Genomic DNA, 60,948 nt, shown 5'->3' with positions numbered 1-60,948 from the left:
CTGGTAATGCCCATAGGGTGTTGAAAAAGCAGTTTTCGGCGTATCTTGTTGTGCCATGAGGATTTGGTGAAATCCCGAAGCTAAATCAAGAACTGAAAAATATTTTGCGTTTCCTAATTGATCAAGAATGTTGGAGATGTTCGGCAAAAGATAAGCATCTCCTATAGTTTTTTCATTTAAATTTCTGTAATCTATCACCATTCTCCATTGTTTATTTCCTAAAGAATTTGGTTTCTTTGGTACAATCTACACGGGGGAATTGTACGATAAAGTGGACATTTCTAGTAGTCCATCTGAAAGCAATTTACGTACTTGATTATCAATTTCAGCTTTATGAATAGGGGGAAATCTATATTGTTTTACATGAATCGGTACTTCATTAATTGTAAGTATGAAATGTTTCGCAGCGTTAGTGACTCCTAGTTTTTCTTGAGACAAGTGGAATCTATCCACGTGCTTGTTAACCAGAGATATTATATTTTCCTTTTCTTCAGAATTCAAATGATCCAGACGTAGAAGTGGAAGAATATCATCAATACGACCTTTTTCGTCGTTCACATTTATATCTTTAAAATAGTATATCAAATTATCAACAGAATTAGGCACCGTGTGTCCTCGGATTCCGGTAACATAATTATAACAGAAATGAGCTTCCTTTTCTCCCTTTTCTTTAATTTCATTAGTATTTAAGACTCTAGGATTTACCTCAGAGATATAATTCATCAAGTTTCCTGAACGCGCCTTGTTCACAAAGCCGGTCGCGCCAAAGAGATGCGTGTTTTTTACAAGAACTCCTGGCCTTGCCAGTGAGTTATAATCTTCAAGATTCTCCAGAATTGCTGTGTGCCCTCGGGTTTCAGCGATTGACTCGACATCCTTCATTGTGTGTCCTCCGATTTCAGTATCTTTATTGGAACGTTTGTCGTGAGATTGTTTATCAACTTCTTTCGTTTTAGAGATTATTGTATAAGTATTTGACTCGGCCATTTTATGGTCGCAAGTTTTGCAAACGGGCTCATTTATTTTTACTTCAGCAGTAGATTTCAAGATTTCGAAGTTTTCCAGTTCCACAAAAGGTATGGATACTTTGTAATCGATTTCATTTTTGTTGATTAATGGCAAATAAGTTTTTCCATTTATATTGGTGACTATGGCTTTACCATAGTAAACACCTTTCGTTAGAGTCACACGTGGTACATAGCCAAATTTTCTTTCAGGATTTGTAATTATCAAATGAAATAGGGAAATTGTTCTTTTCTCAATTTTCACATTTTCAGATTTCGTAAATGATATGCTACTATTATCGTAATGTAAACATTTATTTTTGTAATTAACAACTGCATTGCGTTCATGGAAAAATCCGTTACCAATTATTCTGGAATAAGGTTTACAGAATTAGGCAACACATGAAAAAGAGCGGGTTTTCCCATGAGCGATAATATAACAGAGCCTAATGTTTCAACAAGATGGGAAGACATACCCCGTAAAGAATGAATGCATTTATCCTCCCAGAGAAGGAAAGGATGCACAGAGCTCTATTTTATTAAATTTACTGCTGAGCCTGAATCTATCATATATTGACAAAGCTTTAAAGTATCAGGTGAAAAGAGAGTAACTATCGGATAACCAGACGGAATGCTTCCCGTGTTCATTCCGGCAAAGTAGGTAGGGGAGTAATTTGTGCGTTTTCCAAATTTGGAGTGGCTGGAGCAGCTGCTCCTTCCATACTTCGTTGATAAGCCAGCTTACGGCATTTGCTCATAAAGTGGCCTAGAGTTTTGCAATAATAACAAGTTTTTGGAGCTTTTGGTCCAGGTTGTCTTGGGACGAATGGTTTAATAATTGGGGAAAGGCTTGCACTACCCCGCTGAGGGTTGTTAGTGTTTGACATAGGGGTACCTTGAAAATTAGCAGCTTTATTATTCAAAGACGGACCGCGGTTTTGCGGTACGTTGGCACAAAACAAATGATTATATGTTTTCTTCTTTTTACGTAAATTTTCTGCTTTTAATTGTTTCGACAATTAAACTGTAATTATTATAGTTCCTTCTAATGTATAACATTTTTCTAGTTTCATTCGAATTAGTAAATCGGATGGAAGTCCGTTTACGAAATTTTCCATCGCAGTATGCTCAATAGCAGCTCTTTGTGCTGAATCCAAAAAGCCATAATCAGTGCTCTCGCCATCTAGGCAGTTTGCAATTCCTTAACTCTTTCAATTTAATCAAATAAGTTTTTGCCCTGTTTCATATATATATATATTAGCCAATTCGCCTCAGTATTGATCGGTGGACTTATTTGGTCTAAAGATCCTTCTTAATCTCTTGGTTAATTCATGCACAGTTGTATTTTCTGATCCTTCAATTGCTGAATACGCATGTCCCTGTAGTTTATTCAATATTAACTGTACCAAGTAGTATTCTTGGTTAGGGGGAATTAACTTGAGTGTACGTTCACACATTTTACAGAAATAGAATACAGACATCTTATGTCCGTCGTACTTAGGAATGCTATCTATGACATCTTTTAGGCGAATAGGAGACACTGGCGGTTCACTTGGAAATCCCGGTCCAGATCCGCGAGTTCGTAGATTTGGTCCCTCACTTCTTGGCGTATCGAAACCAATTTTATCTTGTTCTTGAATTTGTGATATCGATAGTTTATTTCTCGGGATATCATAGCCAATTAGGTTGATTTAAATCTTTTAATGAGGTTTAGTTTCGTTGCCACAAAAGTTTACTCAATTTTATTTTAAGTTTACCGAATGTGTCTCTACAATGTTTAAATCAATATTGCATCAAAAATTTTGAAAAATTGTAAAAAATAGGAAAAAATGACGGGTCGTCACAAGCAATGATCACCAGCTCTCGTTGCACTAAAAATGCAAAATTGCGGAATTTGCAATCGTGCGAGCAGCGTAAACATTGCACGATTAAAGCAAATATGACTATGCATGGTCATCGTGAGGGCTTAATGCCCCACCATAGCAAAAATATTGAAACTATAAGTTAGGCTTTTTAATTATGGGCAGCGGAAGATTCTTAATGTAAAGTACGAGCGGCAAGTACGCGCTCCGCGATAAGTCGATTACCCGACATTGGCAACACGCCCAGTAGCCGAGTGCGCGATAAAACACATGATCCGTTTACCACAATTCGATTATTTCAATAAGGGAAATCATTTATAATAACAAAAATTATTTATAATAAATTGAGGAATAAAAGTGTTAATAAAAAAGTGAGAGTGTTATTCGCCACCCTTCGCGTCCTCCTTCAAGTGTTCTACTTGTGGGTTCCAACTCTTAAGACGGAATGAATCCCAAATATTTTATCTTAATGCACCCAGCGGTACAACAAATACAATCTTCAAACCACATTAATAATGGTCAAATGATATGTCTTTTATTGTTCTTAACACAAGTCCGCCATTGCTAATCGTGAGTAGAACGTTGTAATTTTGGAAATCGCAAAGGTGATGACTTTCAGCCAACAGGATGGGCTTATAGTTACATTCAGACAGTGAAGACGATTGCCAACCTCAATTATTTCAATGACACTCTAGAACATTAATATTTAATAGAATTTAAGTTTATATATTTTCTGTCTTAAATTAAGTCAGAAAATTATAGTTTTTAATAAAATAAATTTGTCATTACATACATGTTGAACAATTGATGTCTTTCCTTCAGTGTATTGACAATGTATTGACGCAGATAATTTCTGTCGCGGTGTTTTCTTTAATAAGTTCAGCTGTTCGAACGAGCGGTCTGCTCATGAAGAAATTTATATTGTTCATTAGATGTTTGTTAGTGTTACGTCCTGAGTCCTCGAGTAAGTCTCAACGTTAATTTATATTACGAGAGACTATGGAGAGGCTTGGGGTAGAACGTAACAAACCATTGGTCTCGAGCACACATGTTATAGGGCGTATGCGTCGAGTCGAAGCAAGTGAGCTCGATTTAAAGGTCAGTGTCACAGTGTGACTTTATGACGCTCAGTCAAACTCATACGTTCGTCTGGTCCTTATTTCGTGTAAGCAAATCGAATCGCTTTTACACGGGATTGGACCTAGTGCTATTCCTTTTTAAGAGTGAGGGATCGGAGGTAGTTAAAATAAATTAAATAAAATTAATTAAAGATAAAAATTACATTTTATTTTAGTATAGTCAATTATAATACTTATCGGTAAAAATTCAAGATTTTTATCCTAATAGCTACGAGTGATTGGTAAATTAAAGAGATTTAGATGTAAAAAAAACATCTGATAATAAAACTTAAATTGTACTCTATTACATTGAAATTTGTTCGTTAAAGTTTATAAAAATTTACGTGTGTATGTGTGAGTGTGTGGTACAAGATGGTCATTGTTCAGGTTCAAATGACTCAAACATCTCGGCTATTTTGTCGACTATTTGTAGATCGAGATTATTTACAAAATTCTCTGCTTTTTCGGAAGTAGCGGGAGGAAATGAAGGCGTTTCGGAAAGAAATTCTAAGGGAGGGGAGTAGGGATCTTCCGGCGGTCTTCGGACCGGGAAATTGGGATTTTGATAAAAGAAATCAATGGGGGAAGGTATGAGAGAAAAAATGGTGGGGGAAGGACTTGGTTCTTGATAGCGTTCAAAGAGCCTTCAGGGGAATCGAAATAGGGGATTTCGCCTGAGTCAAATGACCTAGAAGATAGTACAAAACTCAAACGAGGGTGGAATACAAGGGAGTAAGAAGGAGAGAGAGGGGGAGGAGAAATAGATTGTACAGGTAAAGGTTCGGAAGGACAAAGAGAGGGAGGGGGAGAAAAAGCTGGATTTGTAGTTAGTTGGAGCCGGTGGACAGGTTAGCTGCGGATTCGCCTGTTCCGATGATTGCGTCGACGCTTCGCGGCAACCCGAGATTTGTGTTTGTGTGGGCCTCGCTGAGCTTTCACTATAATTAGCGCGGTTTAATTTTGACGTTCTTAGACAAAGCTACCGTTTCTCTCTTTTTCTTTCTACTTTAGAAATAAATAGATAAAATTTATTATGAACTACTCGTGAGTGAGGAAGGGGGAACGTTTTAATCGAATTGCAAATGAATGTGATCAAGTCGTTAAAAAAGAGGAGGGAAGTGGAATCCTTTGCATCGGATCGACACCAGAGCTCGATCAGACCCGAAAAGAGGTAAGGCAGGATAGCGGGTTGAATCCCTTGAATCGGATCGACACCAAAGCTCGATCAAACCCAAAAAGGGTTAAATCGGAATTACGAATTAAATCCCTTGAGTCCGATCGACACCAGAGCTCGATTGGACCCAAAAAGGATTAAAGAAGTAGAGAAAGAGGAGTTAATTAAATAACGTAAGATCTAAATAAGAAAGAGAGAAAGGGGGAAGTTTGTATGCCGCTTAGATAATTTGGTCATTTACTTTTTGATTGAGTCGGTCTTAGGAGATGGTCTTATTGGTTCCAGATAGGCTGGCGGCACAGATGATCCGACTTGGCCTTTTGATACTCGCCAAAGTTTTCGTGAACTAGGTTAAGATGATCGCGACCACTAGGTGGTGTATCAAAACTGATACTTATTGTTAGAAGAATTGAGCAGCAAGTCGTGCTCCGGGCTCTGTGCAGCCCTTTTTATATCAAAAGGCGTGGGTGAATCAAAACTTTTTGTTCCCCCATCAGCTCGGTCAAGTCCAATTAGGATCTTTTTAGTTTGTCTAATCACATTTTGATTGGTCAAGAGGTGTCGGTGTTGTCAAGGGATGGGAGTAGGATATTTGGGTCACGACTTCTATATATGGTCTTGGCGGCAAGACTAATTCTCGGATGGAGCATTTCGATCGCCAAATTTATAATTCTGCGAGTGAGAGGTGTTTGGTTCAATATGACAGTCTGCGTGACTACTTGTCATGTTGAGGCCTCACTTCCTTCGCTAGCCGGTGCGGAGTCTTCGCATCGGGCCGTTGCAAATTCCAGGACCTCGTGCCGACATCCGCCGGCAACGCGTCGATCTTCAAAGTCGCGATTGTGTGCGAATGAGAAGTGTTTACTTTACCCTGGCATCTGATATGACAACTTCTCATATCGCACTTTTCGCTGCGCTCGCTGGACGGTACCCATCAAAGGCTTTCAGTGCGAGTTTGGTGCAAGAGCCTACGCGAGTTTGTTTCAAACGCATCGAGCCATCCCGACTTTCTACCAACAATATGAATGAAGGAAAAGAATCGTGGAGCTTGAACGTAACATTAAATATAACTAATTTTATACATTCTACAATAAAATTAGAACCTCTTATTATTATTTTTAGTACAATCGGTGTTATTAATTAATCCGACATCTTGTGCGTCCTACAGCGTCAAATGGTTTTTTATTGCTCTGTATTATTTTTAATGTCACTGGTTGAGAAATCTGTAGAAATTCTTGCCACAATCATTCACCGCCCTCCATTAAAAATTTGTTAGAGACTTCATCATTATTCGTATTAGCATCTTGATCATCGTGTTTGCTTTACTCGTTATTTGTGTTTGTATTATTCGTAATGTTTGCACACTTATCATCGCAGATATTTTTATTGATCAATAATATTATTAGGGCTAATGGTTGAAATATTGGTTTCAAACTGCTTGACACATTCAATTAGAAATGCATCGTCTTTGTCATCAACTAACAACTCTTGTATGTCTAATAAAAAATTTATTATCTATTACTTCCTCGGTGAGACTCTTTTGATACATTAAGACACACGAATTGGAATCGGCTTTCTACAGATGTCTTTTTATACTTACCACGTTGTTCGTCATATTTGGACACAATATTTTTAACATATGCTGTATTTTGTAAACCGCGTTGCACAATTTTGTTATAAACAATATGCAGGATGTTGCAATCACCAGCGAATAAACTGTGATAAAAACATTTTATAATTATAAATACAAGGTTGTTTATAGAACCGACACTGGGTGTTGATGTGTAAATGTGTATTTGACAATTAATTACAATAATAAACATTTCGATCCGACATTAGGATCATCTTCAGTAAAGACACGAGTAAATTGTGATAATTAACATGAAAAGCTCGTCCAAGATCAATGCCAAGTTGAGGGAAACATGTATGGTCCAAGTCGTTACATAAATTTTGACCGTCATAACGGAAATGAATGTATCTAAGTGTACGATTGGCTGCGTCTGAACAGGGCAGTGTCCGAGCCGTTACATAAATTTTTAAATTTTTGACCGTCATACTAGTCAGGGAAAAAACACAGGTTGATTAACAATAGTAAAAATAAAGAAATTAGCGAACAAAATATAATAAAATAAATAAGAGACACACGGATACGGATGATAGGTGAAAACAATCAACGACTGAGCAGCGCGAGTAATCTTAGAACACTGAACGGTAGAGTGTGACTAACACATGTGTAATCGTCGAGAAAAAATTAAAATTTTTTAAATAATATCTGTTGCAAATGATTCCATAAATGTATACACCAAGCGCTATTACAAACGCAACGTAAATACGTCAAGCGTGGTATTAAACACGCTGTACTTTAGTTATTATTTCACGGAGATTCATTTTAACACAGACCTTTATTCTTTCAAAGTTCTGGATATACTAAATGTTACAAAAATGTTCTCTCTATTGAATTATAAGATTCCTGCATCATCATCCAATTCTACGGATTTCTACTTGTTTTGATGGCAAGACATCGCAGTCATCTCCGGAACTGCAGATATAAAGTTTCATACATGCATTTAAATTAATACTGCCTACAATATCAGGTATTATATTATTAACAATTTAATAATTTTAAACGATAAATTTTAATTTCAATCTAATTTACTTTAGTATCGCTCACAAGTCGTTATTTATCTGTCTATCTATCTACCTATTAAAAGCTTTGTTTCACACAGGGTATATGTGTTCAAACGATAACGTAATAATGCATGGGATACGCGTTTTTTATCTCGAGACGTGCAGCTGCAAGTTTCATATAACCTAACACGTGTAAGTGATTGTTTTTATATGTTAACTTTGGGGAATCAGAATTTGTGGCACTATGGGTATTAAGATTTATAGGTAATCCTTTTGCCACACCATTACGCTGATCTTCTACGTATAAGCTCGATAACTACGCGTTTTATTAGACATTTGTTAATTAATCTAATAAGTAGCTTACAATATATTGTAAGGTATTTATTAGATTAATTAACGGTATCTATAAAAACATGGCAAAAAGAAAAATGAACAGCCGTGACGATTCCGAATTACGTGAAACAAGTGAATTGTGTAAATTTGTAGAAAAACAACTTCTACCTACAATATATAAATTAAATCTGTTTTTTGGTAATAAAATAATTATCGAGTTTGAAGAGGATGAACAAAGTGATGATTTATATCCAGCTCGTTTAATCGGAAAAGATTTTTATTGGTGAGTCGTTTAAAACAAATGTCTGGTATAAATTTCCAGAAGGATTTTAATAGTACATCCAAATATTTCGATACGACCGATGTCGTAGCAGGCAAAATGCGTGATCAAAAATTTATAAAAGAAGATTTCTTATTACTATTTACCATTTCATATGGCCAACAATCTATAATTATTGATAGATTGTAAAATTACGGCAAAGAGGAGGATAATATACAAAATTTAAGAGGCTACAAAAAAGAGAAAGAAATATAACCTTTGTACAATAATTATGCAAAAGAACATTTTTGATAATCTTAAAGAAATATGTGTATGTATTAATGAATGCTTGAAAAAACTTGAAGTAATCACTGAATGCGTCAATTATTGTAAAAATATTTTAATCAAGTGTTACGTCTAGAATTTTCAGGCAAGTCTCTTTATTTATATGATCGGGTGAGACTAAAAAAATAGTAGCGCTAAGTAGGTCCACCCAAAAAGTAAAATTTTCCACAACCTCCGTATAGAGCAGCGAAGTACTTGCCACGCACACTCACGAAGTCTAGTGGTTTGAAGAGGTGAGGTCCTCAAACCTCAGGTTTTAAAACCTTAGAAAATAGTATTATCTAATCTTTATCTAACATTAGTTTGCTTGCGAGATACAACGTGGTGTAGTTGCTTACACTTCAGCAAGATTATTCTCTCAACCAACGAGATTTAGCGATAGAAATTTACTCAACAACCAATATCTATCGACGAAAGCATATCCATGCTTGGTATCTAGACGGCATGGACGGAAGATGACATCGTCCTTGTCTTTAGACAACAACGACAAAAGACCAAAAAAAAGTAGAATCTGTCTTGATCGTCGCTACTCATCCACTGTGCTGTAAGTTGGCTCTACTGAGTTCAAAAACCAACGTTTTAACAAAATCACGGACATTTCTAGTCTCGCACATCCTTCATGATGCTGAACGATAGCATACTATAAGGATCGTAATAGAATACACTAGTTATCAGAATTGAAAGTAAAGTATAACCAAAGACTTCACTTATGGATGGAACAAAATTTTGTCTAGACATAAAATCTAGATGGTATCGTTGTATCTGAACTGAATCATTATGAATTTTTAATAAAACGTTAAGTTTAGACGCAAGATCATGATTCTGGTTAATTATGCACTTAAGTGCTTGAAGTTGTGCAATCTGTACCGACTTAGGGTCGCCGGAGTCTGAAGAAACAATCTTGCACAGCGGGACTTGTGCGTATGTTAATACACACATTAGGGTAACTGCGGTATATACGCCGCAGCTAAGAAAAACTTAATTTTTTAAGTATTATTTATTATATTTAAGGAAAATAAATTATACCAATAAAAACTTCATATTGTCTACTACTATAAAAAAAATTTGAAATACAAAATATTTCTTTTCTTATATTTGAAAAAAAACTTTTATAAACCCTTGCATTTTTGCCGTATATCCCAATGGGGTGGGTTATATGACTTTTCATGGGCGGGATACACGCCGTCTAAAAAATTGATAAATAATATTTATAAATAAGCCAGTAAAATAATTTGTAAGTTATAAAATGTGTATAAGGTTTATTAAAGTATCAGAATAATAAACGATTATAAGAATACTGAATAAAGGAATGAGTCCCAGTTGCGCATAAAATAAATAGGACACAGCAAGTTAAATACTTCCGATGTTGATGAAATTAAATTCATTCGACGCGTTTTCGCACGAAACGAACGAATCTGGCAGAAAAAAGTGTCATACTACCCCGCGAACCAAAATATCAAGCACTAAAGTTGACGACTATTGAGGTTAGGATACCTGTCATACCTGTCACACCGACGTAATTCATGTAATGTAGCGACTTGAAAAAGTAAATGCTTGGTAGAAGGAGGGGCTTTGCCCCCCCCCCCCCCCATGAATTTCTAACCTAATTCAATCCTAATCTAATTGTATTAGTCAAAAATATGCGATATATTTAACTCGCTGTTCAGTCTGTGCGTAACATTTGTCTACAAATTTAATTATAACACGTATTGGAAGAAAAAGCAATATTAAAGCCTCCATTTCCATTTTGTACAACTATGTTAATAATTAATATTTTCAATTAAAAACTTAACAATTACATTCATCAATGTGTTATTTAATTGATTCTAAACTTAAAAATTAGAAAATATTACTTGGAATATTATTTACAAAAATGTAATGACATAATGGTTTGAAAAGAAACAATTGTGGTAACGTAGACCCGCCAGAAAATAGATTTACAGAATTGTATTTTGATTTAAAGACACAATGTTTTGTTATAAAATTGTATATTTATTGAACATAAAATATTGCAAGATATATGTATATATTATTATATTATATTGCATTATAATTATTATATTATATGTTATATAATTAGCATAAAAAGAAGAAAGTTTAAATTTTAAATGTGAAGAAGAAAATTTAAATTTTAAACACCCTTTTTCATATTTTTTGTTTCCTTTTTATTTTTTACTTTCTTATTCTTTGTACTTTTTGCATCTCTAACTTTTTTTTCTTCTTTTGCTTTTTTTAATTCTTCTCTTTTACATAAGTTACATGTATCATTATACAATGTGCATGTTTCATGTAACCATTTATTACACTTTATGCATTGAATCCAATCTACTTTGGACAATGTTGTATTGTATGATTCATAACATTCAATGCAATCGCATTCGTTTTCTTTAGATAAATCAATGACTTCATTTATTGCACTTGATTCCTGCAATCCTCGTTTCTTTCTTTTTATGCTAATTATTTCAGGAGTTGTTACTAGTGTAGCTTGTTGTTTTCTTGATGAAGGTGTCACATGGTCCGTCTTTGGTATTGGTGAAATCTCTTTTAATATTCGTCGTACTGGAACTTGATATGTTTTTGTAGTAGGTGTTTCTGCTAAAAGTGGAGGTTGTTGGTTCATGTTACTCGGTCCAGGCTGCGCCTGACTTTCATTCAGAGTTAGGTATCTAAATAAAAAGATAAAGTGACATAATAAAGTTAAAAATTTAACCACTTAGTTAATTTTGAATGATTTAATTTTTATCTAGTTATTTTTGAAACATAAACTTTAATTTATTAATTTTTTTCCTAAATTAAAATTTTATTTATGTAAAAAAAAATTTTTTAACAAATATATTTCTACATAAAAAGTAAGTTTTTTTGTCATTTCATATAAACTTAATTTAGAAATAATGTATTAAAAATTTGTTAGGTGAACCATATTATAATTATTTTGAATAATCTAATTTGAAAATTTTTAATATAATATAAACAATGCTTTTAAATATTAACTTTTAATGTAACTAGAGTTAATTTTATCTTAACATAACTTTTAACTAGTTTTTTATTCATGTAACTTTTAACATAATTTAAATAATTTTATAAATCATTAATTTTAACTTAATTAAAAAATATATTAACTTACCCAACTTTGCTTTCATCTGTCATTATGCACGTCTGACAATGAGTACTTGATGAATTTGTAATTATAGGAAGTGACATTTCTTCATCACTCTCTGAGGATTCCTCATGTTGAATTGCACTTTGCAGATATGCATATTCTGGTATTGCTGATGGACAAAAAGGATATATACCAGTTGCTCTAAAGCCTGATGTTCCCGTCTGGATAGTAGCTGCTTGAGACCAAGCTTTTGTTAACAAGAGACCAAAATGAATTCTTCCAATTTTTTTCGTTGGATTTGCATTACCCCATTCACAGGCAGCATCTCGAAAATATGTTTTTAGAGGTTTAAAAAATGCTCTATCAAGTGGTTGAAGATAGTGTGTAGTATGACTAGGTAAACAAAGTATATGGACATCATTATCCATTGCCATTTGTAGCATATCAGGAGAGTTTGTATGGGATCCATGGCCATCCAAAATCAATAAACATTGTCCTGGACTCTTTCTTGGAATAAAATGATTTTCCAGCCAATCCATGAAGAGATCTTCATTGATATAGGCAGATTCCTATATTCCAAAATATAAATTATTTTATTGTTTTCTTATTAATTTTATAGATGAGAATTTATATATATTATAGATTTATTTTTCAATTTAATCTAGAATATATAAATTAATTGTAAAAATATTCTATTTCTTTATTTTGTTTATAATTATTTATTATTTATTTATTTACTAATTTATATATTTGTAATATATTAAAACTGTATTTATTTATTTATTATTTATTTTTTTAAATTATTTTTATTTATTTATTATTTATTTTTTTAAATTATTATTTGTTTATTTATTTACATATTTATATTTATAATATATTAAAATATAGTATATAATAGTATATCTTAGTATAATCAAACCTTTCTCATTTTAATAACAGATCCAGGTGGCATATTCATGTCCCATGTTTCCTGCTTTCTAACACCTTTAAATATGCAGTATGGTGGTAAGAATGAACCTTCCGCATTACAGCAAGTTACTATTGTAATTGTTTCTCCCCTTTCAGCACATTGACGAATTTGAACATTTCTACTACCTTTAAGAGCTACCACAACATTAGGTTCATTGTTCAGTTGCAGACCAGACTCATCCATGTTATAAATATTACTGGGTTTATTCATCAAGTTATTGTCATTGAGACATTGTTTCAATAAATCAAAATAGTTCTTAATATCTTCTTTATTCATTGCATTTGCACGTGCATTTGACGTTCCTCTGGGTTTTCTAATGGATAAAGTAGGATTTTTTCTCATAAATGACCTGTACCAATCCTTTCCAGCAATTTTTTTCTCGATATTAAAAACTTGTTTCAGACCCAATTTTTGTGATAAATTGAAAGCTAGTTTTCTTAAATTTTTTCTTGAAGGTGCAAATCCTACTGATTGTAGTTTTATAACATGTTCGACTAATTTTTTTTCCATTTCTTCGCCTAGATGAGATTTCTTGCCCAGATTTCCTTTAATAAAATTATTTTCTTTTATTCGAGTCCTGAGGGTCTTTTCAGGAATATTATTTTTTAAAGCAATATCTCTTATTGATGCATTTTTATTTTGCAAATCTTTCAAAGCTTTATCAAGATTTTCTTGCGTCCATGACGCTCGGTTTGTTTTTCGAGGACCATAAAACGTTGGCGACATTTGGAAACAATATCTAGATAACATTATGATTATTAGTTGCTTATTCTCACAATAATACACCTAATCCGAAAGACACGTGGACGTTATGATATCTGTAGAACGACGTTTACGATAGATATCGTGACATATCTCACACAAAGTATGTTGCGTACATATTATAAATTTATTATTATTCTACTTACTTTGAGCACTGCTGGATCACAAAATCCTCGGCACACTGGCCGTGAAATCGAGAACTCGGCTGGGTGAGCTGGGTCTCGTCGAATTCTCGACACACTGGTTTTTAAAACCACGTTAAGTAAAATATAAATTATTATACTGAAAATCGAGAGGCTGGATCCCATCAATATTGCACATCGATTTGCGTAAAAAAATGACAACACTATTGATATTTCGTATAACAGGATAACAGAGGTTAGAATAACAGAGCGCGCCGGTGCCGCTTGGACGTGCACGTTATGTACTCTGCGCAGGCGCATGATGCTGCCTCTCGACTACGGACTGTCTATACTATGCTGTAAATCCCGCTCGCTAAAAGTTCTGTATATCCCAAACAGGCGGGATGTACGAGATATCAATTTAAACAAAGAATATAAGAGCTAAACACTTGTATTTTGATATACTACATCTTTTACTATCCCTTTACACTTACTATATCATGAAATAATATTAACTCTTTTACATTCCTTACAATAATCATTTTATATAAGTCGCAATACGCGATCGTGCTACTCACTACATTAGGAAATCGATTCAACTCATGATATTTTCGTTAATATTAACAGTAAAAAACTGCAATTATAACACAATACTAATATAGCATAAAGGCACGTAACAGAGTTGTTGTGAATAAATAACCTTCACTCTTTCTATTTTTTTTGACACTTGCGGTGTAAATCCCCCCGCGGCGTAAATACCGCAGTTACCCTATAGCTAATAATGTAACAAGATGAAATGTATACATTATGCTATTACAAGAATTTTATACAGAGAATTATCCCGTACAGATGGGCTGCGTATTGAATAACATGCAACTTCTTTAACACGCAAATTCTCTGACCGGGTGAGACTAAAAAAATAGGGCTTGAATGGAGACAGGGAAAGATGCAACAGATCTTTAGTTTCGTGAACACGTGTTCCAAGGGTGCGTGCGATGAGTCGAAAGCATTAAGTGAGTTCAAATAAGATCAGTATTTCGTGGACATTCTATGACTCTCGTTCGATCTCGTGCGTTCGTATGGTCCTTGTTTTTCGTAAACAAATCGAATCGCTTTAACGAGGGATTGGACCTAGTGTAATCTTGTTCGAGCGAGGGATTGGAGGTGGTTAAAGTAAATAAATTAAGAAATGATTAAAAGTAAGAACTATAATTTATTCTAACATCTAGAGCGATATAAATGATTACAAATTAAAATAATTATAAAATTAAAGTAAAGGAATTATGGAGTAACATACTATAAGTGGTAAATAAAAGTTTAACAATGTATAATAGAAAAAAGAAATTATATTATAAAACTTAAATTCTATTGATTTAATGTTAATATACTGTATAAGGTTTATATAAGTGGTATATATGTAATTGTACAAGATACCATTGTGATATTTTTATTTTATTGAGGTAATGGTTGGTTAACAAATTCGCAGAAAAATTTTAGAAATGACGCTTTGTGCTCTGTGTGGGCGTTTTTATATTAGGAAAAGTGGGTAAATTGGGTGATTTTCGGTCTCTCCTCGGTTAACCCAAATCCAATTAAGACGTTCCTAATTTGTTCATCGCGTCTTTTTCGTCTTGTGATTGATCGAGCAATGTCAGTACCGTCGGAGAATGGGATGAGATTCTTTGGATTTCCGTTCTTATATCTGGTCTTGGTTTTATTCCGCCTGTCTCATAGGCTTATTTACCGGATAGAGCATATCGCCTAATTTATTATCTCGTGAACCATGAGTGATTGGTCTAGTGTGACGGTTTGAATGACAGCCGATCGTTTTAGACTTCTCAATGCTCTCGCTGGTCGATGTTCGGCATGGGCCTGTTTATTTTATATTTTCCAAGCCCTCTGCGGTCTTTATCCTAAGCGCGTGAAGTTGCCTTAGATAATAGCGATTCTGTACTGACACCATGAGTGAAAAAAAAAATTGCAGACGTAACACAAGCAAATAAATATAGAAGTGCCAAAAAATGATTTGAAAATAGACTTACATTCTGTAATGCATTTTATTAAAATTGTACGTAGTATTCTTGAAAAGCAGATTTGTAACAAATTAAATGTAAAATACCCAATATTTACTGAGAAAAAATTTCACATTAGTAGCATATAAGAACCGGTTCAAAGCCAGGCGCAACGGGGGGGGGGAGGTGTGCGAGGAGGAAGGGCTGTAGGTGCGGGGAAGTAGGTAGGAATCATACACGTGCTTGCACTGTTTATCAGTTTTGATAAACAAGGGCAGTGTACCGGCTAATGTTTATCAAAACAGGGTGCTTTGTCGGTAGCGGCATACCTCAGCACGTGATAACCGCCGTTGGGGGGGGGAGGGGGAGAGGAACCATCGTTGTCCGACTTTGAACCGACCTACTTCTTAGACGCGCGCAGGCCTAACGCCGCCGCGCAAAAAATAGTAATTAAAAAAATAATAATTACAAAAAATAAATAAAAATTTACCGGTGTTTCGCTGTCGCCGCCTGCCACTACCACCGCTCGCCTGCTACTGCTGCCCGCCGCCCACCGCCACCCACCACCACCTACCACCACATCACTATTGTTTTTGTCCTTGTCCTTGTCCTTCTCCTCCTTGTTCTCCGCCTCCTCCTCCCCCGCACCAAACTATCATAACTAATGTTTGTCTTCCTTCTCCTTCTCCTCCTCCGGAGCTTGATCTTGCGAAGATCCAGCCTGACTTTGAGCTCTCTCACGCCGCATCAAATCTAATAAAGTTGCCCCCCGACCAGCTTCGAGAGCATCATGTAGATGACGAGGCGGGCGTATGGGCAGGTCTAAACGGGGGATGTTTAATCGACCACCCCCGCGGCAAACTAATGGTGGAATAGCCTGATCTAAAGAACGGAAGTTTAGGCGACCATTTCCGCGACCACCATGAAAAATTGGTCCATTGGGCCACTAATTTTCCAAGTCCTTGTCTTTCTCCTCCTTCTTGTCCTTCTCCTCCTTCTTGTTCTTCACCTCCTTCTTGTGTTTCTCCTTCTTGTCCTTCTCCTTGTCCTTCTCCTCCTCGTCCGGAGCCCGATCTCGTGAAGGTCCGGCCTGATCACGCCGCCTTAAAGCTGCTCCCCGACCACGAGGAGCAACTTCGGGGGCATCATGTAGATGACGAGGCGGGCGTATGGGCAGGTCTAAACGGGGGATGTTTAATCGACCACCCCCGCGGCCAACTAGTGGTGGAAGAGCCTGATGTAAAAGATGGAAGTTCAAGCGGTCATTCTCGCGACTAATCCCGCGACCATGAAAAATTGATCCATCGGGCCACCAATTATCCAACACTCCGGCGTTAGACGGTCGCACTCGAATAATAATATTGTTATGACCGAACAGGTCGTCCATACGTCGCACAAACTCTCGGCGATTTATAGGTAGAATAATACTAGGAGTCATCAATTCAATATTTGGAATTGAATTGACGGGGATATTCGAACCGTAACCCATTTTGCGTTATTATAGTCGCGCGAGCTCGACTAAGACTGACGAGCTAGAGCATTCTCCGTCGTTTTTGAGCATGCTAGTTATGCCCACGTATCTATTACGATCAATTTTGACGCCAACTCGTATCTTATCTCGTCGAACATAAACGCAACACAATTATTTCCCAATACCACGTCACCGCTGGTCCCTTCAGGTCTCTTCTTTTTAGTAATTCTCCCCTCGATGTATAGGAAGCTCTCGTACGGCAATGTATACAAATCTTATTGTTGTATGGGTATTCTTATCTCATCGCTGTGCCCGTACGTTGTATTTACATACGGTGAATATCTATGGGTTTCAATCTTGACGATTCGATCGTCAAAGGTCGGCTCGTCTCCGACGTTTAGAATATCAGTCATTTTTAAGATTTTTGTACCGCGAATTCCAGTGATTGTAAAAAATTTAACGTTTGATGCGCTAAGCTTCTTCTTCTCAGTTGACCGAGTCGGATTATCAATCGATGATGTCACCGTCCTTGTAAAGAATTCGTTATCTCTCCGTGCGCGCTCGGCTCCACTCAACACAAGCATCTCATATGTTACGCTTGCTTTCGAACGTGCAACCTAACTGTAATCTCTTCTCCTGGAAGGTTCAACAATTGTCCGTTTTGATCGACAATTCGTATGGTGAGAGTCGTAACCCTCCGTACGATTACCGGAAGGTAAATGACTGTTGCAGGCTTTTCACTGAACTTATATCCTGAAGGCACGCTCGGAGAAAATTCATGGATCGTATGCACACGCGCACCGTTGTTGTATGCACCCGCAGTTACACTGCATTCGATACAAATTAAATTTACGTTCATAATATTAATTGACATGTCCAATTTGTACCATCTACGTTGTTGCAGTATACGGTTCAAGAATCCAAGCAGCGATCCAATGCTGTTTGGTTTGTTAAAGTTTATTTTGTAAGCGCATTTAATTTCACATTTCATTGTGTTATAAGTTGCGCGAATCATTATCGGGAACTCTTCTTCCTCGTTGTCATCATTGAACACGCCGATATCGCCGCGGACAACTAGCATGTCACCGGCATCGGGTGCGTTGCGTCGTGGACGTTTCTGCGAAATTGCGCGTTTCAAAAATTCGTTTATGGCCAGCAGCTCGTACGATATTTCGGGTATCGTAATCTCCGCATCGTCTTTGCCGAAATAGAATTTATTGTTCGAGGCGTTCACGTTCGGTATTGTATTATAAGTTTCAAAAAGCGTTAGACCGAATTCGTATACGGTTAAATCTATCGCTGGAAAGTAATTTGAAGCGAGAACGCTGCTCTTTCCGCTCAGTGTTAGCGTAAACGACATGATGGAAAAAAGAGCTCGACGAATACTGAGACTTTGCGGTACCTTGTCGGTCTTTTAAAGGTCGACAGTTTGTAAAAATCGCAAGCACATATGTCCGCAGAAATTTTGATCGTACGTCTGGTAGGACATTCGATTGTACTCGATCGTAACATTGCTTTCAAAATATTGCACCAGATCTCGAGGCGGTCCAAGATTACCAAAACTATCGAAATAAATTACGCGGTTGCTCCTCTTTGCGTAAAGCCACCCAGTGCGTCCCAGAGCCCGCGATATCGTCTAGATTGACGATACCGCTTTCGTTTCTTCGTACGCCACTGATCGGTAAAGCATTACGCATGTACACGCCTCTAAATTATGATATGCGCATACGTTTCGCCGGATAGTTCAATTGCACATCGGTGGTCACTTCCTCGGCAATTTTTAACGTTTTTTTGACGTTTTTTTTTCTTCGCCTATACTCTTTGTCCGCGTTTATATGGTCCAAGATACAATTCTCGTCCGCCTTTATACGGAGCAAGATAAAGCCTGCAACCTTGTTCCATTGCGCGATTGTGACGTTGCAGCTCCTCGAGCTGACGTCGCGTGGCTTTGCCGGCGTTTACCGCTTTTGCTACACCTGCCGCTCCGCCGATCAAAGATCCGAGAACGCCTAACATTGGCAGGATCAGTAACATACCGCCTCGTTTCGCCGACGGAAGTATTCGTTTTTTCTTCGTCGTTTTCTTCTTTTTTGTCTTTGCTTTCATACCCATGCCGATTTTGGTCTTGGCTTTCATCGCTGCCCAAACGGCTGCTGCGGCGGCTCTCTCACCAACAGTCGAATCTTTTGCGATGACGCGTCCCAGCGCTTTATCGGCGAGCACCTTGTCCGCCGCGTGTCTGTCGACGAGTTCGTTACTTTCAGAATACGCAATATCGTGTTCGCGACACGTCGCGTCCAATGGATTTACGCCTCTGTCTCCTCTGGTTAATCGTTTCTTTAACCGAGTGCCCGGACGGCAAAACTGATAGCCTGGGATATGTAACTCGAAAGGAAGCGCGTTTATCGCTCTATTCAGCAGACCTCCGACGCAGCCTTCGCTCGACGCTGACATTCGCTGCAATCCTTTATCCTCGGTGCCGGTCCGTCGTACGTGCGTACGCTGTCAAGGTTGATTATAATGCTTGTCGCAGCGACGATAGGTTCGAACTTCCGGGTCTACCTGTATATGTTTCGGAAGCCGTTCCCAAACGTGGTCGATGTAATTACCGTATACGCATAAAAGTACGATTTTTGGTATATATTCCAACTGCTCAGCGCTCAGATCAAGAATATCGCAGGAATGTGACAGCGCGAAAAACATTTTTGATATTGAGCGATTCACGGTTTCGCACATCTATAAATAGGCGCTCAACGTGTCACGCGAGTTTAGTGTGAAACATGAAATTTGTGCGGCAATCGCGTACGATACGCGTCACAAACTGTGACGAGAAATTGTGAATGATGGAGGACAGCGCACCGTTGCGGAAGCACGGCGAAATGCTACCGAGTACCATACGCGCAATTGCGGGGCCGAGTAATTGCGGCAAGACTAATGTTCTGATAAGCCTGCTCGAGAGGCGCACGGCGTTCGTTTCGAGAACGTTTATGTATATTCCAAATGGCTGCAGCAGCCTAAATATCAATATCTCGAAAATCTGTTGAAATTGATCGACGAAATCGGCTATTTTACGTTCTCAAATAATAGCGATGTTATTCCGTCGAGCGAGGCGCGTCCGAATTCAATCTTCGTCTTCGACGACGTTGCATGCGATAAGCAGGATGCAGTGAGAGAATATTTTTCAATGGGTCGCCACTCAAATGTCGATTGTTTTTATCTGTGTCAAACGTACGCGAGGATACCTAAACATCTGATACGCGATAACGCGAATCTTCTAATCCTGTTTAAACAGGATGGTACCAACCTGAAACACGTTTACAACGATCACGTTAACACCGATATGCCGTACTTGTTGGCAACACGAATACGAATTTCTAGTGATAGACAAGGACAGCCCTCTTAGTAACGGACGATACAGAAAAGGATTTAACGAGTTCGCGATACCGCGAAACGGTTAGTCTTTCTCGACATCTTGGACAGAGACGTTCGTCATGGTTAATAGGCGTAAACGCGAAAAACTCGCGATGGAGATCGAAAAGACGAGCGAGGCGATCCGCAAGAAGCATCGCGCTCTAAAAACCGGTAAGATCGAGGAGGATATTGCGATGGAGAGACGTTTCAAGCCCATCGTCGAACCTCTGAAACAGATCGTCGAGGAATCTCAACCGATTAAGAGAGAGGTTAAAGATACCAAGGCAAAAGTGTCGAAAAATACTATAAAGAAACAAAGGCATAGCGACGACGACGATGATAACGACGATAACGATGACGATGATGACGACGACGATGGCGCATCTTATAAATTTTCGAAAGTAACATCAAGCAAAAAGAAATGTTCGAGACAATCGAACGTCACGTTGGATTCATCATCCAACATTCATGATAACATCCACACCGCGTACGACGGTTGGAACTGTAAAATTAACGGATGATGCTCCCGAGAATGTTTTCGAAACCACAGACGATTCGTTCGAAACATCTGTCCAACATTAGATGCAAACGTTGGAAGGTCCAAAAACATTGTCGCAGTATTTGGGTCCATTGGGTCAAAAGTACATTTTCTCAGCGGTGGCGGAAAAGAGAAAATTATAGACACCATATATAGCGTTCGTCTCGACAAGGATGAAATGATGCTTGGTAATAAAAAATTTGACGTGGACCGCAATGAGAACATAATTGTCGATGGTGTGCGATATGCTGACACACCCGGTCTTTACGAGTTGATTTTTAAGAGAATTCCCGTTGATCTTATTTATACGGAAAACGATTTGCAAAAGTACAAGAGCATATTGTTAACTACAAGCGCACATAGAAAAAATTACACCGCGAAGAAGCAATTACGGGGCAACAGAGGATACAAGTGCAGACACGTGATCGCACCATTGATGTCGGTCAAATTTACATCAAAGAAAAAGAATAAATCCGGAAAGAGATTACCTAGAGTTATGATACTAAACGATAATAAGATAGATTACGTTTGTTACATCCGGAGGATTTCACGATTTCCCTTTTCGCATCCATTATATAAATTATGTTAAACAAGCTAAGGGATTGTCTGTAAAATTTACAACACTTATATCCGGAACTCCACGATTTCTCTTTTATAAATAACACTATCACCCGGCTATTATAAGAAAAAATCAAACATTGTTCTCGGAATATATATATAATGGCCACATATTACATCCGGAGCAATAAATAGAAGCAAAAAAAAAAGAAGAAGTCGTGCGACGACAAAATTACAAGCAACGATGCTTATTTAATAATTCATATGGACAAACAAAGCCTGGACTCGAAAAAGAAAAGATTTAAACGTTATTAAAGTCTGGCAACAATCAGAGATAAGATTGAGTCGCGACGCCGGACGGAAACTATAAAAATATAAAATCGAAATTTACAACCCGGCTTTGTTTGTTCGAACCTATGTTTCATCACGAACGGAAAGATGATTCATATGGAAAGCGAGTCCCAAATAAACGGACGCGACGATATAAAAAATCGCGACCGAACGTTCCAAGAAGAGGAACCGAAAATAACGAATCCCTTAAGCGATTGGGTAATGCAACTGCTCGCCCCTCTTAGAGTTAAGAAAAATCGGGAGAAGATGGAAAATTAGCCAACGAAAGATCATACGAGAATATGATTGGTAGTGAGCGTTGGTGAATTACCCAACGAATAAGCTCAAAATTTCAACAACAAGGAATCTCCAAGGAAAGGGAAAAAGCTCAAAAAGCTTCACCCAATCAAATCCTCATCTCACCCACCAAACTAATCTCACGCCCTTTTCCTATGCCCTATAAAATACGCAGCTTCGAACGCCGCGAGATTCATTCATTCATTTTTCATTCAAAAAATTCAAAGTTCAACTCCGCACTCACATCCACGCGTTGCAAGTGTCGAAGCTGTGCGCGTTAAAATCATTTTAAAACTTAGAATCTGTGCCTCAATTAAACAACCACCGAGCTTCCGAGGTCAGCCCAGAACCGACTTCAACCACAAAGCCTTCGAAGACAGAGGGACCTGACATATTTATCAATCAGAGAGTAAGTTAGTTTTTATTCAGTCACTTACCGGATTCTCCTAATTCATTGATTAATTATCGGTTAGTGGGCAAAATTCACATCCCACGGAAATCGCGACCCCATCGCCATCGCCCGAATCGTCTCCGGGAATACTTCGGGAGGCAAGTCGTTATCCTCGAGTGCCTCTGGGCAATCCTAAGGATAAGGGAACGGGAGAATTTGCGCCAGGAACCGGCTCCTGGATGGGCACCATCTTTGGAGATACCTCCGCTTATCCCAGAGGAACGCGACCCACCTTCCCCTTCCTCATCTTCTCCGTCCCCTGCTCCCTCTATCTCCTCTCTACTTACATATAGGATCGCTCCAGATACCCCTTCGTACTCGCCTATCCTCGAAGATTCCGTTGATCTCCCTTCCCCCTCGTACTCGCCTGTTCCCGAAGACCCCGTTGATTTTCCCTCCCCCTCGTATTCGCCTGTCCCAGTTGATCTCTCTAATCCTTCTTCTCCCTTGAGTCCTGCGCCTAGCGTGGAATTCATAGAGGAAATTCCCCCTCCTCCCTCACCAGTGAATTCCACGTCCAGCGTGGAATTCCTAGAAGAAGTAATTCTCCTTTCCGACCACGATCCTGAAGATCCACCTACCACCGAATCCACGTTATTTTATAATTATTACCACTCCTAAATAGTAAATTAACAAATGCGTCAATTCCATCTTCTCCTACACAAATGTAATAGAATTAAGTTTTTTATTTTTTTATTTTATACTATAACTCCTAGCGATAATACATAATATTAATTTCTTCAATAACCTTTAATTAATTTCTTGTTTTGTTCACTTTTACAATTATGTATCGATATTAAACAATGTATATAACTTTTAAACTTCTGAATAATCATTACCTAATCGTTTTGTATTTTAATTAAACTAACCTATTACGTACAGCTGTCTTAATTAATAATGATTACCTTGTTATATTGTTTTCTTTTCTTCTATTAAATAACAATAACCGATAATGTATTCATTTGCTAATTCTTTTTGAACCTTATGTATGCAAAATTCAAATATTAGAATATATGTTAAATTTTAGTTTAAAAGAAGCTCCAATGTAAAATTTTATTTCATCAAACCCATCTCGTACTCACACACTAACCTCCCGACTCGAAAAGATTACACTCGGTCCGATCCCGAGTTATAGAGATTGAATTCTCTGACTCAAATTAGGACCAACAATCGCACGATTTTGAAAAGGCGTTAAAGCGTGTCATTACACGTTGACGCATAATTTCGGAATCTTCAAAAGTGCGTTCGGTTCGTGCCGCACGTCCCACTAGTGCGGTCACGAGAATAAAAGAGTTTTTGTTGCATTCTTCCCTGCCTTCCTTTCCTTAAGGCTGGATGTAACACGTTTATTGGAACGATTCCAACGAGTTGGTGGATCGACTTCGATTGCTTGAAGCTTCGCATCAAGCCGACAACGACGCTCACGGCAACTAGATGCTGTCTATCGTAGAGGAACTTCGCGAAGCCGGTATTATTATAAATTAATCGCGTATTCGCGAAAACGAATTAGACGAGAGACTGACTTTGTTCGAGAAAAACGTGTGAGCATTACGATAAAACGACGAGTTTCAGCGTATAATTATAAAAAGCCGAGTCACAACGGAAAATTGAGTGGCAATGAACATCGAAAAGACGGTTACGAACGTCTAACGAATGATTTTGAACGGTTTCTCAATAAAAATAGAACGGTTCAAGAACGATTGTTAGATTACTATCAATCGACTCAAGATCGCTATGAAAAAACTCAAGAACGAGTGTTGGATCGTTGTCGAACGATCGTAAATCAGGTCAAGAATAATTACCACCAAGTATCTAACCGCCAAATACCGGAAGACAAAGAAAAGTTATTGATGGATGACAGAAATTTGTAACAAAGAAAGACGTTTGTCAAAACAACATAAAAACAAAGTAGAGGAACTCTGCGACAGTAATATAAATTAAATTGCGTGCCCGCGATACAAGTCAGTTGTAATATAACTCGTTTACGCGCTGAAACATGAGTTCGTCGAAGAAAATTAGCTCCGAGAGGCGACGGCTCCTCGAGGAATTACACGCCCAACAAGGCGCAATTTTTCTCGAAGACACGTTATAATCAAAGGATTCGACGATCTATGGCAAGCTGATATCGTCGAGATGCGTCTATATTCAAAGTACAATAGAGGTCATAGTTACATACTTACCGTCATTGATGCGTTAAGTAAATACGCCTGGGCAGAAACGCTCAAGAGCAACGCGTTCCACTCGTTCAATGTTTTCCATTTTTTTCAATTTTCAAAATTGTCTATCACAATATTTTCATGTTAAGGAAGTATAGTATTATAACGAAGTTCCACTGGTAAAGTTTCACTATGTTCGTCAGAAAGCTTGCTACGAATCATGTGATTGCACGTATAAAGTTTTGAGATTATTTCATCATTACAATTACTATTATAATTTGATATATCAATAAATGTACGATAATGATAGTAGAATGTATAAGCCGGTTCAAACTCGGGGATCTCAGGGGGGTGCGGGGAAGGGGGGAATATTTCGGGTCGCGCGGGGGGACCTAACCGGCGATAAGGTCCCGCGGGTGGACCAAACCGGATGGCGGAGGGGGAGGGGGGCTTAAAACGGGGTCACACGTGTAAACCTAACCGGTAGTTCTGCGTAATCAATGTTTATATAAACAGAGATAACGATTTGAGAACCATGTTCTTGGCCGATGTTTAAATAAATTTGACACCTTTGAAATGTGTCGCGTGGAGGCAACTGGCCATTTAATGTAAACATGGACCATGTACTTGTCACTATGTTTACATAAACATAATAAATCACACCGCGAGGAGGTGGGTATGACAGTACTTTGAAATCGGAAATGGTTCGCGTAATCAATGTTTATATAAACAGAGATAACGATTCGAGGACCATGTTCTTGACCGACACCTTTGAAATGTGTCGCGTGGAGGCAACTACTGACTATTTAATGTAAACATGGACCATGTACTTGTCACTCTGTTTACATAAACATAATAAATCACACCGCTAGGAGGTGTGTATGACTGTACTTTGAAATCGGAAATGTCTGTCATCACGAGGGGGATAAGCGATACGATGGCGAATATTTTGTGGGGTGTGCGCGGCTATTTCCGCGGGGCCCGCCGCCGCCGCCGCCACCGCCGCGTGCGTGGAGGGGATGCGCGCTGTCTAACGCGGGGTCCGCTGGGGCGATCCACCGCCGCCGCTGGCACCACCACCACCACCACCACCACCACCACCACCACTATCACTATTGTTTTTCCTTCTCCTTGTCCTTGTCCTTCTCCTCCTGCTCCTCCTTGTTCTCCTCCTTGTCCTCCTCCTGCTCCTTCTCCTCCTCCTCGTTCGGAGCCCGATCTTGAGAAGGTCCGAACTGATCTTGAGCCCTCTCATCCTTCTCCTCCTTGTCCTCCTCCTTGTCCTCCTCTTCCTCCTCCTCCTCGTCCGGAGCCCGATCTTGAGAAGGTCCGGACTGATCTTGAGCCCTCTCATCCTTCTCCTCCTTGTCCTCCTCCTTGTCCTCCTCCTCCTCCTCCTCCTCGTCCGGAGCCCGATCTTGAGAAGGTCCGGACTGATCTTGAGCCCTCTCATCCTTCTCCTCTTCCTGCTCCTCCTTGTCCTCCTCCTTGTCCTCTTCCTGCTCCTGCTCCTCCTTCTCCTCGTCCGGAGCCCGATCTCGTGAAGGTCCAGCCTGACCTTGAGCCCTCTCACGTCGCAAAAATCTAATAAAGCTGCCCCCCGACCACGAGGAGCAGCTTCGGCAGCATCATGTAGATGACGAGGCGGGCGTATGGGCAGGTCTAAACGGGGGATGTTTAATCGACCACCCCCGCGACCGCCTAAAAGCGCGTTGTAGCGATCGAGATGAGGTCGGCGTATAGGCTGCAAGTCCATACCGGGGAAGGGCAACAAGCGGCCATTCCCGCGACCACCATGGAAAATTGGTCCATCGGGCCACCAATTTACATCATTGTCTATGACCGCAGCACGACTGCGAACGGCTGGTCCTTCCAGCCTAAAGTAACGCAAACGGGCACCCAGCTCGCGAAAACGTATTACCAACTCACGGAAACTTATAGGTTGACGCGGTTCAGGCACCACTAAACCTAATTCTATTTCCGGAAGCGATATTTGCACGGGAATATTTGGACTGTAACCCATTTTTGTGTTGTTACAGTCGCGCGAGCTAGACTGAGACTGAAGAGCTAGAGCATTCTCCGTCGCTAAGACCTAACTTTACTCTCGTATACTCGCATCTTTTTAGCCTACGACTGAGCATTTAAAACACACGTTTTTTTAGCCTGACTTTACTCTCGTATACTCGCATCTTTTTAGCCTGACTGTACTCTCGTATCTTCGCACATTCTTTTTAAAATATTTCAAAACTAAATATCGTGGTATTGATACTAATGTATAACTGTGGATTTTTTTGGAAGAGGAAAAATAAAAAAAGGTTGCAATTTAAATTTAATAATAAACAATTTATTGTCTGTTGTGAATACATTGTTTATGCAGTAAAAAATAAAGCTAACAACTCACAATCGACGAGTTGACGCATATCGAAGATATTGCTCTCTCGTATCGCTTTTTCTTGATTCATTACATTGGACGCGATGTTTAAGAATTGTGTGTACTTAACATCGACTGTATCAACGATTCTAACTAAGCGCTCGAACATTACGTTGATACACTCGTACAAACTGAACATACGATGTAACGTGGATTCAATCACTGTCACATACACGTTAGAAGATTCGAGACGTATGAGCCTAACGTCATTCATCACACTAACTTTGATTGTTAAGGGTCCGACGCTTATAAAATTGTCCTTGTAGTCATTCCGAATTAATTTGGAAATATTCCATCGTTGCTCGTAGAGACCTTTCCACGTTTCAACAGACAGTATCAATTCTCGTCCTTGATGATCTCCTATGGCGATCTCCACGTAACTCGGTGGACCGACGTTAATTCCAATCTCCAAATACTTGTAACTCGTAGCTGTCAAAGCGTAACGTCTGCTCAATAAGCGCGCTGTACGACGCTCCGTCGAAATGCTGTAAAAGAAAATCAAAAGTTTATCACACAACGTTGCATAAACGCTATTAGAATATCGAAACTTACCCATTGCATTCCTTCTTCACTTCACCACTGTACAATGTGTTACCTCCCTCGGCAAAGTACATTGCGAATCGTTTGTTCGTTCGAACCTCTGATGCAATACTGATGTTGCAAGAAATTATGCTGCTTATTTGAAGATTAATGCTTCTGCACTTTTAAGGAGAGGGGAGGCTTCCCCCTCTTTCAACAATTTCATTATTATCATCGTTATCGCTTTCACATGTCACGACACGTTTATGCTTCTGCAATTGTAAAGGAGTGGGGGATACTTTTCTCCTCTATCAAACAATTTCATCATCATCGTTATCGCTCGAACGTGTCACGACACGTTTTCGCGGTCTGGCAACGTTGTACATGAAACGTGAAATATGACGTACAAGAAACATGACGTACATGAAACATGACGTACATGAAACGTGAAACATGACATACATGAAACGTTACGTACATGAAACGTGAAACATGGCGTATGTACATGAAACGTAAAACATGACGTACATGAAACATGACGTACATGAAACATGACGTACATGAAACATGAAACATGACATACATGAAACGTGACGTACATGAAACGTGAAACATGACATACATGAAACATGACGTACATGAAACGTGAAACATGACATACATGAAACATGACGTACATGAAACGTGAAATATGAAAAAAACGTTAATCTAAACATGAAAAACGTTAAACTAAACGTGAGAAACATGAAAAAAACGTTGGAGAAACGTAGATGTAATGGAGGGGGAAAAAAAATGTATCTCGTATATTACATATGTTTATTTTTGCAATTGTGTCCACCAATTGTAAAGTTTGAATACATTTTGTAAAGCACAATGTTTATTCGTACGGTGTTGCCCACATTGAAAAGTATTAGCATCATCTAGATTATTCAGATTATCCACGTCTTCGTAATCCACATCCAGGCTCTCGATGTATGCGTATTCTCGCCGATTGTCCAGAAGTAATTCTCCCAACCATTCTCGTTTCTCATGTCCTTTGACGTATACAATCTCCTTGTCGTCAGGATTTTCAGCACCCAGTACTGCAGTTGTAATCACTTGTCTCGCTTTCCGGTACGGAACCACCCCGTCGGTGCCCCATCTTAGCCCATGATGCATGGCAGTGAGCCAAGAGGCGCAAGATCTTTCGGATTTCATCAGCCAATCCCATGGCTGGGGGCTGTCAAAGATATAATGCGCGAGAACGTTTCCCCCTCTAAGAGCAGCAAATTCTTTTACGACGAAACCTCTCAATCGTCCAAGGGGGAAACCTTGCAGATCCACGAACGTCGGCACGGACATGTCGCGGTCGAAACGAAGACTGTGGTCTACGTCGATGTATCGTATAATATATATATGTATCGTATAATATATATATAATATATATATGGAATTAAGTGATTTTGCGCACAATGTTTGTCAACGGGTTGTACTGAATCACGCGATCGTGTATTATCAAGCAATAGGCACTAGTATTTTCTGGTACGTTATCCTTTGACTCAAATTCCAATCGCACGTCAACGGTTGCGCTCTTGATTGATTCAACTTGCCGACTATCTATTATTATGAAAGGACCGTGACGTATAAAATTTGTCACTGTGAGATTCGGCTCGAGATACTCGTATCCGAGATAAGTTTTGCAGAAACGTGCATACATGTCGTACAGAATAGCCCATCTATTTTTACTAATATCTAAATTCATATCTTTATAAGGATAACTATCAGAGTTCAAGTACAGTTTCACGTTGATTAAATTGCAATGGTCGAATCGGCTCGTGTCACGGACATGACGTTTTTTCGACCGGTTTGCAGAGCAAAGATGACATATCGCGGCTTCTCGAGTTGAGTAGCGGTCTTGATAGCCCACGAGTGCTTGGTCGTACGTTGCAAAAGCGGATACTCGTAAAGATCCCACGAGCGAAAAGCCATGCTGAGGTATCGTCCGCTCTCCAATGTGCGCAGCATCGAAAGTTTATTTATTTCATTCAGTATTACGTGCGGCATTCGCCACTGAATCTTAAACAATTCTATCACAGGCTCTACCGCTGAATTGCCCTTTAGGCAATTGTTATCGTTGCGCGCTCGTATCAAGATCAATTCGTGACGAGCGTTGATCACTACTCGACGGTAATCCTCGCAGAATCCCAACAGCACGTAAAGCGGAATGCAAAAGTTGAAGTAGCCATCAGCGGTAGTCAACTGTTCTTCCCAGCCAGCATTTCGCAAAATCACGCTTTTGTCAGATGACAGCGTTACATAGTTTTTGAGTGAGCTAGTTATACCCACGTTTCTATTACGATCAATCTCGACACCGTCGAGTTCATATCTTATCTCGTCAAACATAAATGCAACACAATTATTTCCCAAAACCACGTCACCGTTGACCTCCTCAGGTTTCTTCTTTTTTGTCAGCCTCCCTTCGACATATAGAAAGCTCTCGTACGGCAATGTATACAAATCCTGTTGCTGTATGGGTATTCTTATCTCGTCGCTGTGCCCGTACGTTGTGTTTGCATACGGCGAATAAGCATGCGTCTCAATCTTGACAATTCGATCGTCAAAGATTGGCTCGTCTCCGATATTTAGAATATCAGTCATTTTTTCTTTTTTAATCAAGATTGTCGTACCGCGAATCCCAGTGATTGTAAAAATTTAACGTTTGATACACTGAGCCTCTTTCGCTTCTCAGTTGATCGAGTCGGATTATCAATCGATGATGATGATGATGATGTCACCGGTCTTGTAAAGAATGCGTTATCTCTCTTTGCTCGCTCAGCTCCACTCAACACAAGCATCTCATGTGTCGCGTTATCGTTTTCGAACGTGCAACCTGACGGTAATTTCCTCCCCTCGAAAATCCAGCAATCGTCCGTTTTGATCGACAATGCGTATGGTAAGATCCGTAACGCTTCGTATGATCACTGGCAAGTAAATGACTGTTGCAGGCCTTTCACTGAGCTTATATCCTGAAGGCACGCTCGGAGAAAATTCATGAATCGTATGCACATGCGCACCGTTATTGTATGCACCTGCGGTGATACTACATTCGACGCGGATAATATTTACGTTCATAATATTAATTGACATGTCCGATTCGTGCCATCTACGTGGTTGCAGTATACGCTTCGAGAATCCCAGCAGCGATCCAATGCTGTTGGCTTTGTTAAAGTTTACTTTGTAAGCGCATTTAATTTCACATTTCATCGTGTTATGATTAGCTCGAATCACTATCGCTTCCTCGCTGTCATCATTGATCACGCCGATATCGCCGCGGACAACTAGCGTGTCACCGGCATCTGGCGCGTTGCGTCGTGGACGTTTCTGCGAGATTGCACGTTTCAAAAATTCGTTAATGGCCGGCAACTCGTACGATCCCTCGGGTATCGTAATCTCCACATCGTCTTTGCCGAAATAAAATTTATTGTTTGAGGCGTTCACGTTCGGTATCGTGTTGTAAGTCTCAAAAAGCGTTAAACCGAGTTCGTATTCGGCATCGGTCAAATCTATCGCCGGAGAGTAATTTGCAGCGAGAACGCTGCTCTTTCCGCTTAGCGTTAGCGTAAACGACATGATGGAAAAAGCGTTCAACGAATACTGAGACTCTTCGACACCTCATCGATCTTTTTAAAAGTCAACAGTTTGTAAAAATCTCAGGCACATTTGTCCGCAGAAATTTTGATTGTACGTCTGATAGGACGTTTGATTGTACTCTATCGTAACATTGCTTCCGAAATATCGCACCAACTCTCGAGGCGGTCGAAGATTGCCAAAGCTGTCGAAATACACAACGCGGTTGCCCCTCTTTGCGTAAGCCACCCAGTGCGTGCCAGGGCCCGTGGTATCGTCCAAATTAATGATACCGCTCTCGTTTCGACGTACACCACTCGTCGGTAAAGCATTACGCATGTACACACCTCTAAAATACGGTATGCGCATACGTCTCGCCAGCTGGTTCAATTGCACGTCGGTGGTCACGCCCGCAGGCATTTTTATCGTCTTTTCGACGTTTTTTTTTTCCTCTTAGTTGATACGCCCTGTCCGCGTTTATACGGCCCGAGATAAATTCCTCGTCCGTATTTATAAGGTGCCAAGTATAGACCGCGACCTTGTTCCATCGCGCGATTGTGACGTTGCAGTTCTTCAAGTTGACGTCGCGCATCTTTGCGGGCGCTTACCGCTTTCGCTACATTTGCAGCTCCACCGATCAAAGATCCTAGAACGCCCAACATTGGCAGAATCGGTAACATGCCGCCTCGTTTTGCCGACGGAAGTACTCGTTTTTTTTTTCGTCGTCGTCGTTTTCCTCTTTCTCGTCTTTGCATTCATACCCATGCCGATCTTGGTCTTGGCCTTCATCGCTGCCCAGATGGCTGCAGCGGCGGCTCTCTCGCCCAAAGTCGAGTCTCTCGCGGTAATGCGTTTCCGTGCTGACGCTGCGAGTATATCGTCAGCAGCGTGTCTATCGACGAGTTCGTTACTCTTAGAATACGCAATATCGTGTTCGCGGCACGCTGCGTCCAATGGATTTACGCCCGTGTCGCCTCTGGCTAATCGTTTCTTCAGCCGAGTGCCCGGACCGCAAAACTGGTAACCGGGGATATGTAACTCGAAAGGAAGCGCGTTTATCGCTCGATTCAGCAAACTTCCGGTTTTGTTCGACGCTGACATTCGCTGCAATCTTTTATCCTCGGTGCAGGGCCGTCGATGTGCGTACGCTGCCAAGGTTGATTATAATGCTCGTCGCAGCGACGATAAGTTTGAACTACCGGGTCCACCTGTATATGTTTCGGAAGCCGTTCCCAAACGTGGTCGATGTAATTACCGTACACGCGTAACAGTACGACTTTAGGTATATATTGCAACTGCTCAGCGCTTAGGTCCAGAATATCGCTGGGATGTGACAGCGCGAGAAACATTTTTGATACTGAGCTACTCAAGATTTCACACATCTATAAATAGGCCCTCGACGCGTCACGCGAGTTTAGTGTGAAACATGAAATTCGTGCGGCAGTCGCTGACGATACGCGTCACAAACTGCGACGAGAAATTGCGAATGATTGGGGACAACGCGCAGTTGCGGAAACACGGTGAAATGCTGCCGAGTACCATCCGCGCAATAATTGCGGGACCATCTTCGTGCGGCAAAACTAATGTTCTGATAAGCCTGCTCGAGAGTCCGCATGGTGTACGTTTCGAGAATGTTTATATTTATTCCAAGTCGCTGCAGCAGCCTAAATATCAATATCTCGAAAATCTGTTGAAATCGATCGATGAAATCGGCTACTTTACGTTCTCCAATAATAGCGACGTTATTCCACCGAGCAAGGCGCTTCCGAATTCAATCTTCGTCTTCGACGACGTTGCGTGCGATAAGCAGGATGCGGTGAGAGAATACTTTTCAATGGGCCGCCACTCGAATGTCGACTGCTTTTATCTTTGTCAAACGTACGCGAGGATGCCTAAACATCTGATACGCGATAACGCCAATCTCCTAATTCTGTTTAAACAGGATGGTACCAACCTCAAACACGTTTACAACGATCACGTAAACACCGACATGTCGTACGACGAATTTTGTGCTTTGTGCCGTGCTTGTTGGCAACAAAAGTATGGATTTCTAGTGATAGACAAGGACAGCGCGCTTAGTAACAGATACAGAACGATACAGAAAAGGATTTAACGAGTTCGCGGTACCGCAAAACGATTAGTCATTATCGATACGTCAACGTTGAACGTTAACATGGCGGAAAATAACAAAGATATACGCAAGCGTGAGCAACTTGCGAGGGAGATTGAAAAAACGAGCGATGCGATCCGCAAGAAACATCGCGCTTTAAAAACCGGCAGGATCGAGGAGGAAATTGCAATGGAGAGACGTTTCAAGTCCATCGTCGCACCTCTGAAACAGATTGTCGAGGAATCTCAGCCGATTAAAAGAAAAGAAGAAATCAAGGAAGAAAGAATAATTAAGAAAAGACCGAGCGACGACGATGACGATGATGGTGCATCTTACGAATTGTCGAAAGCAACATCGAGCAAAAAGCAACGTTTTGAACAAGCGTACGACGCAATGGATTCACCAGCGATAACGTCAACACCGCGTACGATGATTGGTCCTGCAACATTAACTAACAAGGCTCTCGAGAACGTTTTCGAAACCACAGACGATTCGTTTGGAACGTTTGTTCAACATCAGATGCAAACGTTGGAAGGCCGAAAAACGTTGTCTGAGCATTTTGGTCCACTCGGTCAAAAGTACATTGGAGATTTCTTCAGCGGTGGTGGAAAAGAGAAAATTATAGACACCGTGTATGGTGTTCGTCTCGACAAGAATGGAATGATGCTTGGTAATAAAAAGTTTGACGTGGACATCAATGATAACATAATTATCGATGGCGTGCGATACGCTGGCACACCCGGTCTTTACGAGTTGATTTTTAAGAGACTCCCCGATGATTTTCTCTATAAGGAGGACGATTTGCAAAAGTACAAGAGCATATTGTTGACTACAAACGTACATAGACGTAATTACACCGCGGAGAGTCGACTACGAGGCAACAAAGGATACAAGTATAGAATCGAAAACATCGAGTTTATCAAACATATAAAGATGTTATGCTAATGTAGAGAATAAATAATTAATTATTATATAAAATAAATAATTAGATAATAAATAATTTTTTATTATAGAATATTTTTTAGAGTAACTGCATTAATGAAATCATTTTATTGACATTTAACAGAGAAACAGAAAACGATCAACTAGGTGAACTTGAGGTATATCCGTTGGACCTTTGCAGTTTCAAAAGCGTAAGAAAATGTGCTAAATTGTTGCTGAAAGAATCTGCTATTAATATACTGATAAATAATGCCGGTATAATGTTTGCTCCGTAAGAACTAACAAACGATGGATTTGAAATCCAGTTACAATCAAATTATCTCGGCCATTTTCTCTTAACATTACTACTTTTACCAAAAATGCAATCATCCGGTCCTGGTTGCAGAATAGTAAACGTGTCTTCAATTGCTCATATATGTAAGTAAAAACAGAAAAATTAGATGTAAGAAAAATATAAAGAAGAAAATTATTACTAAATTAAATTATTAAGATTAAATATTTTATATATTAGATATATATTTATATATTTTATTGTCGTAAGAATATATTCTCTAAATCGGAATCGGTGTATTAGCCACTGAAAGACAGCGAATGGTCTGATATCAATGTTATATACATAATTGTGTTAATCAGTAATATATAAATTGTTTTTCAGTGATAATACACTAATTCCGATTAGTAAAAGTATTCCTTTCTTAAAGAAAATTACTAAAAGACAGTGAATAGTCACCATTAATGCTCACAATTATAAGTATAGTACTGCAAATCAGTAAAATTTTAGATTTAGAGAATATTGTGTTTTCTGTTAATATCGATCTGTTGATATCGATCACATTTATTATAAGCATAGAATAAAACAAAGTATTTATTTGCAAAAAAATAATTAAAATTAATTAACATTTTAAAAATTCTGTATAAGACTGTTGAAAAATTATCTAATTTACATGTTATATATTATTGTTGTTTGTTAATAATTATATACATATAAAATAATATGTATTAGATTAATAATAATATATTATATGTCAATATATGTGAGTAAATAACAAATAATCATTAAACAATGTTTATTGCAGATGGCAAGATACATTTCAACGATATAAATCTGGAACAATCGTGGTCCTATTTTCGTCCTTGGAAAGCATACTTTCAAAGCAAACTTGCGAACATATTATTTACGAAGGAGCTTGCACGTCGACTAAAAGGTAAAAAAATGGAATGTTGTGGAGGAATTAAACTAATAAAATTCGTGATTAATTATAAAAGTAGTTTTTAGAAATTGACAATATTTTTATAAGATTATATTATTTACTAATAATGATCACTGATGAGAAAATATCATAGTAGATATTTATCTAATATATTTTCTTATTTTATTTACAATAACAGATAAAAAGATATCAACCTATTACATAAGAATCATTTGTGGTTATCATTTATTAAGAAAAATATTTGATTGTATCAATAAGACGTATGTGATAAAATACATTTTCGTGAGACAAAACAGAATTTCTATAAAATATTAACACTAATTATTGTCATAATTGGTGTTAATATTTTATAGAAATTCTGTTTTCTCTCACGAAAATGTATTTTATCACATACGTCTTATTGATACAATCAAATATTTTTCTTAATAAATGATAACCACAAATGATTCTTATGTAATAGGTTGATATCTTTTTATCTGTTATTGTAAATAAAATAAGAAAATATATTAGATAAATATCTACTATGATATTTTCTCATCAGTGATCATTATTAGTAAATAATATAATCTTATAAAAATATTGTCAATTTCTAAAAACTACTTTTATAATTAATCACGAATTTTATTAGTTTAATTCCTCCACAACATTCCATTTTTTTACCTTTTAGTCGACGTGCAAGCTCCTTCGTAAATAATATGTTCGCAAGTTTGCTTTGAAAGTATGCTTTCCAAGGACGAAAATAGGACCACGATTGTTCCAGATTTATATCGTTGAAATGTATCTTGCCATCTGCAATAAACATTGTTTAATGATTATTTGTTATTTACTCACATATATTGACATATAATATATTATTATTAATCTAATACATATTATTTTATATGTATATAATTATTAACAAACAACAATAATATATAACATGTAAATTAGATAATTTCTCAACAGTCTTATACAGAATTTTTAAAATGTTAATTAATTTTAATTATTTTTTTGCAAATAAATACTTTGTTTTATTCTATGCTTATAATAAATGTGATCGATATCAACAGATCGATATTAACAGAAAACACAATATTATCTAAATCTAAAATTTTACTGATTTGCAGTACTATACTTATAATTGTGAGCATTAATGGTGACTATTCACTGTCTTTTAGTAATTTTCTTTAAGAAAGGAATACTTTTACTAATCGGAATTAGTGTATTATCACTGAAAAACAATTTATATATTACTGATTAACACAATTATGTATATAACATTGATATCAGACCATTCGCTGTCTTTCAGTGGCTAATACACCGATTCCGATTTAGAGAATATATTCTTACGACAATAAAATATATAAATATATATCTAATATATAAAATATTTAATCTTAATAATTTAATTTAGTAATAATTTTCTTCTTTATAATTTTCTTACATCTAATTTTTCTGTTTTTACTTACATATATGAGCAATTGAAGACACGTTTACTATTCTGCAACCAGGACCGGATGATTGCATTTTTGGTAAAAGTAGTAATGTTAAGAGAAAATGGCCGAGATAATTTGATTGTAACTGGATTTCAAATCCATCGTTTGTTAGTTCTTACGGAGCAAACATTATACCGGCATTATTTATCAGTATATTAATAGCAGATTCTTTCAGCAACAATTTAGCACATTTTCTTACGCTTTTGAAACTGCAAAGGTCCAACGGATATACCTCAAGTTCACCTAGTTGATCGTTTTCTGTTTCTCTGTTAAATGTCAATAAAATGATTTCATTAATGCAGTTACTCTAAAAAACATTCTATAATAAAAAATTATTTATTATCTAATTATTTATTTTATATAATAATTAATTATTTATTCTCTACATTAGCATAACATCTTTATATGTTTGATAAACTCGATGTTTTCGATTCTATACTTGTATCCTTTGTTGCCTCGTAGTCGACTCTCCGCGGTGTAATTACGTCTATGTACGTTTGTAGTCAACAATATGCTCTTGTACTTTTGCAAATCGTCCTCCTTATAGAGAAAATCATCGGGGAGTCTCTTAAAAATCAACTCGTAAAGACTGGGTGTGCCAGCGTATCGCACGCCATCGATAATTATGTTATCATTGATGTCCACGTCAAACTTTTTATTACCAAGCATCATTCCATTCTTGTCGAGACGAACACCATACACGGTGTCTATAATTTTCTCTTTTCCACCACCGCTGAAGAAATCTCCAATGTACTTTTGACCGAGTGGACCAAAATGCTCAGACAACGTTTTTCGGCCTTCCAACGTTTGCATCTGATGTTGAACAAACGTTCCAAACGAATCGTCTGTGGTTTCGAAAACGTTCTCGAGAGCCTTGTTAGTTAATGTTGCAGGACCAATCATCGTACGCGGTGTTGACGTTATCGCTGGTGAATCCATTGCGTCGTACGCTTGTTCAAAACGTTGCTTTTTGCTCGATGTTGCTTTCGACAATTCGTAAGATGCACCATCATCGTCATCGTCGTCGCTCGGTCTTTTCTTAATTATTCTTTCTTCCTTGATTTCTTATTTTCTTTTAATCGGCTGAGATTCCTCGACAATCTGTTTCAGAGGTGCGACGATGGACTTGAAACGTCTCTCCATTGCAATTTCCTCCTCGATCCTGCCGGTTTTTAAAGCGCGATGTTTCTTGCGGATCGCATCGCTCGTTTTTTCAATCTCCCTCGCAAGTTGCTCACGCTTGCGTATATCTTTGTTATTTTCCGCCATGTTAACGTTCAACGTTGACGTATCGATAATGACTAATCGTTTTGCGGTACCGCGAACTCGTTAAATCCTTTTCTGTATCGTTCTGTATCTGTTACTAAGCGCGCTGTCCTTGTCTATCACTAGAAATCCATACTTTTGTTGCCAACAAGCACGGCACAAAGCACAAAATTCGTCGTACGACATGTCGGTGTTTACGTGATCGTTGTAAACGTGTTTGAGGTTGGTACCATCCTGTTTAAACAGAATTAGGAGATTGGCGTTATCGCGTATCAGATGTTTAGGCATCCTCGCGTACGTTTGACAAAGATAAAAGCAGTCGACATTCGAGTGGCGGCCCATTGAAAAGTATTCTCTCACCGCATCCTGCTTATCGCACGCAACGTCGTCGAAGACGAAGATTGAATTCGGAAGCGCCTTGCTCGGTGGAATAACGTCGCTATTATTGGAGAACGTAAAGTAGCCGATTTCATCGATCGATTTCAACAGATTTTCGAGATATTGATATTTAGGCTGCTGCAGCGACTTGGAATAAATATAAACATTCTCGAAACGTACACCATGCGGACTCTCGAGCAGGCTTATCAGAACATTAGTTTTGCCGCACGAAGATGGTCCCGCAATTATTGCGCGGATGGTACTCGGCAGCATTTCACCGTGTTTCCGCAACTGCGCGTTGTCCCCAATCATTCGCAATTTCTCGTCGCAGTTTGTGACGCGTATCGTCAGCGACTGCCGCACGAATTTCATGTTTCACACTAAACTCGCGTGACGCGTCGAGGGCCTATTTATAGATGTGTGAAATCTTGAGTAGCTCAGTATCAAAAATGTTTCTCGCGCTGTCACATCCCAGCGATATTCTGGACCTAAGCGCTGAGCAGTTGCAATATATACCTAAAGTCGTACTGTTACGCGTGTACGGTAATTACATCGACCACGTTTGGGAACGGCTTCCGAAACATATACAGGTGGACCCGGTAGTTCAAACTTATCGTCGCTGCGACGAGCATTATAATCAACCTTGGCAGCGTACGCACATCGACGGCCCTGCACCGAGGATAAAAGATTGCAGCGAATGTCAGCGTCGAACAAAACCGGAAGTTTGCTGAATCGAGCGATAAACGCGCTTCCTTTCGAGTTACATATCCCCGGTTACCAGTTTTGCGGTCCGGGCACTCGGCTGAAGAAACGATTAGCCAGAGGCGACACGGGCGTAAATCCATTGGACGCAGCGTGCCGCGAACACGATATTGCGTATTCTAAGAGTAACGAACTCGTCGATAGACACGCTGCTGACAATATACTCGCAGCGTCAGCACGGAAACGCATTACCGCGAGAGACTCGACTTTGGGCGAGAGAGCCGCCGCTGCAGCCATCTGGGCAGCGATGAAGGCCAAGACCAAGATCGGCATGGGTATGAATGCAAAGACGAGAAAGAGGAAAACGACGACGACGAAAAAAAAAAACGAGTACTTCCGTCGGCAAAACGAGGCGGCATGTTACCGATTCTGCCAATGTTGGGCGTTCTAGGATCTTTGATCGGTGGAGCTGCAAATGTAGCGAAAGCGGTAAGCGCCCGCAAAGATGCGCGACGTCAACTTGAAGAACTGCAACGTCACAATCGCGCGATGGAACAAGGTCGCGGTCTATACTTGGCACCTTATAAATACGGACGAGGAATTTATCTCGGGCCGTATAAACGCGGACAGGGCGTATCAACTAATAGAAAAAAAAAACGTCGAAAAGACGATAAAAATGCCTGCGGGCGTGACCACCGACGTGCAATTGAACCAGCTGGCGAGACGTATGCGCATACCGTATTTTAGAGGTGTGTACATGCGTAATGCTTTACCGACGAGTGGCGTACGTCGAAACGAGAGCGGTATCGTTAATTTGGACGATACCACGGGCCCTGGCACGCACTGGGTGGCTTACGCAAAGAGGGGCAACCGCGTTGTGTATTTCGACAGCTTTGGCAATCTTCGACCGCCTCGAGAGTTGGTGCGATATTTCGGAAGCAATGTTACGATAGAGTACAATCAAACGTCCTATCAGACGTACAATCAAAATTTCTGCGGACAAATGTGCCTGAGATTTTTACAAACTGTTGACTTTTAAAAAGATCGATGAGGTGTCGAAGAGTCTCAGTATTCGTTGAACGCTTTTTCCATCATGTCGTTTACGCTAACGCTAAGCGGAAAGAGCAGCGTTCTCGCTGCAAATTACTCTCCGGCGATAGATTTGACCGATGCCGAATACGAACTCGGTTTAACGCTTTTTGAAACTTATAACACGATACCGAACGTGAACGCCTCAAACAATAAATTTTATTTCGGCAAAGACGATGTGGAGATTACGATACCCGAGGGATCATACGAGTTGCCGGTCATTAACGAATTTTTGAAACGTGCAATCTCGCAGAAACGTCCACGACGCAACGCGCCAGATGCCGGTGACACGCTAGTTGTCCGCGGCGATATCGGCGTGATCAATGATGACAACGAGGAAGCGATAGTGATTCGAGCTAATCATAACACGATGAAATGTGAAATTAAATGCGCTTACAAAGTAAACTTTAACAAAGCCAACAGCATTGGATCGCTGCTGGGATTCTCGAAGCGTATACTGCAACCACGTAGATGACACGAATCGGACATGTCAATTAATATTATGAACGTAAATATTATCCGCGTCGAATGTAGTATCACCGCAGGTGCATACAATAACGGTGCGCGTGTGCATACGATTCATGAATTTTTTCCGAGCGTGCCTTCAGGATATAAGTGAAAGGCCTGCAACAGTCATTTACTTGCCAGTGATCATACGAAGCGTTACGGATCTTACCATACGCATTGTCGATCAAAACGGATGATTGCTGGATTTTCGAGGGGAGGAAATTACCGTCAAGATGCACGTTCGAAAACGATAACGCGACACATGAGATGCTTGTGTTGAGTGGAGCTGAGCGAGCAAAGAGAGATAACGCATTCTTTACAAGACCGGTGACATCATCATCATCATCGATTGATAATCCGACTCGATCAACTGAGAAGCGAAAGAGGCTCAGTGTATCAAACGTTAAATTTTTACAATCACTGGGATTCGCGGTACGACAATCTTGATTAAAAAAAGAAAAAATGACTGATATTCTAAATATCGGAGACAAGCCAATCTTTGACGATCGAATTGTCAAGATTGAGACCCATGCTTATTCGCCGTATGCAAACACAACGTACGGGCACAGCGACGAGATAAGAATACCCATACAGCAACAGGATTTGTATACATTGCCGTACGAGAGCTTTCTATATGTCGAAGGTAGGCTGACAAAAAAGAAGAAACCTGAGGAGGTCAACGGTGACGTGGTTTTGGGAAATAATTGTGTTGCGTTTATGTTTGACGAGATAAGATATGAACTCGACGGTGTCGAGATTGATCGTAATAGAAACGTGGGTATAACTAGCTCACTCAAAAACTATGTAACGCTGTCATCCGACAAAAGCGTGATTTTGCGAAATGCCGGCTGGGAAGAACAGTTGACTACCGCTGATGGCTACTTCAACTTTTGCATTCCGCTTTACGTGCTGTTGGGATTCTGCGAGGATTACCGTCGAGTAGTGATCAACGCTCGTCACGAATTGATCTTGATACGAGCGCGCAACGATAACAATTGCCTAAAGGGCAATTCAGCGGTAGAGCCTGTGATAGAATTGTTTAAGATTCAGTGGCGAATGCCGCACGTAATACTGAATGAAATAAATAAACTTTCGATGCTGCGCACATTGGAGAGCGGACGTTACCTCAGCATGGCTTTTTGCTCGTGGGATCTTTACGAGTATCCGCTTTTGCAACGTACGACCAAGCACTCGTGGGCTATCAAGACCGCTACTCAACTCGAGAAGCCGCGATATGTCATCTTTGCTCTGCAAACCGGTCGAAAAAACGTCATGTCCGTGACACGAGCCGATTCGACCATTGCAATTTAATCAACGTGAAACTGTACTTGAACTCTGATAGTTATCCTTATAAAGATATGAATTTAGATATTAGTAAAAATAGATGGGCTATTCTGTACGACATGTATGCACGTTTCTGCAAAACTTATCTCGGATCCGAGTATCTCGAGCCGAGTCTCACAGTGACAAATTTTATATGTCACGGTCCTTTCATAATAATAGATAGTCGGCAAGTTGAATCAATCAAGAGCGCAACCGTTGACGTGCGATTGGAATTTGAGTCAAAGTATAACGTACCAGAAAATACTAGTGCCTATTGCTTGATAATACACGATCGCGTGATTCAGTACAACCCGTTGACAAACATTGTGCGCAAAATCACTTAATTCCATATATATATTATATATATATTATACGATACATATATATATTATACGATACATCGACGTAGACCACAGTCTTCGTTTCGACCGCGACATGTCCGTGCCGACGTTCGTGGATCTGCAAGGTTTCCCCCTTGGACGATTGAGAGGTTTCGTCGTAAAAGAATTTGCTGCTCTTAGAGGGGGAAACGTTCTCGCGCATTATATCTTTGACAGCCCCCAGCCATGGGATTTGCTGATGAAATCCGAAAGATCTTGCGCCTCTTGGCTCACTGCCATGCATCATGGGCTAAGATGGGGCACCGACGGGGTGGTTCCGTACCGGAAGGCGAGACAAGTGATTACAACTGCAGTACTGTGTGCTGAAAATCCTGACGACAAGGAGATTGTATACGTCAAAGGACATGAGAAACGAGAATGGTTGGGAGAATTACTTCTGGACAATCGGCGAGAATACGCATACATCGAGAGCCTGGATGTGGATTACGAAGACGTGGATAATCTGAATAATCTAGATGATGCTAATACTTTTCAATGTGGGCAACACCGTACGAATAAACATTGTGCTTTACAAAATGTATTCAAACTTTACAATTGGTGGACACAATTGCAAAAATAAACATATGTAATATACGAGATACATTTTTTTTTCCCCCTCCATTACATCTACGTTTCTCCAACGTTTTTTTCATGTTTCTCACGTTTAGTTTAACGTTTTTCATGTTTAGATTAACGTTTTTTTCATATTTCACGTTTCATGTACGTCATGTTTCATGTATGTCATGTTTCACGTTTCATGTACGTCATGTTTCATGTATGTCATGTTTCACGTTTCATGTACGTCACGTTTCATGTATGTCATGTTTCATGTTTCATGTACGTCATGTTTCATGTACGTCATGTTTCATGTACGTCATGTTTTACGTTTCATGTACATACGCCATGTTTCACGTTTCATGTACGTAACGTTTCATGTATGTCATGTTTCACGTTTCATGTACGTCATGTTTCATGTACGTCATGTTTCTTGTACGTCATATTTCACGTTTCATGTACAACATTGCCAGACCGCGAAAACGTGTCGTGACACGTTCGAGCGATAACGATGATGATGAAATTGTTTGATAGAGGAGAAAAGTATCCCCCACTCCTTTACAATTGCAGAAGCATAAACGTGTCGTGACATGTGAAAGCGATAACGATGATAATAATGAAATTGTTGAAAGAGGGGGAAGCCTCCCCTCTCCTTAAAAGTGCAGAAGCATTAATCTTCAAATAAGCAGCATAATTTCTTGCAACATCAGTATTGCATGAGAGGTTCGAACGAACAAACGATTCGCAATGTACTTTGCCGAGGGAGGTAACACATTGTACAGTGGTGAAGTGAAGAAGGAATGCAATGGGTAAGTTTCGATATTCTAATAGCGTTTATGCAACGTTGTGTGATAAACTTTTGATTTTCTTTTACAGCATTTCGACGGAGCGTCGTACAGCGCGCTTATTGAGCAGACGTTACGCTTTGACAGCTACGAGTTACAAGTATTTGGAGATTGGAATTAACGTCGGTCCACCGAGTTACGTGGAGATCGCCATAGGAGATCATCAAGGACGAGAATTGATACTGTCTGTTGAAACGTGGAAAGGTCTCTACGAGCAACGATGGAATATTTCCAAATTAATTCGGAATGACTACAAGGACAATTTTATAAGCGTCGGACCCTTAACAATCAAAGTTAGTGTGATGAATGACGTTAGGCTCATACGTCTCGAATCTTCTAACGTGTATGTGACAGTGATTGAATCCACGTTACATCGTATGTTCAGTTTGTACGAGTGTATCAACGTAATGTTCGAGCGCTTAGTTAGAATCGTTGATACAGTCGATGTTAAGTACACACAATTCTTAAACATCGCGTCCAATGTAATGAATCAAGAAAAAGCAATACGCGAGAGCAATATCTTCGATATGCGTCAACTCGTCGATTGTGAGCTGTTAGCTTTATTTTTTACTGCATAAACAATGTATTCACAACAGACAATAAATTGTTTATTATTAAATTTAAATTGCAACCTTTTTTTATTTTTCCTCTTCCAAAAAAAAATCCACAGTTATACATTAGTATCAATACCACGATATTTAGTTTTGAAATATTTTAAAAAGAATGTGCGAAGATACGAGAGTACAGTCAGGCTAAAAAGATGCGAGTATACGAGAGTAAAGTCAGGCTAAAAAAACGTGTGTTTTAAATGCTCAGTCGTAGGCTAAAAAGATGCGAGTATACGAGAGTAAAGTTAGGTCTTAGCGACGGAGAATGCTCTAGCTCTTCACTCTCAGTCGAGCTCGCGCGACTGTAACAACACAAAAATGGGTTACGGTCCAAATATTCCCGTGCAAATATCGCTTCCGGAAATAGAATTAGGTTTAGTGGTGCCTGAACCGCGTCAACCTATAAGTTTCCGGGAGTTGGTAATACGTTTTCGCGAGCTGGGTGCCCGTTTGCGTTACTTTAGGCTGGAAGGACCAGCCGTTCGCAGTCGTGCTGCGGTCATAGACAATGATGTAAATTGGTGGCCCGATGGACCAATTTTCCATGGTGGTCGCGGGAATGGCCGCTTGTTGCCCTTCCCCGGTATGGACTTGCAGCCTATACGCCGACCTCATCTCGATCGCTACAACGCGCTTTTAGGCGGTCGCGGGGGTGGTCGATTAAACATCCCCCGTTTAGACCTGCCCATACGCCCGCCTCGTCATCTACATGATGCTGCCGAAGCTGCTCCTCGTGGTCGGGGGGCAGCTTTATTAGATTTTTGCGACGTGAGAGGGCTCAAGGTCAGGCTGGACCTTCACGAGATCGGGCTCCGGACGAGGAGAAGGAGGAGCAGGAGCAGGAAGAGGACAAGGAGGAGGACAAGGAGGAGCAGGAAGAGGAGAAGGATGAGAGGGCTCAAGATCAGTCCGGACCTTCTCAAGATCGGGCTCCGGACGAGGAGGAGGAGGAGGAGGAGGACAAGGAGGAGGACAAGGAGGAGAAGGATGAGAGGGCTCAAGATCAGTCCGGACCTTCTCAAGATCGGGCTCCGGACGAGGAGGAGGAGGAAGAGGAGGACAAGGAGGAGGACAAGGAGGAGAAGGATGAGAGGGCTCAAGATCAGTTCGGACCTTCTCAAGATCGGGCTCCGAACGAGGAGGAGGAGAAGGAGCAGGAGGAGGACAAGGAGGAGAACAAGGAGGAGCAAGAGGAGAAGGACAAGGACAAGGAGAAGGAAAAACAATAGTGATAGTGGTGGTGGTGGTGGTGGTGGTGGTGGTGGTGGTGCCAGCGGCGGCGGTGGATCGCCCCAGCGGACCCCGCGTTAGACAGCGCGCATCCCCTCCACGCACGCGGCGGCGGCGGCGGCGGCGGCGGCCCCGCGGAAATAGCCGCGCACACCCCACAAAATATTCGCCATCGTATCGCTTATCCCCCTCGTGATGACAGACATTTCCGATTTCAAAGTACAGTCATACACACCTCCTAGCGGTGTGATTTATTATGTTTATGTAAACAGAGTGACAAGTACATGGTCCATGTTTACATTAAATAGTCAGTAGTTGCCTCCACGCGACACATTTCAAAGGTGTCGGTCAAGAACATGGTCCTCGAATCGTTATCTCTGTTTATATAAACATTGATTACGCAGAACCATTTCCGATTTCAAAGTACTGTCATACCCACCTCCTCGCGGTGTGATTTATTATGTTTATGTAAACATAGTGACAAGTACATGGTTCATGTTTACATTAAATGGCCAGTTGCCTCCACGCGACACATTTCAAAGGTGTCAAATTTATTTAAACATCGGCCAAGAACATGGTTCTCAAATCGTTATCTCTGTTTATATAAACATTGATTACGCAGAACTACCGGTTAGGTTTACACGTGTGACCCCGTTTTAAGCCCCCCTCCCCCTCCGCCACCCGGTTTGGTCCACCCGCGGGACCTTATCGCCGGTTAGGTCCCCCCGCGCGACCCGAAATATTCCCCCCTTCCCCGCACCCCCCTGAGATCCCCGAGTTTGAACCGGCTTATACATTCTACTAATGATATCTGCCATGTAGAGAACAACGATCTATTTTCATGTTGACGTGTTAAGGTTGCACAGTATTTACTTGTATCAGAGGCAAGCGCGTTATCAAATCCAAGTTCTCGATCACGAAGGAGATGCACTAACAAACAAGAATGATTAGTGGTTTCCATGCTCTTTTTTCACTGAACGTATTAAAAAATAATTGTTCAATGTAAGCACATTCTGCACATGTTAGCTGGAATATACACAAACATGGGTTGGAGGCATTTGGAGCAGATACGTCCGTCAAGTTGTACGAGGAAATTTGTTTCGTGCATTTGAACGGCGTCCATTGAGTCCATTTCGATGTCAGAAAGTTCAATCATGCATGATGCGCAAACGGCAAGGGCGCCACCCGTCGAGTAATAAAATTGTATCATGTAATGTTTCGTACAATTTAAAGCGCGTAGTTCAGCAATTGATACAACGCGAATCTCAGGATGCTCACTTAGATCACTGTCACATCCGCTATCAGCAAGCAACTCTTCGTCAGATGATACTTCTTCAAGAACTTCATCCGCGATACGATTGGAGTAGTATGACTATGCCGGTTCTAACTACGGTGCAACGAGGGGGGGTGAGGTGCGCGGGGAAAATGTAGGTGCGGCGGGACTTACCCTTATCTGTTTACATAAACAGTGATAACCGTTATCTATTTATGTAGATAGTAATAACCGTTATTTGTTTATGTAAGTAGATAGGGAGGGGATAGGGATGGGGGGTAGGGGGACCCTCATTGCTTCCGAGTTAGAATCGACATAATATATATAATTCGCGGGCCTGACGTCACCGCAGGGCAATATCGCGAGCCTGACGTCACCCTTGAAATTCGCGGTGATTATTCGCGGAATTGTCCTTTGTCGCCGCCGCCGCCGCCGCCGCGCGAGACAAAGGATATATATATATATATATAAATATTTTTGAGACTCACCTTCTTCACTTGCCTCCACCCCCATCGATAGCGCAGCGGCCCGCCGTCACCTTTCTGCCGCCGCCGCCGCCACCACCACCCCGCCGCCACCACCACCACCCCACCACCACTCCACCACCACCACCACCGCCACCACCACTGATTATGTCTTTCGTCTTTCGTCTTTGTCCTCCTTTTCGCCACCACCACTAATAGTCCTCTTCCCCCTCCTCCTCGTGGAGGATGAGTTGTACCGTTGAAATTATATGTATTAATATAAAATGTGGTAGAATAGAGAAGATCTCGTAGAGGTTATTAGCGTAAAGTTGGGCTCCTTCCTCTTCTTCTTCAGCTTCCTCTTCTTCCTCGCTTTCCTCTTCTTCCTCGCTTTCCTCATTGTATACAGGAGGAGGAGGAGGAGGAGGGGGATGTCCGTTTAGGACAGCTCGTGCTGTTTCAAGCACTTCGCGTAGAATATCGTTGGGGAAGCGGGAGAAGAGATTGTGCAGGTACTCCTGCATTGATTCTTCTCCAAATTCCATATTTATTATTATTACTTTCTATTACGCACTTAAAATCACTCACTTGCGGCGAAGTACCTCACGGATTGAGAGCACGGCTACGACTGAGGAACAAAGGGCTGTGCGAGAGCGTCCTCCGTCGCAGCGCGTATTTACAATTGCGGCGTACCTTTCATCTTAATCTTTGACCGTCATTCAATACTTTTTGAGAGTAGACGCAACTGTATGCTGATTAATGCAATATATATCGTCACCGTTGCCTTTTTACCGACACCGCCGCCTGATGTAATATGGATTGCAAATTGTGACGCTTGTTGCGATTAACGTTTCTGGAATTTTTTAAGAAGGAAAAGGGGAAGTTTCTCTTCCTTTCAATAATTTCTTTGTTATCACACGAACGTGTTACAACACGTTTTTTCGCGCTCTAACAACGTGAAAGAAACGTATAAGAATGTAAATGAAATGAACAAAACATAAAATAACGTTGATGTAATGGAGGGAAAGGAATAAAACGTATCTCGTATATTACATATGTTTATTCATGTAATTGTGTCCACCAATTGAAAAGTTTGAATACATTTTGCATTGCACAATGTTTATTCGTACGGTGTTGTCCACATTGAAAAGTATTAGCATCATCTAGATTATTTAAATTATCCACGTCTTCGTAATCCACATCCAGGCTCTCGATGTATGCGTATTCTCGTCGACTGTCCAGAAGTAATTCTCCCAGCCATTCTCGTTTCTCGTGCCCTTTGACGTACACAATCTCCTTGTTGTCATAATTTTCAGCACCCAGTACTGCAGTCGTAATCACTTGTCTCGCTTTCCGGTACGGAACCACCCCGTCGGTGCCCCATCTTAGTCCATGATGACAGGCAGTGAGCCAGGAAGCACAGGATTTTTCGGATTTCATCAACCAATCCCATGGCTGGGGACTGTCAAAAATATAATGCGCGAGAACGTTTCCCCCTCTTAACGCCGCAAATTCTTTTACGATGAAACCACTTAATCGTCCAAGGGGATAACCTTGCAGATCCACGAACGTCGGCACGGACATGTCGCGGTCGAAACGAAGACTGTGGTTCATGTCGATGTATCGTATAATATATATGCGCAGAATTAGGTGATTTTGCGCACAATGTTTGTCAACGGGTTATATTAGGTTTGTTTTCTGTTCCTGCACGATGATTGCGTTAGAACTGAACTGAACTGAACTAGTGCAAGTCAGAACTGATAAGTGTAAGCGTGCAGTCAAGGAATAGAAAACGTTTTAGTGCAAGACAGTGTGGACAGTGGAAGTAAAAATGGCGTCTAATCTTCTTAACATGGAAATTATAGATTTATCTGATGAAGATGAAAATGTTAGTATAATTCCACCATTAGGATCGTATTTACTTGAAGAGAATAATAGTACGTAATATTTTTGTCTGTAGGCTTATTATTTATATCGATACATATAACCTAATCTATGTCACTAACCTAACTTTTTAGAACATAAAGAAATACAACTATTACATCCGTTTGGATTTCTAATACGATTAGAACACATAAAAGTGCAAAATTACATAGAAAAGATTGTGTATAATTATAATAATACAGATTTCATAATGCACTTTAGACTGTCAAGAGCAATAGCATATGATTTAATACGTCAATTCGAAGTATCAGATATATTTACATGTATACAAGGTAAGTAAATATATATTTTTAACTGTATAGTAAGAAAAAGAGTAAGAAATAATGATTGGAAAAAGTTAATTGGAAAGAAGACAAGTGTGATTTTTATAAAAAATTACTGTTATGAATTAAATTACTGTTACATTTCATACATAGCTTATTTTATATTATTTTTTCAGATCGTGGAGAACATTTAAAGGTTTCAGCAGAAAAACATATTTTATGTTTTTTATGGTTTGTTGGACACGAAAGTGGATCCTACCGGGATATAGCTGACCGATTTGGAATTGCCATTAGTATCCTGTATCACATAATTACAAGAGTCACAAAGTTTATCATGTCTTTAGCACCTAATATAATAAGGTATCCCACATCAGAGGAAAAAAAGAAACTGCAAGTTACTTTTTTCAAGAAAAAGGATTTCCTAATATCATTGGTACTGTATCTACATTTCTTTTCATGTTTTGTTAAAAATATTTTACTTCTATCTACTCATTTAGGTGCCATAGACGGGTCTCATGTTAGAATCGACAAACCATCGGAAGATGCGGATTCTTACATTAACCGCAAGCAATATTTTTCATTGCATATTCAAGGGACGGTTAATCACAATTTAAAATTTTTTGACGTTTTTATTGGATACCCAGGTTCTGTTCACGATGCCCGAGTATTCAAGAATTCATCAATATATAATGACTTACGTGAACTATGTGAAGGTTTGTTGAATCTAGAAAATAAATGAGAATTGACTATAAAAAAATTAGTGACTCGCGTTTAATTGCATTAGAAATTTTCATTTCTATAACACAAAATCTCATAATATGACATTCACCCATTTTATTAAAACAATTTTCAAACTTGCGTTCAATTGCATTTTTAATTTCTTTTGTTTATTATTTACAAATGTTTCCTTCCTCCTTTCTTTCTTCCTAAATGGTATTATTATTATTCCAGATAGATATGTCTTATTGGGAGATAGTGCATATCCCTGTTTAATAAACGTAATTGTTCCATATAAAGATAATGGACATTTAACCAAAAAACAAAAAATGTTCAATCAAAAATTAAGTTCGTGCAGAGTTGTCATTGAAAACGCATTTGGCGTTTTAAAGCAAAGGTTCCGTCAACTATACCATTTTAAATTAAGAGACATTCCACGTATGGTACGTGTTATACACGCTTGTTGTGTTTTACATAACATAGCTAACGTGACGGACTTAAAATTATTTGAAGCACCTACAAATGATGAAGAGCCAGATGTACAAGCACAAAATCAATTTTTCTGTGATGAAATAGTAAGAGAATATGAAACAGGTATAGAAAAAAGAAATAATATATGTAATGAAATAATAAGTATTTAAGTGTACTTTTTAAATAAAAATATAGTTTATTACATATGTATAGTGTTACATTAGTTTCTATTTACCTTACAAGCATTTGATATAACATTGTAGGTAGAATATTAGATATGTGTAACCTAAAATACATTTATTCTGTAAATATATTTATTGTATAATATGTATAATAAGTTACAATATTATCACAATATTATCACAATATTTAAGCTCAAATTGAGAGTGATACTATATCTAGGGTGCTTTCCAGCTACGACACAAGTCGACACTGTGTAACACAGTGTCCATTAGTGTGAGTGAGATAACTAAAATCTTCTCTTACACACTAAGGAACACTGTGTTACAGTGTCGACATGTGTCGTAGCTGGAAAGCATCCTAGATATAGTATCTCTCAATTCAAGCTTTCTTAAATAACTGTATAGTTATTTTATTATCTGAGTCCCTTCAAGTAATCCGCGAGCAATTTGTAAACAAAAAAAGAAAATGTGATCAAATTTAAAAAAAAAAATGGACTAAAATTGATTACTTACAAAAAAAAAACAAAAAGTGAAAGGGTCTCGTTAGTATTTCTGAATACGTGTGTAATACTGTGACATTTTAGTGATTGTCTTTCGATATTTGTATTAATTCTTTTAAAATATTATTGCGCTGCTCGCGTAATACATTTGCTTTAATTGTTTGCTCATATGTTTTTTCTAAGAATTCTTCATACACCTTTCTTATTTTCTGTTGTTCTTCCAATATTTGTTGTTGTACTGTACTCCGATTTTCACTTTCTTTACACATGTCATTTGATAATTTTTCCACATTTTCTTTCAACGTATGTAACACACGTGCTGTTGTCCCTCTTTTTGTGTAATTCTTACTTGTCTTGGGTGTCTGTATATTAAAATTATCATTACTTATTAAAAAATAAACCTAAAGTTTTTAAAAATCACTCGTCAAAGTCTATATGTGAATATGCAAAGATTAAATAATCAAAGATACCTTTATCGGTCAAATAAATAGATCTTAGTTAAAAATTAAAACCTAATTAAAAACATTAATATTATTAAGCATTAACATCCGCGTCAACCGGTAAAGATATGCTTCGATTTGTGTTGTTCATATATCAGTCTAAAATTATTGTAAATATACATTTCTATATTTCAATAAAATTAGAAGAAATAATCTCTATACTCTGTAAACAGACTTTACTAACTCAAATCTGTATAATTTTCTACCTCTTTGCTATCTGTGCTATTATCAATCATAATTTCATCATATGATTCCTCGTTAAACCCTGGTTTCGTGCTTACTATGTCTTCATTTATAACATTTTCCTTATCTGCACTGATCTGTAATGTAGATCTGTAATAATTTAAATAGAGTTACAATAGCTCTGATGTATAAAAAAAATTATTTAGACTGCATATTCATCATTAATATAATAAAACATTACTTTTAAGGTGGGTTACTACTATCAATTATATATGCAAACATTTCTAATAAAACTTTTTATTTATATAACATGTAAAATGAAACTTACGAAGATACGGTTGCTTTCTGAGAATTTGGATAAATGACACCTTTATTTCCAGACAATAGTAATGGTTCAATATTGTGCTTTCCACCTAATATTTCAGTTAATTCCCTGTAATTAAATTATATAATTAAACAAGCATGCATGTATACATGTATTTTATATTAATTCTTTATAAATGTAAAAATAAGTACATACATCTCATAAGGACAGGATAACCTGTTTCTTCCAGTTTTATTATTATGATTTTTTATATTTTTGTATGAGCGTTCTAAGGATTTATATTTATTCTCAACTTGTAGTGTAGACACATTGTATCCTTGAAGTGTCATCTTTTCCGATATCTTTTGCCACATAATTTTTTTAGTTTTAATTTTCCTTTGTGCAACTAGTTCTTTATAATCTTTGTACAAATGTAAAAATAACTTTGTACTGGCATCAGACCAATGAAATGAATTTTCTGAAATTATTTCTTCAAACTGGTAGGGTTCTTCATTACTGACTATTGCATTGTTATTTTCTTCATTCATTGTTTCTTCGTGGCTTACATTGTTATGTAATTGAATTAATATGTTGCGATTATTAATTTTGCAGCATATACTTTCGGTGTCAAAGTCAATATCTTTATGAAGTAATTTAAATTTCAATCCTCCTGCAATATAAATCATTTATATACATATATTAATAAATATTTATCAAAATAGTATAATATAATATTAATATAGTACAGTATAATATAGTATTAATCTTAGAGATTCATAATTGTCATACCTTCTGACATACATTTTATATATCTATTTTGATCAACGACATTTCCTGCTGTATCTCTTCTCATATATGCTTTTTCCATTTGATCATCCATTTTTATTTTCTGTTGTTAATTCCTACATACCCAGAAATCACAATTAAAAAACCAAAAGCACAAAAAAACAAAAAAGAAATAAAACATTAAGAAAAAGAGATAATATAATAATGATAAACTGTTAATAAATATTATTGCTTTTAATTTATTGCAAAAAATATAATCTCAACTAGGGTAAAATATTGGGCATTAATATTCATTTTGATAGATAAAGACAATCTTTGATTATTTAATTGCATTTTCACATATATGATTTGATGAATAATTTTTAAAGAGCAGGTGAATTTAATATTATAATAAATATATATACAATATTTTATTATTAATTACGCGTATGACATTTTCTAACCTTAAAAATTTGAAGTTTTATAATTCTGAATAATTCATAAATTTTATGAATTTTATGTTATTTTTAATGTTAAAGCTAATGCTAATTAATGTTTGTATATACTTACTTTAAAATATTTTTTGTGAATGAATAAATTTATTTTAGGACTGTTTAGTAACACGTTTAGTGACACATCCGAATGCATCCAAACACGAACTGGGTTTTTTTGTATGAATTCGGTGCTTACACTGCTTGCACTGACTCCAGACCTAGGTCAATCAGTTCACTGAACTCGTGCACTGAGTTTATTTGCACTGGAATAGAAAACAGTGTTGTTGACGTCATTTCGGGAACAGAAAACGCTTTAGTGTACACTTCTTGAACTAGTGCAACTAGTGCAGGAACAGAAAACAAACCTAAATCACGCGATCGTGTATTATGAGTGCATACGCGCCGGTGTTCTCCGGCACGTTATCTTTAGTTTCGAATTCTATTCGCACGTCAACGGTTGCGCTCTTAATCGATTCGACTTGCCGACTGCAATCAATTATGCAGAACGGACCTCTGTTTAGAAAGTTGGCTTGAGATACTCGTATCCGAGTAGCTCTGATGGTGAGATTCGGCTCGAGATACTCGTATCCGAGGTAGTTTTTGCAGAAACGCGCGTACATCTCGTATAGAATAGCCCATTTGTTTTTGGTAAAATCAAGATCCATTTCGATGTAGGGATAAGATTCAGAATTCAGATAAAGTTTCACGTTGGTCAAATTGCAATGGTCGAATCGGCTCGTGTCCTCAGACATGTTATTTTTTCGGCCGGTTTGCATAGCGAAAATGACGTATCGCGGCTTCTCGAGCTGAGTAGCGGTCTTGATTGCCCACGAATGCTTGGTAGTGCATTGCAATAGTGGATACTCGTAAATATCCCACGAGCGAAAAGCCATGCTAAGATATCGTCCGCTCTCCAAAGTGCGCAGTATCGAAAATTTATTTATATCACTCAAGAGCACATGCGGTATTCGCCATTGAATTTTAAACAACTCGAGAACGGGCTCCAACGCCGAATTACCCTTCAGACAATTGTTATCGTTGCGCGCTCGTATCAAGATCAACTCGTGACGAGCATTGATCACTATGCGTTTATAATCTTCGCAGAATCCCAACAGCACGTAGAGCGGGACACAGAAATTGAAATACCCGTCAGCGGTAGTCATCTGCGTTTCCCAGCCGGCATTTCGCAGAATCACGCTTTTGTCGGATGACAGCGTTACATAGTTTTTCTAGTTACATAGTTGGGCTGGTTATGCCCACGTTTCTATTACGATCAATTTCAACGCCGTTCAACTCGTATCTCATCTCGTCGAACATAAACGCAACACAATTATTTCCCAATACCACGTCACCGCTGGCCCCTTCAGGTCTATTCTGTTTTGTAATTCTCCCCTCGACGTATAGGAAACTCTCGTACGGCAATGTATACAAATCTTGTTGTTGTATGAGTATTCTTATCTCATCGCTGTGCCCGTACGTAGTGTTTGCATTTGGCGAATAAGCGTGGGTTTCAATCTTGACGATTCGATCGTCAAAGATCGGCTCGTCTCTGACGTTTAGAATATCAGTCATTTTTAAGATTTTCGTACCGCGAATCCCAGTGATTGTAAAAATTTAACGTTTGATGCGCTGAGCTTTTTCTTCTCAGTTGACCGAGTCGGATTATCAATCGATGATGTCACCGTCCTTGTAAAGAATGCGGTATCTCTCCGTGCGCGCTCGGCTCCACTCAACACAAGCATCTCATGTGTCACGCTCGCTTTCGAACGTGCAACCTAACTGTAATCTCTTCTCCGCGAAAGTCCAACAATCGTCCGTTTTGATCGACAACTCGTATGGTGAGAGTCGTAATGCTCCGTACGATTACTGGAAGGTAAATGATCTGATTTGGCTTTTCACTGAGCTTATATCCTGAAGGCACACTCGGCGAAAATTCATGAATCGTATGCACACGCGCACCGTTGTTGTATGCACCTGCAGTTACACTGCATTCAATACGAATTATATTTATGTTAATTATGTTGATCGACTGGTCCGATTCATACCATCTACGCGGTTGCAGTACGCGCTTCGAGAATCCCTGCAGCGATCCAATGCTGTTTGGTTTATTAAAGTTTATTGTGTATGCACATTTAATCTCGCACTTCATTGTGTTATAATTTGCGCGAATCACTATCGGGAACTCTTCTTCCTCGTTGTCATCATTGAACACGCCGATATCGCCGCGGACAACGTCACCGGTATCGGGTGCGTTGCGTCGTGGACGTTTCTGCGAAATTGCGCGTTTCAAAAATTCGTTTATGGCCGGCAGCTCGTACGATCCTTCGGGTATCGTAATCTCCGCATCGTCTTTGTCGAAATAGAATTTACTGTTCGAGGCGTTCACGTTCGGTATCGTGTTGTAAGTTTCAAAAAGCGTTAGACCGAGTTCGTATTCGGCATCGGTTAAATCTATCGCCGGAGAGTAATTTGCAGCGAGAACGTTGCTCTTTCCGCTCAGCGTTAGGGTAAACGACATAATGGAAAAAGCGCTCGATGAATACTGAGACTTTGCGGTATCTCGTTGGTCTTTTAAAGGTCGACAGTCTGAAGAAACCGCAAGCACATTTGTCCGCAGAAACTTTGATCGTACGTCTGATAGGACGTTCGATTGTACTCAATCGTAACATTGCTTCCGAAATATCGCACCAGTTCTCGAGGCGGTCGAAGATTACCAAAACTATCGAAATAAATTACGCGGTTGCTCCTTTTTACGTATGCGACCCAATGAGTCCCAGGGCCCGTGATATCGTCTAGATTGACAATACCGCTTTCGTTTCTTCGTACGCCACTGGTCGGTAAAGCATTACGCATGTACACTCCTCTAAAATATGGTATGCGCATACGTTTCGCCAGACAGTTTAATTGCACATCGGTGGTCACTCCCTCGGGCATTTTTATCGTTTTTTTTTCTTCGCCGATACTCCTTGTCCGCGTTTATATGGTCCAAGATACAATCCACGTCCATGCTTGTACGGAGCAAGATAAAGCCCGCGACCTTGTTCCATTGCGCGATTGTGACGTTGCAGCTCCTCGAGCTGACGTCGCGCGGCTTTGCTGTTGTTTACCGCTTTCGCTACATCGGCTGCACCACCGATTAAAGATCCGAGCACGCCTAACATTGGCAGGATCGGTAACACACCGCCTCGTTTCGCCGACGGAAGAATTCGTTTTTTCATCGTTTTCTTTGTCGTTGCTTTCTTCTTTCTCGCCTTCATACCCATGCCGATCTTGGTCTTGGCCTTCATCGCTGTCCAAACGGCTGCAGCGGCGGCTTTTTCGCCGATAGTCGAATCTCCTGCGATGACGCGTCCCAGCGCTTTATCGGCGAGCAACTTATCCGCGTGTCTATCGACGAGTTTGTTGCTAAGAGAGTACGCAATATCGTGTTCGCGGCACGCCGCGTCCAATGGATTTACGCCTCTGTCGCCTCTAACTAATCGTTTCTTCAACCGAGTGCCCGGACCGCAAAACTGATAGCCGGGAATATGTAATTCGAAAGGAAGCGTGTTTATCGCTCGATTCAGCAGACCTCCGACGCAACCTTTGCTCGACGCTGACATTCGCCGCAATCTTTAATTCTCGGCGCGGGACCGTCAATGTGCGTTCTCTACTGATTGTGATGCTCGTCGCAGCGACGATACGTTCCAACCTCCGGGTCCGCTCTTATATGCTTCGGAAGCCTGTCCCACACGTGATCGACGTAGTTGCCGTATACGTGTAACAATACGACTTTCGGTATATATTCCAACTGCTCAGCGCTCAAATCTAAAATATCACAGGGATGTGACAGCGTGAGAAACATTTTTACTACTGAGCAACTCGCGGTTCCGCGCGTCTATAAATAGGCGCTCGACGTGTCACGCGAGTTTAGTGTGAATCATGATATTCGTGCGGCAGTCGCGTACGTTACGCGTCACAAACTGTGACGAAAAATTGCAAATGATTGGGGGCAGCGCGCCGTTGAGGAAGCACGGTAAATTGTTGCCGAGTACCATCCGCGCTATAATTGTGGGACCATCCTCGTGCGGCAAGACTAATGTTCTTATAAGCCTGCTCGAGAGTCTGCACGGTGTACGTTTTGAAAATGTTTATATTTATTCCAAGTTGCTAATGCAACCAAAATAACGATATCTCGAAAATCTGTTGACATTGATCGATGAAATCGGATACTTTACATTCTCAAATAACAGCGATGTCGTTCCGCCGAGCGAGTCGCGTCCGAATTCGATCTTTGTCTTCGACGACGTTGCATGCGATAAGCAGGATGTGATCAGAGAATACTTTTCGATGGGTTGTCATTCGAATGTCGATTGCTTTTACCTGTGTCAAACGTACGCGAGGATACCGAAACATCTGATACGCGATAATGCCAATCTCCTCATCCTGTTTAAACAGGATGGTACTAACCTGAAACATATTTACAACGATCACGTGAACAACGACATGTCGTACGACGAATTTTGCGCATTATGTCGTGCTTGTTGGCAGCGTGAGTACGGATTTCTAGTGATAGACAAGGATAGTTCGCTCACTAATGGACGATACAGAAAAGGATTTAACAAGTTCGCAGTACCGTGAAACGATTAGTTGTTCTCGATACCTTGAACAGAGACATTCATCATGGCTAATGTGCGTAATCGCGAAAAACTCGCGATGGAGATTGAAAAAACGAGCGAGACGATCCGCAAGAAACATCGCGCTCTGAAAACTGGTCGAATTGAGGAAGAGATCACGAGAGACGTTTCAAGACTATCGTTGAACCTCTGAAACAGATTGTCGAGGAATCCCAGCCGATTAAGAAAGAGGTTAAAGATATCAAAGAGGAAAAGTCGAAACATACTAAGAAAAACACAGGGATAGCGACGACGACGACGACGACGATGATGGAGCATCTCACAAATATTCAAAATTACCATCGGGAGAAAGGAAACGTTCTAACGTCGCGTTGGATTCACCTGTGCTTCATTCTACAATGATAGAATCGCCAGGACCATCGACGAAAACACCTACGATTGGAGCGGCAAAATCAACGAATAAGGTTCTCGAGGATGTCTTCGAAACCACAGACGATTCATTCGGAACAACTGTTCAACATCAGATGCAAACTTTGGAAGGTCGAAAAACGTTGTCGCAACATTTGGGTCTGCTCGGTCAAAAGTACATCGGCGAGTTTCTCAGCGGTGGTGGTGGATCGGAGAAAAGTATAGACACCATATATGGCGTTCGTCTCGACAGGGACGAAATGATGCTTGGTAATAAAAAGTTTGACGTGGACATCGATGATAACATCATTATCGACGGCGTGCGATACGTTGGCACACCCGGTCTTTATGAGTTGATTTTTAAAAGATTGCCCGATGATTTTCTCTATAAGGAAGACAATTTGCAAAAGTACAAGAGCATATTGTTGGCTACAAACGTACATAGAAAAAATTTCACCGCGCAGAGTCGACTACGGGGCAACAGAGGATACAAGTATAAATACGTGATTGCGCCATTGATGTCAATTGAATCTACACCAAAGAGAAAGAATAAATCCGGAAAGGGAATACCTCGCGCTATGATACTGAACGATAATAAGATCGATTACGTGCACTGGGACGATCCCAATGAGTTGGTGGATCGACTCCGATTGCTTGACGCTTCATATAGAGCCGGCAACGATGCTCACGGCAACGAGATGTTGTCCATCATCGAGGAACTTCGCGAAGCCGGTATAATTATAAATTAAACGCATATCCCGCGAAACGAGTCAGACAGGAGGCTAACTTTGTTCGAAAAGGACGTGCGATAAAAAAAAATGAGCGGCAATGAACGCCGAAAAGATGGGTACGAACGTCTAACGAATGACTTTGAACGGTTCTTAAATAAAAATCGAACGGTTGGGGAATGATTGACGGATAATTATCACGCGGCTCAGGATCGTTGTGAAAAATCTCGAGATCGAGTATTAGATGGTTATCGAACGAGCGTAAATCGGATGAAGAATGAGTATGAAAAATTATCTAATCGACAGAAACCGGAGGACAAAGAATGGTTACTGAAGGATGATAGAAAATAAACGAAGCTGATTTACATCGCGAGTTTACAAAAACATGAGTTCATCAAAGAAAATTAGCTCCGAAAGACGACGTCTCGTCGAGGAATTACACGCTCCAGCGAGACGACATTTTCCAAGAAGACGTGTTATAATCAAAGGATTCGACGATCTGTGGCAAGCTGATATCGTCGAGATGCGTCCATATTCAAATATTAACAAAGGTCATCATTATATACTAACGGTCATTGATGCGTTGAGCAAATTTGCATGGGCAGTAGCGATGAAGAGCAAAAGCGGAAAAGAGACAGCTGACGTCATCGCCGAGATAATTCGGAAGAGCGGAAGATGTCCACGCAACTTGCAAACGGATATGGGCAAGGAGTTTTACAACGTCGATGTGCAGAAACTTTTGAAAAAGCACAACATTAATCATTATTCCACGTATTCGGTGATGAAAGCATCGATAATCGAGCGCTTCAATAGAACTTTGAAGGAGAAGATGTGGAAAATGTTTACGTTGCAAGGATCTTACAATTGGGTCGACGAACTACCGCGTCTGGTTTCAGATTACAACCGCGCGTTTCATCGTACGATAAGCATGCGACCCGTGGATGTAACGCCAGAATTGGCTAAAAAGCTCCTCGACACGGTGTATAGCCACGTTAAGATCGCTGCACCTGCGAAATTCAAGGTTGGAGCTAAGGTACGCGTGAGCAAACACAAGACAA

The 60,948-nt window shown here is 39.5% G+C and overlaps 5 protein-coding genes and 1 pseudogene across 6 annotated transcripts; 3 read left to right on the top strand and 3 right to left on the bottom strand.

Annotated features, from left to right (window-relative positions):
• The first annotated feature begins 21,290 nt into the window (after window positions 1-21,290).
• LOC120358037 lies at window positions 21,291-23,455 on the top strand. Its single transcript, XM_039450519.1, has 2 exons — window positions 21,291-21,551; window positions 22,713-23,455. Exons 1-2 carry the CDS (start codon window positions 21,291-21,293, stop codon window positions 23,364-23,366), a joined length of 915 nt encoding a protein of 304 aa, XP_039306453.1. The 3' UTR covers window positions 23,367-23,455.
• Window positions 23,456-27,255: 3,800 nt separating this feature from the next.
• LOC120358605 lies at window positions 27,256-28,069 on the bottom strand. Its single transcript, XM_039453232.1, has 2 exons — window positions 27,885-28,069; window positions 27,256-27,817 (listed from the first exon to the last, which is right to left on the bottom strand). Exons 1-2 carry the CDS (start codon window positions 27,944-27,946, stop codon window positions 27,271-27,273), a joined length of 609 nt encoding a protein of 202 aa, XP_039309166.1. The 5' UTR covers window positions 27,947-28,069; the 3' UTR covers window positions 27,256-27,270.
• An 8,009-nt stretch (window positions 28,070-36,078) lies between these two features.
• LOC120358031 lies at window positions 36,079-37,589 on the bottom strand (annotated as a pseudogene).
• A 6,506-nt stretch (window positions 37,590-44,095) lies between these two features.
• On the top strand, window positions 44,096-44,865 carry LOC120358598. The gene is made up of 2 exons (XM_039453225.1): window positions 44,096-44,204; window positions 44,272-44,865. Exons 1-2 carry the CDS (start codon window positions 44,143-44,145, stop codon window positions 44,816-44,818), a joined length of 609 nt encoding a protein of 202 aa, XP_039309159.1. The 5' UTR covers window positions 44,096-44,142; the 3' UTR covers window positions 44,819-44,865.
• Window positions 44,866-49,459: 4,594 nt separating this feature from the next.
• On the top strand, window positions 49,460-51,658 carry LOC105202609 (putative nuclease HARBI1). Its single transcript, XM_039453081.1, is given in 5 exon segments — window positions 49,460-50,031; window positions 50,199-50,402; window positions 50,405-50,455; window positions 50,520-50,735; window positions 50,974-51,658. Coding segments are annotated over 5 exon segments (960 nt in total). The 5' UTR covers window positions 49,460-49,949; the 3' UTR covers window positions 51,381-51,658.
• An 84-nt stretch (window positions 51,659-51,742) lies between these two features.
• LOC105198295 lies at window positions 51,743-54,562 on the bottom strand. Of its 2 annotated transcripts, XM_039453062.1 has the most exons (6): window positions 54,215-54,562; window positions 53,669-53,781; window positions 53,096-53,549; window positions 52,904-53,008; window positions 52,599-52,725; window positions 51,743-52,254 (listed from the first exon to the last, which is right to left on the bottom strand). In XM_039453062.1, exons 2-6 carry the CDS (start codon window positions 53,757-53,759, stop codon window positions 51,973-51,975), a joined length of 1,059 nt encoding a protein of 352 aa, XP_039308996.1. In that variant the 5' UTR covers window positions 53,760-53,781; window positions 54,215-54,562; the 3' UTR covers window positions 51,743-51,972. The 2 variants fall into 2 exon arrangements, with proteins under 2 accessions (XP_039308996.1, XP_039309003.1); XM_039453069.1 differs by lacking the exon at window positions 54,215-54,562 and having other exon boundaries at window positions 53,681-53,781.
• Between the last annotated feature and the right edge of the window lie 6,386 nt (window positions 54,563-60,948).

Source organism: Solenopsis invicta, chromosome 1 (genome assembly GCF_016802725.1).
Source record: "Solenopsis invicta isolate M01_SB chromosome 1, UNIL_Sinv_3.0, whole genome shotgun sequence".
In the NCBI taxonomy this organism is placed as follows: domain Eukaryota; kingdom Metazoa; phylum Arthropoda; class Insecta; order Hymenoptera; family Formicidae; genus Solenopsis; species Solenopsis invicta.
This window is presented reverse-complemented; position numbering and strand designations above follow the sequence as displayed.

What these genes read in the sequence shown, in the direction of transcription:
- LOC120358598 (XM_039453225.1), top strand. Translation starts at nt 44,143, where the DNA reads ATGTACTTTGCCGAGGGAGGTAACACATTGTACAGTGGTGAAGTGAAG. An exon ending in GTGAAGAAGGAATGCAATGG is followed by an intron (nt 44,205 to 44,271) that starts GTAAGTTTCGAT and finishes TTTCTTTTACAG; the next exon opens with CATTTCGACGGAGCGTCGTA.
- LOC120358037 (XM_039450519.1), top strand. Translation starts at nt 21,291, where the DNA reads ATGCTTGGTAATAAAAAATTTGACGTGGACCGCAATGAGAACATAATT. An exon ending in TGATCGCACCATTGATGTCG is followed by an intron (nt 21,552 to 22,712) that starts GTCAAATTTACA and finishes AGAGTAAGTTAG; the next exon opens with TTTTTATTCAGTCACTTACC.
- LOC120358605 (XM_039453232.1), bottom strand. Translation starts at nt 27,946, where the DNA reads ATGTACTTTGCCGAGGGAGGTAACACATTGTACAGTGGTGAAGTGAAG. An exon ending in GTGAAGAAGGAATGCAATGG is followed by an intron (nt 27,818 to 27,884) that starts GTAAGTTTCGAT and finishes TTTCTTTTACAG; the next exon opens with CATTTCGACGGAGCGTCGTA.
- LOC105198295 (XM_039453062.1), bottom strand. Translation starts at nt 53,759, where the DNA reads ATGGATGATCAAATGGAAAAAGCATATATGAGAAGAGATACAGCAGGA. An exon ending in TTATCCTGTCCTTATGAGAT is followed by an intron (nt 53,009 to 53,095) that starts GTATGTACTTAT and finishes ATTTAATTACAG; the next exon opens with GGAATTAACTGAAATATTAG. An exon ending in CAGAAAGCAACCGTATCTTC is followed by an intron (nt 52,726 to 52,903) that starts GTAAGTTTCATT and finishes AAATTATTACAG; the next exon opens with ATCTACATTACAGATCAGTG.